Below are 72,089 nucleotides of genomic sequence, written 5' to 3'. Positions count from 1 at the left end.
ATAATATTTTCTGTCATTTAAAACATAAAATAAATCTGTACCTGACAGTTGTTTCCTCAATGTTATTCTTAAAGCTTCTGCACCAACATCAACAATTAATCTCATAAACTTAAAACCATTAGTTTTTATGTCTGAGCTCAAGACAGACATAATGTTGATCCCTGCAGAAAAAAAGTAGGTAAAATTTCCATGGTACAAATTCATTGTGATTATAAAAGAAAACCAGAGTCCGGTTACACGAAGGAAGAATAGTTTTATCTATTAGATGGCAAATTGTTTTGAATTTTTGCAAAATCTCTTAAAAGGGAATAATATGTGATTTGAACTGAGCAACATTGAAATAAAATATTGTATTGCTTCTTAAATTACAAAATTTCTTTCCCCTAAGGAAAATATAAACACCTTTTTCTACAAGTTTGAAAATTTACTGTCCGACGAATAGTGCTATCCAGGCTTCGTGCAACCGTCCCCAGATGAAAAAGGCACATAATAAATAGGTACAAGTGTGTACATGTGGGTAGCCTTGACCATAGTTACAGTACATGGAACAAACAGTAGTCAGTAGTCCAACTGCTTAGTGTTGTATTTTTTATTAAGTGAAGTCCCAAGGCCATTCCCAAGGTCAAGTCCCAAGGCCATTCCGTAATAATAACATATGAGAAATAACAAAAATATTTTGATGTCAAAATGCCACAAAATGAAATCATTCCTTCACTAGAAGGTATTTTTACGTCATCCAATATAGTCAGCATTCGGGCATATTTGGCTTATATTAAACATATACGTTCTTTCGCGCTGTTTAATTATATGTCTTGCGAAGAAAGCGATGAATCAAAACAAGAATTGAGTGTTCAATCAGATAATTCTGACAAAAACTTTATTCCGGGATACGTGACAGAAAACTCGGAAAGCAACGAAACTTCAGCGATAATGGTTCGGATTTTGACTCCAAAGCATGGATGGACGGAAAGACACAAATTCTAATATTATCTTTTTTAAGCCCTGGGAACTTAGCGTTCGTTTGATTCGGCAAACTACTAAATTGACGCTCCAAATCCTCTGGTTTTAATCGAGCCGAACAAAGTGTTGAAGCACGGGAAGGCTCAAATACGGGCTTTGCTTTAAAACCCAGATATTCCGTCTTCGCTTGGCCTCGGGCCTTTTATCATTATAAGGCATAGTGTTAAGACTCATACGAGAGCAAAGGCTTGACTCATTCGTACAATTGGCTGCAACGCAACTATTTACCTTTTTTCTGCTTTTACTAGTGCAAAGACAATGCTTTTATGCGCTTATAGACTTAAGTTGTGCCTCAGCCAGCATTGACTTGATTGCAATTGAATACACGACTCGTGTAACACGACTACCTTGGATGACGTCGAAACATTAGCTAGGTTCAGACTCCTCTTTATCACGGACATGGTTCACAAGAAGAATATAGGATTTTAGTTAATTTAACGCTTTTACAAAAATCAAACGATTTGACCAAACTCAAAACTTTTTCTTCAATGAGGCTTAAAACTATCGAGAGATTTGATTTTGCTAAAAAAATATTTTTGATGGAAGGGACACTTTAAGACTCAAAAGGTAAAATGTCTGTTATTTTCACAGTAAAAGAATATAAAAACGTACATTAAAGGACTAAACATTTTATCAGTCTAGCTAAACCACTGAAAATTTCATTCTTTAAAAATTCATAACCATTATCATTGTTTAGAAGGTATTATGATAAAAATAACGAGCAGGTGTAATTTATTTGGACTAATACTTCATTCACGACTTAGGACCTAAGGAAGACATAATGTAATTGGGGCACGGTTATAGGAACATATAGTATAAATTTATGGAGAACATACAGTAGATGGCATTGAATATTTTTGTGCCATGCATATCTTATTCCGCAAGTGATTACCTTAGTGGCAGTTATACACTACCATTTTTTTGGTGCACTGAGCTGGCAAACTACACCCAGTAATATAATTATATATACAGCAGTAAGTTGCACAGAAAGTGGTCCTACTGTATATTCTCTATACTGTGGTTGGGGTGACATAAACATTTGGATGCAATGGTCCCTAGACAACAATGGTTTTCAAAGGAACTTAACACATGTAGCCTATATTATGCATACATAATATGATCTCCAAATTAACAATCATCCTACAGTCCTGCCACAGTTTTTCTTGCTAAAAAAGTCAACAAAAGTGATGAAAGCAATAAAAATGGTCAACAAAACATTGTAATAAGAAAACCAATAAAAAATTGGTGGGCATAATTTTTATGAGAGTTGACCCAAAATTGTGTAAGATGTAAGAATCTGTATGCCTATGACCAAAACCATTTTTCATTAGTTAGATTATTATTTCAAAAAAATAGGCAAACTGCATGAAATAGCTAGCAACTGAAGAATAAAAACATATCATATACATAAATTAATATGAGCCCCACCCAACAATTATTGATCTTCCTGTACATGAATGAATCCAAGAAAATAGAGAAATCTTGTAACAAAATTATATTTAAAGTAAATGGTTTGAACCCGGGAGTATCGTTACATGTTTGTAAATGTAGATGGTTCAGGTTGGTATAGTCCTGAGAAGGACTGTTTTTGTTGTTGTTGACTGATGTTTTGACAACCTTAGCAGGAGTCAACTTCAGAGTCAAATGACGATGAAGAACACATATAAAATATTGACTTTAGTATGTTATTTCAGTAGCAAATCAACACATATCAACAAACAAGTTTCATCATATCAAAAGTTCAAAATAAGTTGATGTACATAACTAAGTGATGAAAACCCTCTACAACGATAATTTTAAAATTAAACGATGACAAAAATAACTTTCGAACGAGAACAAATCATGTTAAACACAGTGATTTAATGTTCCGCTTCACTTATATTCATTTCCTTCCCTAAACAATGTTAGAAATCTAACTTGAATATCTCGTTTATGTTTGTTGTATTTTATGGTTTGACAATAACCCTGTTTAAATGCTTATCACGATAAATAAAGCAATTTTCGTAGTTTTGAACGAGATGAACTGTAACTAAAATGATCATTGTTCTTTAATTGCACAAATATTTAAATGACAAACCATCTTTGTTCTACTTATAAATAGGTAAATAAAATGAAATTAATTCTAGTCGCCATCTAAGGATGTAAAATCTTATTCTTACCGTTATATTAGATGGAAGTTTTTCAATTCAAAATGTCTTTACGCAACTATGGAAACATTTTGCTTTTGCAAAAGAATACACGAAAATTACAGTGAAAATGACATCCCTCTTGCACCTTCTCTAACCAAGGTTATGATGGGTGTACATCCCTAGCTTTGCAACCCTCAGTAAATCCTTCCCTGTGATCATTTATGATTACTTGACAGTAGTTTCAGAATTCACGATTTATTTTAGACTTAGATGCAGACTGACCTGTTCTTGACTCACAGCAAACCACCAGAAAAGGGTGCTGTTTGTAGCAAGTAGCCATTTCGATGTATAATATTAATTTCGAATAGACATTAAATGTATGAGCTCCATTGAAAAGATTTAACTAACCTTTTATCCTTAAGTGCTCACATCAACATTCAAAGCTCTTCATTTAACCCTACGCCAGATGCATAGGGGCAAGGAAAATGAGATAAAATTCTCATTATCTTTCAAATATTTGGGTCATGTAAAATACGACGTATGAAACAGGCGCAAGTCTACAGTTTAGTTTTAAGCTTCTAACTTACGGCAATAGTTCACACACCAATTTAGCAAATTACTTTAGAACGACTTAAATTATAGCGTTCAAATCAAAATTCAAAAATATTGTTGTTAGCTTCCATAGTCGAAACACATGGCACATGCTGTAACCATGACGACAAACGTAAAATAATTTTTTTATTTTATACAAATACTTTGGTGAAATCATTGAGCTCTAAAAGACCTGGAGGGGCAAAGGGGCCTGGACCCCGTGGTCAAAAACATGGCGGTAATGGCGGATTTTGGTTGTCAAAACTTCCACTTTGAGAAAAATTTTTGTATTCGCTCCCTCCCGAAAACGGATCTCTGTTACTGCTCATAATAATGACATACCACGATAATAAGCATAAAATATGAAAATAATAATGCTTCAGGTTTTTGTGAAATAGACACACATTTAAATGAGGTAAAACGGTGTCATAATGAAATGTTTCCTTTTCTGGCATTACTTCAGCATCCGTATACCAAACAAGTTTGCAGCATGTTTTAAAGATAAAATTTCTAAAGTTTTGTGCTTGGCATTGATATTTTATATAATCGCAATTGTGGTTGTCAAATCCGGGTGGGCGAAAAAATTTCATTTCATGAGCCCGCGTCTTTCCGCTGACTTTGAAACAGCAAAATCGCCATGTTTTTGACCACGCAACCGCCTGATAATAATTATAATTTTGTGACGGGTTGGTTGGGATGATCAATCTTAATGACATAAGGCTACTTGAAAGTGAAAATAATGGAACAACAAGTTCTTCGTAGAAAAACTAATTTCTAGTACAAAGTCTAAAGCTACTGGCCCATTGGCAAGATAGAAGCGAAAAAAAGATAAAGCCCCAAAGGCCGACGCTATATTGACATATTTATACCACACATTGATCGTCCACGCATGTCATTGATGATGTCACGTGTCATTTCTTTATCTCCTCAGGCCCTCACTTACGAAGGTTTACAATGCTCTACGAAGTTGTGATACATGATATTTTTCTTTCCAAAGAAATTCTTAGTTCAAGAAATATATGCTCGAGATGATTAGATGAGCAAATGATCAGAGGCAAAATCATGAGAAAACTTTGAAAATTCGGATCTCAGACGGCTGAAAATGGTCATTTTATAGAAACTTTTTAAAGTCATTATATTACTTGCTCTACGGAAATAGCAAGATCTTATAAATTTTTTTCATTTTTCCAAGAATTAAAAGCCCAAAGGACCAAGGTGTTGAATACATGAAAGTTATCAAGGCTAGGAAGCAGAATGTGATTAATATATACGATAAATCCCCGATCTACTGTGCTTAGAAACAAAAGAGGGACAAAATTTCGTTGAATATAACCAATTTACATTGCCCATTGGTCCAATATGTTAAGCATACTTACGAATAAAGTTATTGCACAGTTACAATGCTTTATTATTCCCAATGGTTATTGAATTTGTTACTTTTGAATACTTGACCTTCTCGGCTAACCTTGACAATTCCAATAACATTGACAACAAAAACTTATTTGGTTACAACAGATAGGGCGCCTCTCCTTATTTGACTAGAAATTATTGGATACAAAATATCAAGTTGTTTTTCCCATAATATCTCTAACCTGTATGTACTTTCCTATTAATGACATTCGCATTATATTGGACGTGACGATATTTGAACCTTAATTAACTTACTTGAGTAAGTCTACATTTTACTATGGACTAATGATAAAAATGTTCTATTTATGTTCTAATTTACTCTGTCTATTCCATAACAGGGGGCGTAGTAAACTCGTTGATGAGGAAGGGGGGAGGGTTCAAATTTATGAATGCATGTCTTAATTTATAGAAAACAATGGATTTCAAAAAGAATTTGATTCTGCAGAGCATGCATGTATGAATACGTCCCCCCCCCCAAATATTGAGGTTGCTAAACAATTGCATATGGATGTAATATTTACGATCATTGTAACAGTTTCAATGGTTGTAAAAAGACAAATTGTATTTCGACATGCCATAACAAATTACAGTAATCAAAGTTCTGGAGGAACCGACATAAAATCAAGATGATAGTCCATATTCTGTCTGCTGTCCTCAAAGAGATTACTGACCTCAAGGTCTATTAATTCAAGTCCATTTAGTTCATCTTGATTTGTTTCCTGGAGTGAATTGGTATCATTAACTTGATTTGATTCCTCTGTCAGAAATTATAGAAACTAGTAAAAAGTTTTTTATTTGTTTGAAAATGTTGTCGAGAACGGTATGTAGTGAGAGACAGCCAATCTTTTGGCTCGGGAAAGTCATATTGGAATACATCGTAAACAAGCTTAAAGAAAAATGACAGAATGAAGCACAACAAGATTTGTTAAATGGATCACTTTGAGGCAGATCATGTGAACTGTGAGTAGGGCTGTCAATAGAAATTTAATGAGAGGGAGGCATTCTCATTTGTTGCGCAACGTTTTGAAAACAATTTAAGAAAGTGCCAATACTGATGAAATTATGTTTGCAATGATAGAACCTTTGAAATTACGAAGAAACAAGAATCTTGAGATTTTAAAACATTGCATCAAAACAGACGAAGTGAACTGTTTAGATGCATATTTTGCAATCTCAAGATGTCTTCTCTCCAATTACTACTCTATATTTCTTTAAATTGTCGGCTTGTCGTGGTTTTCAAAATTACAGTGTACCCACATATTGCAAAATGGCTTCTATTTCAAATACTCTTCAGTTTCCACACAACTTCAGGTTGATACCAGTAGGCAGCATTTTATACCATTAACTCCGTCACAATGAAATGAAATCTGTCGTTGTGAAGTAAAGTATCAGTACATATACCATAATTTTAGTTCTCATTATGCAATGTGACGTCACAAGTTAGATATATCGGACATAGCAAGCCTCAATATCTCGAGAATTAAAAGTGATTTGCATAAACTGGTTTAGAATATCCATTGTCATTTTAAAATATTTCTTCAATAAAGTATTACTCAGATAGCAAAATTTTCGTTTCATAGGAACTTTCAGAAATTAAACAACTCGCTTTCAATAAAATCAGTCAGGCACAATTGAATATATGAATAACACACCCTCCCCCACCAATCAACGTTTACCAGGTGGCCGTGACTGTGAGATGTATGTGCGGGTATCAAAAATAGTCAGTGACGAAAACTTTGCTAAATTGATCAGCGCGGAAAATTTGCAAAATTTCAAATGGAAATAGGCAGTTGGACTTCAATGGTTCATCTGATAGTTAAGTAAATTGTTTCAAATATAAACCTTTTAGAGGGAGGAATGTACAGGTACTTTGAAGTAGCTCACGCACAAAAATGACAAAGCAATTTAAACGCATCGCATTAAAATATGTCAGACTTTGTTCAAGAAAATGAAGTTTCAGGAATTTGGCGTACACAGACAATTAGTTCAAATCACAGATTATTTTGTTTTCGTTTTGAATAACTTTATAGCTCTCTTTAATTATGTATAAATTTCAGTTTCAAAAACCTGAATCATTATAAACAGAAAAATTGATGATGATTTATGTAAAATGTCTTATAAACGGAAAAACACAAATTAATCTACGATTCGGAAGATGAACGTTCGCGTAAGAATCGTCCAAATTTACTAAACTTTATTAGTTGAAACAACATATGCCATATTTTAACCTTATGCGTTCTAATTGCAATCTATTGGTGTCATTTTGGCGCAAGCTATTTTAAAATAGTTTGTCGGTTACAAATTTTTTACTCTAACAACGATTATTATTTACGAAAATTTAACTGTAATAACGTAAATGGTTTTAAGCCCGGACGTATCGTTAGATGTTTCTAGATGTAGATCGTTACATCTACATCTACGATAGTTAGTAGAGTCCTGAGAAAGTGAACTTGACTTTAAAGGTGACGATTGCTAAGGAAGTCAAAACGTCAGTCAATATCAATAACTGTAATAATGTAAATGGTTTGAACCCGGACGTATCGTTACATGTTTCTAGATGGAGATCGTCATGGTTAGTAGAATCCTGAAAGTAACTTGACTTTAAAGACGACTGCTAAGAGTGAAACGTCAGTCAACATCAATAACTGTAATAACGTAAATGGTTTGAACCAGGCGCATCGTTACATGTTTCTAGATGTAGATGGTCATGGTTAGTAGAGTCCTGAAAATCAACTTGATTTTAAAGGTGACGACTGCTAAGGAAGTCGAAACGTCAGTCAAAACAACAAAACAGCCTTTTTCATGACTCTACTAACCTGGATGATCTACATCTACAAACATGTGAAAATTTGACATTAGATAAATCATTGGAAGTCAAACTACTTATTTCCACCAAAGGTTTTTGCAAACCTTGTACGCTGTTCGATTTAGCAACGTTCTCTCAAATGTATTGTTTTTTCAATTTTCCCCAATCCTTTGGGGTAACCATTACCTCCGTAGGATTTCTAGCACTTCAACAGGGCAGCATATTGATATTTACTGTCTAGATTCAGAGACAAATCGTTCGTTCGTAGAGCCGTACTGCCACTGTAGGATTCCAATGGAATATGAATTTCAACAATCGGTCGCAACTAAAAACGTCATCTTATGTCAAATACATCGTAAATATTATCGAATTCTAAATATAAGATAAGATCCCAACAGATCGTGTTTGAGAAAGCCATCAGCATTTGACTTTTTCAGTACTTATTTAAAAAAGCAAGCGATGTTTCGTCTTGACTCAAGACTTCTCAGACTAATTACATAGACTTAAGCCTAAGCCACACTATCGTCTATATTCACGAAAACGAAAACAAAACGAAAATTCGTGCACGAAATACATGCCAGACACGACGTAAATTTGCAAGCATGTTTACAAAGATCGGCTAAAACGTAAACGGTATTATTGTTGGATGTGTCTTTGTAGTAGTCGTTGCAGTAACAAAACAAGGAAAAAAAGAAAAGGTGTCTTCCTCTGGCAAGAAGGTACTCTTTCTGAAGTTGAAAGCAAGCATTTAGCAAGACAATCAAACGCCGATACTAGATTCACCCAATTAATAAACAACGTGATCGACTTGGATAATTTAACAATTTGAATACAGTTACGAGAACTGAACAAAGAAAACAGACTCATAAAATACTTGCGAATGACGACAAATTGTTTTTTTCTCGCGTCGGATTTATTAAAACTCATGCCACCAAGCCATCTTTGTGTAGTTAAGTTTTAGATTATTAGCCAATTGCATGCGTTTTCGTTAACGAAAAAGGTCAAAAGTTCAACTCTTCTAATATGCACGAGAACGAAATTTTCGTTGAGTTTTCGTTCAAGAATTTTGTTGCGGCAGTTTTCGTTCTAATTTTCGTCGATATGGACGATAGTGTGGCCTAGGCTTTACTACGATGCTCAAAAGTTCCTGTTTATTACTTTTACTTTGCTGTGTGCTCTTTCATAGGAAGCAACTATCTATAACTCCCTTTTTTCTCTTCAGATCTTAAAAACTCTTAAATTGGTCTTTGGAATAGTTAGGGGAGAATGAACGTCCCTGTCAGCTCTCTTTATGGTAAATTTCCCGATTACTCATCCCCCCTTATATCTTGTACAATCTTCCTTACATTTCCTTACAATACTCAATATCAGCTTTACACTGTAAGTACACATCCACACAAACCTCACACCTTAACTATCTAAGTAATTACATCTCATTTGAAGATGTCTTGAGTCGAAACGAAACGACAAACGTCACTTGCTTTGTTTTAATAAATATCAAAGAAATCGAACGCTTATGGTTATCTTTGAAACGATCTGTTGGACTCTAACCTTTAGGTTGATAATTCAATAAAAATTCTTTAATATTTCAAACATGTTACCTTCTTTAGTACATAAAACACTGTCTAATTCTTGTTGATCAAGGTTATCAACGTCGTCGTCGGCGCTCATGATTCACTATATAAAGAAAAAAAAGTCAAACTAGATGAATTGGTCAATTTTGACTTCAAAATATCATGTATTTTCAGTAAACATCGACTACAAATCATCTAGAGTTGCAACTACGTAATAAGTAGCGTGCTTATAGCCATGCATTAAAGTCAATAACGAGCATAATTTCTGTTCAACGAGAATGATCATGATGAAGTAAGAGATTGCGAACTATAGAATATCACATGTGCAAATGCGTCATTATGTCGTAACAAAACCCCATCATTCTTTGCGGACGCAGACGTGGTGCATAATAAAAGTGAAAGCCGTTTTGAAGAGTAGCCTTTTGTCATTTCTCAAATAAATATGTTTACTGATGACTTAAAGCAATCAAATAAAATGCAGTCTACTGCTGTCGACACCTTAAGAATAAAATTGAATTTCAACAGATAAATTTTCACAAACTCTTTCGATATTTGAAATAGAATTTGCCAACAACCATCATGCATAGCGCGCGTTTGTTCGTTTCACATCAAAACAATTGTAGAATCACATATATCAACTATTGTTACTTAAAAAACGAATATCAAAAATTCATCAAACATTGCAGTGATTAGTACAACGAAACATGTAACAATAAATTGAAATTTGGGAAGTGTTATGTCCCAACATTTCTAGGAGTGAATGTTTATTAAATGATTTTTATCTTCTGTCGAAGACTCGAAGATATTTCGATCTTGTGGAAGCTTCTTTTAGTTAACCACTTAATCACAAGCAGTAACTAAAGGTGATTTACATAGACTAGAGTTTGGGATCGCATGTAATTTTGCATTGCTTACAATCATTCATACAATTTATCAAACTTTTAGCAACATATAGATAGCGAATGTTCACGGAAATAATCTTAACAATATGTGACAAACTGGAATTCAAATTCAGGAGTTCGTTTCCATGTACTTTACTTATGTCACTGAAATTCGAACAAATACTTAATACATGATATTTACCTTTTGATGAAAATGCTTTGCACACTTTTATCGAAATTTTCGTAAGGCGTCTTCTCCAATGAATACGATGACTAGAAAATGAAAGTATTGATCTCAGGAAGAATGTCATATGATCTCTGCGTGACTAGAAATACTATATGATTAAATATCATGTGTATAAACTCACGCTAGTTAACCTAGTTTCTTTCAATAATTGACGAAAATTGGTCAATTTGATAAAAGAATTTTTGGTTTCACAAGAATTACTCCACAATATACAGCGTAAGACTTCGGTAGAGAAATTTTTTATCTCACTGTAAATGCTACACGCAAGAAAATACTGGATATTAAAAGTGCTAATAGTCAATTGGTAAAGTGACGACAATAAAAGTGTAGATTTTAGGGGAGGTCTGGTAGTGCAGCCACCAAAGATATTAAAGAAAGTTGAAAAATTGCCCAGAAAAACTCAGTTCAATTGTACTACTGATTTGTTTCGCTAAAATTGAGGAGTTAAAATGTTTCCGACAGGGTGTGCAATTTATTTTGGAAGTTAAATCTAAAGTTTGCGTGCCCACCTGTACCCTCCTCAGTAAATCTGTCCATGTTTTATAGTGGTTATCTCATTAATGGCAGGAGACATGGTAAAGCTGTAATGGAGAAAGTCCTTTTAAAACACTTTTGTTTTCTTGGATTACAGTAAATCACTCTACAAATATGGAATAAAGAAAAACTTTTCGTTGGAAGAAAACTTACATTGTCGATAGGGAAACAATACTTATACAAATTCTTCCTAAGTTAAAATGGAAATGATAGTATATATCAATATATGAGTGATTATTTTACTTTTATTGCAAATTCGTAATAGTTAAATTTTAACGTTGCCAACAAATAGCGACACTATTTTTAAGCAACGTTTTTCAAAGATGAAAGTTCAACGTACACCATGTCATGAAGAAATTTATATTGCATACGAATGAACGTAAGTTGTGATCTAAACATGTTTTTGCTCAATAGCCACATACCCAGAACTACATACGTTGTCTGTGAATTTTAGATAGGTGTGCTAAATATACAATGAAAAATATTAGCTACATGAACACTTTGCAAAGAACGTGAAATTAGCACGATAATTAATATCTCACTGTTGGTCATATATAAGTAGCTAACGGTTTAAGCTTGTACATAGCTACATAGTATCTCTTGTAATTGTTGGCAGTATTGAGCACATGCTCTGTTCTACAGAGAAAAAATCCCAGTCTGCTTTCAAGACATCTTTCAACGGGCTATGTTGATTTTGTAAAACTCATTTCTTTAGAAAATGTCAAACGTTCGCCACTTGTCAGTTTGTACATTATAAATTTCTTACAAATTTGTCATTTTTACATACCATCTTCAGAATATTCACTGTCTTTGCCATAAGATTCAGCAGTCTTTAGTTCATTCGTTTCATTTTAAAATTCTTAAGGAAAGAAATTTTGTCTTAAAGAGTTTCCAGCAAAAGAAACATGTGCTAAAGCACAATATTTATACATGTGAAAGACAATAAAAATGTAATTTCTCAAGACAGTGATAATGTGACAAATATTGTATTCATTTGATTTACTAGTTAGAGCAATAATTAGCAATTGGGAATAATAATGTGTAGTTTTGACAAACCATAGAGGAAGATGTGGCACTGGAATTTTTTTTGCCCAGTCTTCCTTAAGTGAATTATTTTAAATGAAATTATTTTGAATTCCTTTGTGGGTGCTTGGTTTATTGTAATATAGTTGTTTTGTCAGGGAGTTAGGAACTGAAACATTTTTCCCTACAACAGAACAATCTTGATGCATAACAATTTAAATATGAATGAATTACGTAAGAAAGTGACTTGTTTCAAAACATCTGTTTGGAGCATACACTTTTTCATACAGTGGTTATTTTTTGCAATTGTGTGGTAATGTCCCAAAAATTCAAAATATAAATAATATTTAAGTGACCTTCACTGAACAGTCCACCTATATTAAGTAGACATTGTCACCTTTTCCAAGATTCAAATTTGATTTTTCATTGTTCAAAACTGTATTAAATGGTCGGGTGAATTAAAAACCCACCACATACAACAATTAGGCATTTAAAATAAACGACAACTTTTTTATTATAAACATCAACTTACATTAAGTCAACTTCAGTAGACTGGAAAGTCGAAACATGTTTATAATAAAAAATTTTGTTATTTATTTTAAATCCATAATTAATCTGGTGCTTTTGAGATCATACATACATACATATAACAATTTATAAAACCAACACATACAGTGTTTTGTGAAGAAGCAAAAAATGCCATGTTCCAACATATATTTCAGAATGCAAGATTAGTAAGAGATGCTGTGTGACTGGTAACTTTATAATAAGTCTCAAAGTATTTCAAAGTTTTGAAAAATATAATTGTATTCGGCACTAATTTGATTAAATCCAAACTGAGGTTGTTGCTTTTGTTTAAATATTTTGCTACCATTATATTCAAAGATGTGTTGTCTCATTTAACACATAAACGAATGCAGCATTGATAAATTAAAATTTAAAATAAAATGAATAAAAAAAACAAATGTGTTGCCTTTTTGGTCCTTCTCAACAAAACACCAATAACAATGACTACATTCTACAGCATAATTCATAAAATGTTCAAAATTACTGTTTCATTTATGACCAAATATAAAATAAAATGCACTCGCCAGATAATTTTGTTCAAAATCTATATTATAAATCATTAAAAACTTACTGTACGTTTTACAGACATTAATGACGATGTGTTTACGGAATCATGAAGCATGCGACGTTTGAAAATTGCATCGCTCGCGTGCAAATTCTGACGATTTTTTTCCTTCATTTCATAAATTTCATACACACATATAATTTTTCATAGCTCATACAACCAAACAACCCCATAAACGATGACAAAAACAAGACTAATGAAGAAAAGTTAAATCACGTTTTCTTACGACTACTTCCGCTTGCATGAGCACCAAGACTATTGCTTTGTATGGGGGAGGGAGAGGGATGTGATAATGTTGCAAATGTTTTGGGCTAATGATATTCTTTATCAGTTGATGGTTGCATGTGAAAAGAGCGAAGTTTTTCGATGTGTATTTTCTGCTAATAACTCATACAAAAAGATCCTATAACAAAAGAACAGGTATAGTCATTTTTTAGCCTCATGGTTTGCCACAGACGACAGGTACAAGGGCTTCTTTATTTGAAAGTTGGTGCTACAGTTGATGAAATTAATAGAAAAGATTTGTTTAGTTTTGTAACACGCTGTCCATTAATTTATCTCATTTCCTCATTATTCTTATAATGCATGAGTCAATACCATGAGTTACCACACCCCCCGGGATATCCCTAGGCATTTGCCCTGGAGACCTTTCTCGGGGGTCGGGAATTTGCTCGTAAAAGAGATGCTCGGGAGTCGGGTATTTACTTCGGCTGTAATACCCCCGAAGATTTGGCACCATTTGAGTACGCGAGTCGCGACTATTGATTTCAATTAAACGCGACATTAAGTACCAATTCCCATCTCTTTGTATCCAGACGGACCATCGTGTAGTTTTTTTCCTTACCCAGTTGCTGATGCAGAGACCTTGCGGAGGGAAGATTGCGAAACATGCACGTGAGTTTGCTATGGGCATTATGTCACCGATGTGTCAGAGCTGCTAAATTTATATGCAGTTGGCAAAGCTATAAGGAGCCCGCCGGCCGCCGCCGTCTGAAATACTGGCAGACTTTCACAAGAATTACAGTGGTGGATGTGTAGAGGATACTGACATAAGCATGCTTGCCAAGAAATGTTTGCTGTCAACCGATGATGTTAAATTGTGGCTTCAGCACTTGACGCAAATTTCTGTGAACAGGAAAAGAGGTGCTGGAAAAGCAAAAGCAACAAGAGAAAAGCGGAGCAAGGGAAAATAACTCAGGAACGAATTTCTTTTACTACATTTATTTTTTGTAGGATCTCTCATATATCTTGTTTAATAAAGTATTAAAAAGTGTTCCTAATTTTCGTAATTTAAATTAAATTGGTCCGGGAGCAAGGCATTTGCCGTTGGCAGCTTGCCGGGGGCCGAGTATTTGCCTTCTTGCCTCTCCCCGGCAGCGGGGAAATTGAACTATTAAAACGAAAAAAATCAAATACCCGGCCAAATTCCCGGGGGAGGGATGGTAACTCTTGGAATTGATTTATGCATAAATGTAGATCGTCCAGGTTGGTATAGTCCCGAGAAGGACTGTTTTTGTTGTTGTTGACTGACGTTTCGACAACCTTAGCGATAGTCATCTTGAGAGTCAAAATTCTATTTATGGCCGAAACAGAAGTCGGCCCTTCCATAGCATCCGGCAACCAAGTATGTAACACTAATTGAGCAGATTTTCCTACATCCCCTATAGTTAATAATATACAAATCCAAATACAAGCTGAAGATGGTGATAAAGCCGGAAATAAACTACAGCAATCTACTGCCCCAAATTCTTTCCAGATTAATATAATAGCCAGCATTAATCCTATGTCTCCTATTCTATTGATTAACATTGCTTTAATTGCCGCCTTATTAGCTTGTATGCGCGTAAACCAAAAGTTGATTAATAAATAAGAAGATAAACCATCATCCTCCCAACCAATAAATAATTGCACATAATTATTACTAGTAATTAAAATTAACATAAAAAAGGAAAACGACAGATAACACATAAACCTAGATAAGTGGGGATCTTCTCACATATAACTTGTAGAATACACATGAACTAACCCGCTAATTGCTGTAACTACAATTAACATTTATTACAATTAACAGCTGTTACCATATCAATTGTAGGCCAAAGCTAGTTATTAGTAAATTTGACTCTATCCATCTGCCTAACTCTATATATACTGTAGACCCATTAATCAGGACTTCATAACATAACACAAAAGAAAGGAGACTGCTGACGAGAACCCACAAAGAACTTAACAAGCCAGCCCCCTTTCTTCCTAAATAGCGACCCCCTAATCCGCTTCCGACTTCGCTTAGTAATGGTATTAATATAACTAGAAGATACATTGGAATAAATCTAAGATAATCAAGTGTACTAATTGAAAGAATAAGCTAGGACATATTATAATTGTTAACACTAAATATAAACTTGCCCCCATTAATATTGCTTGCCTAAACTTGTTTCCTCTTGTGTTATATTGCCACATGGAGAATTTAACATATTTATTATTACTAAAGGCGTAGACAAAGGTTGATTGAACATAATTTTTACTAATCTAATGTAATAAACTCCAGCTATCACAGAACAAACTAAAGCTAGTAAAGCACTGAGATAGTAACCTTGACCAACAACTGCTAAAATTACCTACCATTTAGTTAGAAACGCAATTAAAGGAGGAATTCCTGCAGTAGACAATAAACCTGTAGCTAATGCTAATGCTAACATTGGGTTTAATCTTGAAACACCACTAAATTTAATAAGCATGTTTCTTTTAGGGGATATAATTAGGACTCCAGACCAAAGTAATACTTGAGTTATTATGTAAGCACCTATATACATTAAACTTGCCTAAAGACTTTCTATAGACCCAATAGCTATTCCAAGTAACACAAACCCCATATGGCCTATTCCGCTATAAGCTAGTAGTCTTTTTATTCGAGTTTGATTCAAAGCTCCTATAGCTCCAACAATCAAAGAGATCAACCCCGCTATTAATAGCCCAATTTCATTTAAGCCTATTTGTACTATAATAGCTAGTACTCCTAATTTAGGTACAATAAATAATAGCGCAGCTACCCAAGTTGGAGCTCCTTCGTATACATCGGGGGCTCACATTTGAAATGGGGCTGCAGACACTTTAAATAACAATGAGATAGTAATAAGACACTTACCAGCTAAAACAGCATAAGATTCTAAACTCATACGAATAAATTAAAGTTCAAGTTCTCCTGTGAAGCCATAATTTAAAGTACAACCAAACAGAAACAACCCCGAAGATAGTGCCCCTAACACAAAGTATTTATGTCCAGCTTCTGCCGATAACAATGAGCTTTTATTATAAGCCACTAAGATAAACATACATAATGTTTACATCTCTAATGCTAAATATATAGAAATTAAATTTGTTGACCCTATAAGTAATAAATTACCAAAGATCTCTAATAAAATCAATAAAGAGCTTGATCGATGCGATGTTTGATGGTCCAGCATACATAGTATAGCTAGTCCACTTATCATCACCAACATTTTAATAGCCTGTGTCCAACATAGTAAATGGGGCACAGTTAATAACTCAGTAGCCCCCACAACCCCCGCAAGTAGTATAGCTAATCTTAAAGTCGGGGCTTTTAATCCATATGTCAACACTATTAGTATAATGAGCCCTAGTGTTAATTCCATAATATGCCAGGGGCTATGCACCCACATGGCATATGCCTTGTTAATCCCTAAACCTTTTGTCTTCCTTCTTTGCAGCAACCAGAAGTTGATTACGTCGATGGGGCCAATATAGTCAAGCATCGCTGAGACCATTCCTTGCGTACTAGGACTCAGAAAAGTTGGGATTGATCGTTGTAGATAGAAATCGAACTGTGTCACCACGCTCTGAACTCAAATCATGTACGGTTTTCATGGTCGAACAGACCAACCTAAGGTACCTTCTACAGCACCAGGGCACCGCAATTCAACATCGAGGTCGCAAACATTGTCCTCGATAAGAACTCTCCGACAATATTACGCTGTTATCCCTGCGGTAGCTTTTATCCGCTTTCGATATTATTTTGGACTATGATATCGGGTCATTATCGCCCACATAAGACTATGTCCTTGTGCCAGCTAGGGGTTTCCCCCTCACTGTCAGGCTAATGAGATTAGCTTTTATACCAATAAGCTCGCCTTCGTTTCTTATTCAAAGGTAGTCACCCCAACTAAACTGTCTTACCAACAAAATTACTGACTCAAAATTAGGATACTTGTATCGATCATTTTTAGTCAACGTTATTGGTATCCGGTAAAGCTCGATAGGGTCTTTTCGTCTTACAATGATTATGTAGTATCTTCACTACAACTATAATTTCATCGGCTTTCCTCTTGAGACAGTAAGACCCTCGTGGTTCCATTCATACCCGCCAACAATTAATTGGCTATTTATTGTGCTACATTATAACGGTCAGAGTTACCGCGGCCATTCAGTTGGGTTTCGCTTAGACGTTAGTCCTTAGTTTCACTATACAACCATTGGACAGAATTCACCCTCTATTCTTAAGTAACCTTTAACAGAGAGCGATGTTTTTGGTAAACAGTCGAGATCGTATTTTGCCGAGTTCCTTTAGAGAAATTATGCCTTGATCTAAGTCCCATAATAACAGTTGAAGGTACAAAGTACCATAATATTTTCCTGAACAAGTACAAGAATTATAATTCATCGGGCGTAATACCCTTAGAAGCTGTATATAGATTTATTTGGGAGTGAATCTTGTACTACTCATGCCTGCATTATCACTTCTGTTTGTGTCAGGAAGTATGCACATATCGTGCTTACAGAACGCTCTACTACCAAGCCAGTTGCTTCCTTATGGTCTGACTTCCAGAATTTTAGTTACAGATTTAGCTGCCTTGATTTTTAGAGTTTTTTAGCTCATTCAATGAACTTTTACGTTTTCCTGTACAGATGGCTGTTTCCAAGCCTACTTCCTGTTTGTCTTAGTCGAACCCTCTTTATACACTTAATCTGTATTAGTGACTTTAATTTCTGGTTAGGGCTTACCCCTTTTGACTAGAAGCCTTATCGCTATAGTCTTACTGCACCAGTAATTAAAGCCCCCCGGTTTTGGGGGCGAATCAACTTGGGGCGCCTTACTAAGATAAGTTTCGTAGAGAACCAGCTATATCCAAGTTCAACTAGTATTTCACCGCTAACCACAGCTCTGTTTTACATAAACATTAATCTTTTCTTATATTAAATTTAATTTGATTGACGCTTTTATATGGTTGGGCTAGTAACTATAAGGTAGTTTTTTCTTTTGCCCAACACAATAATTTAATTATCAGGTATAGAGGCACTAGTCATGTAATGTTAAATTGGTTAGATTTTGAGATAAAATAGAAGCATAACCCTCTTTATTAAAATAATCAACTTTAATGAAATTGTATCTTGAAACACAATGTTTGTTGTCTGCTCGGCCACTTTGTGAGTTTGGCCCTTAAGTTTGTTGTTGTGTCAAAGAAGGTTGGTTACATTATCAGATGGTTTACAACCATAAAAAATCGCTTAAAGATTATTTACCTGGAAATTAGACCTATTGCTTTGATTAACGATTTTAATTGGGGCTTGTTTGGGAGTAATGAATATTATTTATAATTTGTGTTTATTAATTAATTAGCAAATAAATAAGAATGATGATTATTAAGCTTTTAGGTGGTAAAGATATTATCCTTGAAGCAGATATTTTCCATTGAGAGGTGTAGAGAAGATAAATCTTTAATGTGTTTTAACTCGAAATCGTCAAAGATTTTCTCGCTAGTTAATTGTTTAAATGTAGCAATATCTTCATAACGAAATTTTATTCAGAATAATCTGTAATAGGATTAAGAAGTCTAAATTTTAGTAAGTCTTTTACCATTGCAGTAGAACAATCATCTAAACTAAGTAAACCACCTAGTTTTTTCCCTTAGGCAATAAATCTAATTGATATTAATGGCGATTACACAATGTTAAGTTTAAAAAGACTAATAACAGAATTGCCTCGAAGTTGTAATTTCTTAATACGATTGGGATTTCGATCTTTAATATTGTAATGCTCTAAAAGGTAATTATATTTACCTGATTAACATCTTGTGTCCAAGTACTTTGAAATATCTTACTAAGAGTATATTCTTGATAATTTTTGTTAAACCACTCTGCGTTAATACCCAAAAATATATGTAACAAAAGCCACTCCTTATTATTATTTTCGTACGTAAAAGAAAAATAACATGGGAAATTGATTGGCGCTTCTCCCATAACTTCAATTTCAACATTGGGTTCAGACGGAAATAAATTCCAACCAATTAATAAATTATATATTTTATTTATTGAAATTTCTGAATCACCATCTGAATTAGCCCAAATTACTATTTCTCTAATACGATGATTAATTAATAACCGAACTACTTTATCTCTGTCCATCTAAGAGACAGGAAACATACTATGACCATTCATGGCTGAAAATAAAGTAATACGAGATTCAAATAGAAGTAAAATAGTAGAAGCCAGTAAAACTAGCTCTACACACATTAACATGATAATTAAATTACTTCTATTAAGAATAATACCTAATATTCCGATTAATAAGACGATAATTGATAACACTAAATAATTCATGCGCCAATACTAATTCGAAGCTAGTTTTCCCACTCTAAACCTCCGTCTATCCATTCATAGATTAACCCTAAAGTTAAGATAAATAATAATAACATAACAACCCAATATCCAAATAGAGGTAAACCCATATATGCAACAGCCCAAGGAAAAAAAAAGATATCTCTAGATAAAATATTAAGAACAAGATACCAATTAAGAAAAATCTAACGGAGAAGGGATTTCCCGGATTATCAAAAGGGTCAAATCCACATTCATAAACTGACACTTTTTCCATGTCGGGTTGTTTATATCGTAATAGATAAGATGCCCCTAAAACTACAAATGATAATGTCCCACTAATGAAAAATAGTATTAGTATTCCTTTGAATTCCATGTTCCTCTCCATATTCCGAAGCGGAATATGCATTAGCACTTGACCAGACAGCACTGGGTGCTTCTGCTGATTTGTGGAAGAATCTTGCCTACTACGAGATGATTCCTCAGTGCAGATTATATATAAAAAAAGGTGAATTTGGCTGTTTAGCTAATAATCTAGCCTATGATAGCGACTTTTCCAAACTAGCAATATTACTAATTCATAATAAGTGGTATAAAGATGACTTCCAATTGCCCCAATGTTAGTTGATCCTATAACAGAATTGCTGATATAATTAGGGATATTGGTTAGTGAAGTATAAATAGAATATAACAGATAATCTGGGTAAAAATGTGAGTAATGTTGAGAGTCTACTTTATTAGGCTGTTGAATTAACATAATGACGAACAGGAATAAAAATAGCAATAGCCCCCACATACACAATTATAAATATAAAGCCTATATATTCTAATCCCGACCATATAAACATGACAGCAGGATTAACAAAAGGAATAACTAACCAGAATACTGAATAAACAGGATTCGACGTAGATATAACCATAAGACTAGCTCCAGCTATTCCTAATGCGAATACTATAAATAAACTATTCGTATTATTTAATATATTTCCCTGCAGCCATATCGATCTCTATAGGGGCTACTAATTGTCATCGTCCGCCTATTCTTAATCATTGGACTAACTAACAATATGTGCCATTAGTATCACTTACTCGCCTATACATATTGTGCTATTACTAATATTTAAAAGAATATAACTTACATGTGTTAATGTAGGTTTAAAAATTATTGATGTAAATAACGATTAATAGACAAAAATACATATGCTTGAATCAAAGCCACAGCAATTTTCTAGTAAGGTTATGAAAACCATCACTAATATTGGGGCTAAGATTAAAACTAACATAGCATTACTAATCATTGTGAATCCAAAACTTGCTCATATAGCAAATAAAAGGTGCCTAGCAGATAAATTAGCAGCTAATCGAACACCAAATTTTATTGTTTTATATATTGTTTATTAAAACAAAATCTTTATACTATTTTTAAAGTAAATGGTTTGAACCCGGGAGTATCGTTACATGTTTGTAAATGTAGATCTTCCAGGTTGGTATAGCTTAGCGGTAGTCATCTTCAGAGTCAAATGAGAAGTAAACGTCAGGTTAACACTAATTCACAATGACAATACACATTTCCTGTACACACCATACAATGACGTAAGAACCAGATAACAAATACGGCTAACCTGACGTTTACTCCTCATTTGACTCTGAAGATGAGTACGGCTAAGGTTGTCGAAACGTCAGTAAACAACAAAAAAAACAGTCCTTCTCAGGACTATACCAACCTGGACGATCTACATTTACAAACATGTAACGATACTCCCGGGTTCGAACCATTTACTTTAATATATTCTTTGCCTTTTAATTTCTTTTTGAAGCTCTTTCGTATGTCTCTTCGTTTTCTCAGCAGCATGTCAAATTTGTAGAGTTTTTTGTAGTGTTAATTCTGGTTCTCTAAGAAGTTCACGAAGATGTTTATCATTAAGTCCGCGTATTATAATGTCACAGATGAGATCATCTCGAAGTATTTTAAACTTGCATTCTGCACTACGCTTCTTCATACTAAAGTTTCATTTTGACGTAGGCATTTTCTTTCTGTTATAAATATGCATGCGTTAACTATTTAAGGTATAGTAGTAGTATATGAAATGTTACATACCAACTTCCAGAAACTACACAAGCTGTCCTACTTAGTTTCGGTTGGGTATAATTAGACTACGTGCTTGAAAACGTGGAGATTCAAATGATTTTTCATTTGTAAATGTCCTAAAAACTTTTTCTATCTTAAAAACAGACATGGAATAGTTTTTGCAAATGTATATGTATATATGTATATATATGTTAGAGCACACAGCTAAGTAAACAAATAAAATGACAAAATATAATCAACTTGTTCGACTGTTTGGTAGATGACATAGATGATAAGCAAAAACACAAAAAGGACAATATTGGTTTACTCTAAAGTACCTTAAATGATAACCTAGTTGGTTACAACTAATATAAAACACAAGAAAAAAATTAATGCGACAGTTGAAAATTAATTGTGGGGAGTAAGATCTGTTGAGTTTTATGGCTTGCCTAAAAAAATTATTAGTAACACTATAAAAAACATAAGTTATTGTACACTCAGACTTTAGAGAAGGCTTTAAAAAACTGCCACAAGCACACCAGAAGTCACCTTCCTTAACACTCCAAAAACACACGAAAAAGCATAGGATGCTAGATATAAAAACCAAACAGGGTCACCTCCCACAGAATGTATTAAAATTGAGATCATCATCATCAAAGTTCTGCAACGCGATCCACATCATACCAAAGTTTACAGATTTAAAGAATCAATAGAGCAGAAATGTTTTCACAATTTAACATCAGTTGAAGAACAATAATCCATATGCACTAATGCTAATGAACTGTTTATGATGACCAAATATACACCGGATAAAACTATCTCAACCAAATCTCACCAATAAACAGCAATCCATGGCCCCTAAAACCAATTTCCAAAAACGACAAAAGAATAATGATCGCAGAAACCTTCACCGCTACAGACTACAAAAACCGTGAGAATATCTTTACCAGCGCAAACCATTACACCAGCAGAACAAAACCCGCTCGAACTAGTAACCACAAGCACAGACTACTTGATTACAAAAAGAAAGGACTACAGTAGAAGCTTTACACAATGAACAAACAACATCAGGGCGTAACTAGACTTATAATGCAGTGTGTACAAATTTACATCTACAACGTTACAAAAGTTAAATCATTATGGATAGCAAATTATAATCATTTCTATTATTGCATACGTTGTTTATTAGTAAACATTATTGAAGATTAGGTTGTTGCTACAACACATAGCTACCTATTATCTGCAACTGTACAATTTTACATCTTTAAAAAGTTAGGGGGGAAGGATTGACCATTTTCATATTGCCCTTAGTTAATATGGAGCGTGCACTCAAATTTTGTTTTGTACCTTGTGTATGTAAAAAAATGTCTTTGTTGGAAACATTTGACAAAGATTCATTTTCGTAAAAAGGCTCAGTCCTATGTAGAAAAATGCCAAAAATTCAATGTTGATAAAATTAAGATCATTTTCTTCTTTATAAAATGTCTTTTGGTTTAACTGCCGCTAGAGAAAAATATGAAATAATTTATAGCAGAATTCTATGTCAGAGATCACTGGAGTCACATAATTCAAACACACACACAACACGCAATAATTTTTCAACAAAAAAATTTCTTTACGACTACATTCTATATTACAGTGCAAAATTAATAAAAGTCATGCAAATACTTGTTAATAAAATCAACTAAAATTATTTCACTATATGTTTTTGACACACATATGAACTGCCTGTTTTTGTCCTACAAAATGAACAGTAATATCACATATACATAGTTCCATGCAACAATAAATTATTGACTAATATGTACCCAGCCCACTCGTGTTAGTCCTGCTATGCAAATTCTTGAGCATCATCATCATTCATTTCTTTAGAATACGGTCACATTAATTTTCAATTTTTAAATTTGCACAGTAAAACTTAGTGAGCGAACTAGCTACACTACATTTATTGACGACACATAAAAAATCCTTAGAAAATTTCTAAAATAACCATTGAAATATTCTTAAAAAACTTAACTTCCTGAGAAAAACGTTCAAAGTGTCGTATACTTCTCATCGTTGTAGATTGACGTTACATTTACATATTGATGTTACTGTAGTCTAGACATACTATTTATATGAAGCAAAGCAGACATGAAACTGTCACTCCACGTTGAGGCATCGACAAAAATGCTGAAAGATAGCCCATTGGCCACAAAACCTTTGTAATCATGCGACATTCTTCTATTCTCTCTCACAAATGTTCATTCACTTTAATTGTTTACAGTTTTTTAACAACATTTGAAATTCCCTTGAAAACGGTTGCGTGGATGACCATTTTTCAATTTCAGGTTTTAAAAGTGTTGTCAACAAAGTCAATAACCAATATCACAGTAAAATCATAGAGCCTTTGTCTTCCAGTTCTGGTCGCAGATGAAACTTCAAGGTTGAGAAAAATAGAAAACTATGCCACCAAGTGCTTTAGTAGATAAATTAGTCATTCCTTTAGTTTGAATTTAGACAGTGAAAATTTGCAGTATGCCATAAATACATATCAAATGACGTTAAAAATCCATTTCCAGTATGCTCACTGATCTTTGAGTGAATGATGTTGTTTAATTGTTTAACACTTTTTAGTACAAATCCACTTAAATTAAGTTCATGGGCTTCGCTTGTCCAACAATACTAAGTTCTCTTTTATCGCAGCCCATAAATGATACGATTGTATCAAAAAGCACAGGTTTTCACAGAGCGAAAATTCTTGATTTAAAATTTCTCAGTAAAAGTCATAGATGCGTCCTCGAATATCCTTTCACATGCAGCACTGTAGCTTTTGCTCTTTCTTCATATTTTCAAAACTCTTTATAGCTTTTGTTAACTTTTCTTGTTCGTACAATAACACATAGTTTGGGGTGTTTGGAATGAATGGGCACTTGTTTATCACAAAATTGAATGCCCATTTTGAAGTCGATTTCTCTTTTATAGCACAGGTGTTCACATAGCAAAAATTCATGATTTAAAATTTTTCAGTAAAAGTTATAGATGTATCCTCGAAATCCTTTCACATGCAGCACTGTAGCTTTTGTTCTTTCTTTATATTTTCAAAACTCTTTATAGCTTTTGTTAACTTTTCTCGTTCGTACAATAACACATAGTTTGGGGTGTTTGGAATGAATGGGCACTTGTTTATCACAAAATTGAATGCCCATTTTGAAATCGATTTCTCTTTTACAGTACAGATGTTCACAGAGCAAAAATTCTTGATTTAAAATTTTTTAGTAAAAGTACAGTTTACTTCTTCACACGTTTCTTCACATTTCGTGGTGCACGTGGTTTGGTTTTCTATGTAATTGTTTTAATACTTCTTGTTTAAATTTACTTGAGCATTCATACCAGTGAATGTTTTGTAGTAAAAGACAGTGTAAAGTACAGAATAAACAATAGAGTGAATTTAAAATTATTTAGACTGTAATGTCATAGATAAGAGCCTCTTTAATTATAAACTTTAACAATACAAATTAATTTGCCTAACTGCATATACATGAGCATGGCTTTCAAAAATGTTCTACCTTCTTCAAAATAAATCGAGTCAAGATCTTTGCGAACCACAATACACTGCGCCGCCCATGCTTATTGTTAAAATTTATAATTAATTGACTCTCTCAATTGTGTAAGAATTGAATACGTTCGTGCTGACTTTTGCCAACCTTAACCGAAAACCTTATAACAGTAAGTGAACGAAATACCACTATTTTAATAATTTATACAACATATTCTTCGAGATATTCTTGTAAAAACATTTAGACCGATTCGGGCAAAGAGCTTTTTGAAGAATATATCCAAGTTTATGTTGTTGAACCTGCAATAGAATAAGTCCTTTAATGCTTTTTGTTTGTTTGTTAACAATTCTTGACTGAGACAAAAGAGAACAGTTATATCACTTTTTTATTGAGACAGAATGAAACATAACACACTGTTACAAACATATAATAGCACACTGTGTCAAAGATTTTAATCAATTGTTTCGCTGTTGGCCAATTTTTAAACAAAAAAATTCCCAACAACGTTAACAAACGTCTCTTTTGACTAACATCATCATGTCCTCCTCACCTTATTGTATATGGATGTCTTCAACTAATTCCTAAGGAAGAGGTTCTTTAGCAAATGCTAATGTATTTAAAAGTGACTGAAATTTTTCTTTACTGATTTGAAATGAATCTAATTCGTCACTTATTCTTTTTAAGGAAATTTCTTAATATTCATTGAGGTCCTTGAAAGTAAAACTGTTCAAACGTTAAAAATCTCTGTCATCGATTTTTCGTGTAATGTTAAAAACGTGTGTTTAAACATCTTTTATGTGCATCATTATCGTTAGTTTTCTTTCTCCCTATATTGCAAAACATTCTCTAACTTTGTTAACTTTTCCTGTTTGTACAATAACACATGTTTTGGAGAGCTCCATCTCAATGGTTAAATTATGAACGTAAATCATGAAGTCAATTTCTAATGGAGTTTACGATTTACTTTTTAACAATCAGTGACAAAGACAGCCAAATTTTTAATTTTGCTAGAAAAACATATGGCAAAGTTACTATTGTTTTATCATAAATTTACATTTCTCAAATGCATGAAGACGCAAATATTCATTTAACAAAAGTAACAGTTGGGCTGTCTTTGTCTCTGTTAACAACTTAACACATCGATGATTTGTATATCAAAACGCAAAAATTAAAATGTATCAAAAATGCTTTTCGTGCACGATAAAATTGATTAAAGTACTAACAACTTACTCTAAGTGTAAAATAGTAACAAAAAACGTGCCACGTGCAGTATTAAAACCATTCTTCAGAAAATACATTTGCATGAAAATTTTGATTACAAGACGTTTTAACAAAACATAACCTTAGGTGAAATAACTAATACTAGTTTGCCTTTTATATGTTTGTGTGACAAGATGAAAGTCAATAAAATTATTTTGTTGTACAAGTAAAATTATTGTCTGACACGAAAGTCCTTTCTGCTGTTGATTTACCTTCATAACTGCTTTTCAATTGCCATCTTTAATTGATGAAGTTAAGTTTTCCTGCATGATCTCCAAAATTGTTGACATTGATGAATAAGAACTACCGCTAAGGTTGTCGAAACGTCAGTCAACAACAACAAAAACATTCTTTCTCAGGACTCTACTAACCTGGACGATCTACATCTACAAACAAGTAACGATACTCCAGAGTTCAAACCATGCATTTACTTTTTTGTTGACATTATCGTCAAACTGTAATCTCTTTACAGAAAAATCAGAGTCAGACGAAAGTCAATTTATAAAACCATACGCAAACAGACATTAATCGAAATGTAAACAATGTTGGAGATCATGCATGAAAACTGAATGAAATTTTCTTTAAGATAATGTAGTTGACATGTCATGATCAAACATGGGAAGAAACTTTATCATCAAATATCAAATTTACTCTCGTGGCAAGATGATTTTTGCGCATTGTACCGGGACACTTAAAGAAAAAATTAAAAGAAGTTTGCGTTTACGACAGATACGTAACCTTGAATAAGTCCCAGTCTCTTGCGGGAGAAGTAACTTCATTTTCTTAAAATATTTCAAATCAATCAATTGTAAATCATTAGAAATTATAAATCTATAATCAAGAAAGAAAAACGTTCTAATGTTTACATCCTCAGTAAAACTACAAATAATTTGTAGGTTTTTGACGTCAAATATTTTCACGTACCAATCGTAGTCACTTATTAATAATTTATCTGCTGAAGGTGAAAACTCTGCGTAAGTAATACCGAATTTGCATTGAAGACCTTTATCTGCCATTTCTGTGGCGATTTCCTCCTTAATTACGTCATCCCAACCATTAACAAGTTTGTCTTCATGCCACACACAGTAAATTATCTGATCATTAAATTCATCTTTAGCAAACACGTGATACTTAGAGCTACATGCAAATACGTGCACATTTCGATAATTTTCAAAATTCACTGATGTTTATTTCGTTTGTTTTCAACATTGAATAGACAACAGAATCAGTTTTTTTAAACAACACCAAGAATGAAGACCAACAGTGAACAAAACACCATCCTTAAAACATGCAACAGACGGTAAATGATCGTCGTAAACAAATGATTCATAATTACTCTCTACATCAAATATGTGAACCACTTTTTCTTTCTTAGTAACACACAAATATTTTCCAGAATTAGAAAAACACAGTGAGGTCACAACATCATTACATCTAATACTGCGTTTCTTCTCACCTTTCTTAACGTCCCATACTGTTAAAGTATCTTTGTAACTAGTGACCATTGTGTACTTATCCTTAGAAAAACATTTGTTGGTAAACAACTTAGAAGTAGAATCATTACAATGGAACGGACTGGAAGAAATTTTGCCATTAATATCAAATATCTTATCAAGCTGGGAAGCAAAAATCAAATCTTCGAATGGATGAAAGACAACGCAAAATTCTTCCTCTTTATATTCCTTAAACTGACCAGCAATATTTTTTATCCATAACCATCGGTTTGTTCTCAATGAAAAAAGTTGCACGATGAATCCTTCATAACCACAGACGACATAATCATGACTTCGTGAAAAATCAACAGACTTCAACCCATGAAATAAACGTAATAATCGAAATTTTACAAAACCAGTGTTTCTGCAACATACATATGGTGAATCTTTGAAACGTGTTTGAAGCATTGTGGTGGCCTGAGGCGACAGATCTTTGACTTCATTGGCAACGTTTTGCAAAAAAAACACTTCATTGCCAAAGCGCATAGAGTACTTCACTACAGAGTAAACTTCATTAAATAACATTCGAATGTTCTCAGAAATATGAAAGTACACATCATGTGCGTTGAATAAGGAAAAATTTTCAAAAGTCCGACGACTATCAAGCAACACAGAAGCAACTAAAACTTCTAAGTCAACAAGATATTTACCAACATTTTTAACGATATAATCATTATCAGAAATATGAAGTAAATGAAGCAACCAATACTTGACTGAATATCTCACTGACGCATGTTTAATGACGTCATAGTTTACACCTTCAGCTTTGAGGTTATCCAAAGATTTTAAACAAAATTCTAAAACAAGTCGATGACCACAAGAAGTTTTTACTGAGTAAATATGTTTTCGATCATCCAACAACCAATCATTTAAAGATTTGTGAAAAAACGAAACACATCCTTCTCCATTGGTAACAAACAGACAAGAGATAATTTTTCTAACCTCAAGTGATATGCGATTCGAATTCAAACAAAGAACGTCATCGATCATTTCCCAAGGAAGAGGTTCTTTAGCAACAGCCAAAGTATTTAAAATTGACTGAAACTTTTCGTTACTGATATCAAACGAATCTAACTCCTTACTTAATCTTGTTAAGCAGATTTTGTAATATTCATTGAGATCTTTTGGAATGGAACCTTTCAACAAATCCTGATTTTTGACTTCGCTGCTAAGAAGTGATGCAAGCAACATAAGTCCGTCAGCTTTTTCTACCAATATGTTTTTAGCATCAGATAGGCTGGCAGTAGCGCCGATTCTTTTTTCAATCAATAATTTAATATCCTCTAAATTGCGATCATCGCTACAATTAATGAACAGTGGATTTAATTTTTCGAACTTATTTAAAGCAACTTCGTTAGGTCGGGTTGTAATTACAAATCGAAAACAACGTGGAAGATTATGTAAGTGATTAGCAATCAAATTAAGCAAGGTCATCTCTTTCTGGATAACCACATTCATCAAGAGCATCCAACACAACTAAATTCGCTTGGGAACTTCGAGAATATTAACAAATAACTCAGTAAAAAGAAGGGAAAATAATCCTTTAACATTCATGTTATTCAAAGGCTCAGAGAGTTTCCCCGAAAGTTTTTCCACAAGAAGTTGTTTGTAAGCAGGAAAATTACGACTAACTTGCATCGCTAAAGATTGAAGAAGTACATTGGCTTTATTGTAACGACTGTTGTTGTGTTGAAAGAAATGAACTGCAGTCAAATATTGTCGATAACGTTTACATAAAGTAGCTGCAATTACAGACTTTCCCATGCCAGCAACAGCAGAAATAACAAATGCACGATTTTGAGAACTGTCGTCTTCAAACCAAGCTAAAAACTCATCAAAAACCCATTCCCGTGTTCCCTTTACAAAATTTTCATAATGATGTTGAATTTCACTTTCAAAGTTACAACTTACAAGGTTTTTCGTCAAAATATCTTCTAATGGACGTGAGTTAATTTGACGTTTTATTTCTTTCTGATTACTTTTCATTTCCTCCTGATTACTTTTCATTTCCTCCTGATTACTTTTCATTTCTTCCTGATTACTTTTCATTTCTTCCTGATTACTTTTCAATTCTTCCTGTTTACTTTCAATCACACACAAACGATTCTGTACATCAAATTTGAATTCGTCCCATTCTTTCACAATTCTTTCGCATTCTTCATTATCAAGCAACTCATTTTTCAATCTATCTATTTCTTCCTGACTTATTCCTAAACGAACTAATGGTTCGCTTATTTCCAGCCAAAAATTTTCAAAGTCATCAAAGCTTACTGAAGTGTCAGGTAAGTGAGCAAAACGTTCATTACGAAATAACCTGATACGGGTAATATCTGCTTCAGTTGAATGATCATTGGGGTCAATTACTGACGTCCATATTGGATCACGAGGTGGTTTTAAACCACAAATATTACACAGGAGTATACAAAGTAAAGTAATGTCAAACTTATTTTCATTTGGTAATATTGGAGGAGGAGGATACAGTAGATCCCATTGATGTTGCTTGATAGTGTGATTATTTTTTAGAATCAAAAGCTGATTATATATTTTAGGATTATTTAAAACATTAAATAAATCAGTACCTGACAGTTGCTTCCTCAATGTTATTCTCAAAGCTTCTCCACCAACATCAACGATTAATCTCATCAACTTAAAACCATTAGTTTTCTTGTTTCTGCTTAAGACTGATCCCATGTTGCCACCTGCAGGAAAAAAAATAGGTAAGACTTCCATGGTACAAATTCATTGTGATTATAAAAAAAACCTGGGACCGGTTACATGAAGGCAGAATAGCTCTATCCATAAGATGGCAAATTGTTTTGAACTTTTACAAAATCTCTTAAAATGGAATAATATGTGAATTGAACTGAGCAATCATTGAAATATAATATTGCTTCAAAGATCACAAAATTTCTTTCCCCTAAGGAAAATATAAACACCTTTTTCTACAAGTTTGAAAATTTTACTATCCGACAAACAAAGCTATCCAGGCTTCGTGCAACCGTCCCCAGATGTGAAAGGTACGTAAAAAATAGATACGAGTGTGTACATGTAAGTAGCCTTGACCTGAGTTACAGTACATGGAACAAACAGTAGTCAGTAGTGCAACTGCTTATGTTGTATTTTTCATTAAATGAAATGAAGTCCCAAGCCCATTCCCAAGGTCAAGTCCCAAGGTCATTTCTTAATAATAACATGAGAAATAAAAAATATTTTTATGTCAAAATGCCACAAAATGAAATCATTCCCTCCTTTGGAACTTCTCTTTGGTACAAAACGTACTCTGTGCTCAATGTTTAATAAAAATGCCCAGTAATTATTATTATCTTTCCTTTTTATTGCTTTTCTACGCTCAGTGCATGTTATGTGTGCTGGTGTTCACGTGCTAATATCGTGCAAAGAAAGCTTGAAAAAACTATATAATTGCCATGTATTTATATATCTCATAAATTTCAATAATTGAACGAAAATTCTTCGCCATTTTGAATTAAGACGATTTTTTTAAATTAATATTATATCTTATTTGTCTAACAATGGTGTGGTGAAAAGATATATCAAATCGGTTTGTTTTGTTCTACGAATATTTGCTTATTGAAAGGACTATGTTGACGATGATTCTGTTCCAATTTAAATTTTTATATTTATTGTTAAGATGAGGAGGCATTGCACATTGTACATATATCATTGCGGATGTAGTTATTTTGCATTGGGTCATAATATATTTAAATTCTTTGTCATTTTTGGCAGTGTAACTATCAAGTTCCAAGCATTGACTATACTAGACCAAACAATATTATTCGTTATCGCTCGCATTTGCGACTATGAACGAGGACACAGCCAAAGATATCACGACAGATAGACAGACACTGTCTCACTCAGACACTTTTTTAGTATTGCCAACAAAAATTTATTTAGCAACATGAAATCTGTCTATGATTTTAAGCCTTTCTGAGAAAAAAATTCAGAAATTTGGTCAAATCAACAAACTTTTATGGCATCTTGAAGTTGCGCATTTTTGGCCGAACGCCGTCGTTTTCTATAATACAAAAGAAACTGGCACTAGAAGGTACTTTGACGTCATCCAATATAGTCAGCATTGGGGCATATTTAACTTATATTAAACATATACGTTCTTTCACGATGTTTAATTATAATATTTGAGAAAATTATGTCTTGCGAAGAAAGCGATGAATCAAAATCAGAATTGAGTGTTCAGTCAGATAATTCTGACAAAAACTTTATTCCGCGATACGTGACAGAAAACTCGGAAAGCAATGAATCTTGAGCGATCATGATTCGGATTTTGACTCCAAAGCATAGATGGTCGGAAAGACACAAATTCTGATCTCATCTTTTTAAGCCCTGGAAAATTGGCTTTCTTTTGATTCGGCAAACTACTACACTGACGCTCCAAATCTTCTGGTTTTAATCGAGGCGAACAAAGTGTTGAAGCATTGGAAGGCTCAAATACGCGCTTTGCTTTAAAACCCAGATATTCCGTCTTCGCTTGGCCTCGGGACTTTTATCACTATAAGGCATAGTGTGAAGACTCATACGAGAGCAAAGGCTTGACTCATTCGTACAATTGGCCGCAACGCAACTATTTACCTTTTTTCTGCTATTACTAGTGCAAAGGCAATGCTTTTAGACGCTTATAGACTCAAGTTGTGCTTCAGCCAGCATTGACTTGATAGCAATTAAATACACGACTCGTGTAACACGAGTACCTTGGATGACGTCAGAAAATTAGCTACTTTCAGACTCCTCATTATCACGGACATCGTTCACAAGAATATACGATTTTAGTAAATTTAACGCTATTACAAAAATCAAACGATTGGACCAAATTTAAAATTTTTCCCTAAGCGAGGCTTAAAATTATCGACAGATTTGAAAAATTCATAACCATTATCATTGTTTAGAAGGTATAATGATAAAAAAAAAGAGCAGGTGTAATTTATTTGGTCCAATACTTCATTCACGACTTAAGACCTGAGGAAGACATAATGTAATTGGGACACAGTCATAGGAACATATAGTACAATTCTATATAGAACATACAGTAGATTGCATTGAATATTTTTGTGCCATGCATATCTTATTCCGCAATTGATTACCATAGTGGCAGTCAGACACCACCATTTTTTGACCAATAGGTGCACTGAGCTGGCAAATTACACCCAGTAATATAATTATATATACAGCAGTAAGTTTCACAGAAAGTGGTCTTACTGTATATTCTCTATACTGTGGTTGGGGTGGCATAAACATTTGGATGTAATGATCCCTAGACATCAAAGGTTTTCAAAGGAACTTAACATATGTAGCCTATATTATGCATACATAATATGATCTCCAAATTAACAATCATCCTACAGTCCTGCTACAGTTTTTCTTGCTAAAAAAGGGGGTGTGTCAACAAATCAACAAAACTGATGAAAGCAATAAAAATGGTCAACAAAACATTGTAATAAGAAAACCAATGAAAAATTGGTAGACATAATTTTTATGAGAGTTGACCCAAAATTGTGTAAAAGATGTAAGAATTGGTACGCCTATGAACAAAACCATTTTTCATAGGTTAGATTATTATTCCAAAAAAAAATAGGCAAACTAAATGAAGTAGCTAGCAACTGAAGAATAAAAACATATCATATACATAAATTAATATGAGCCCCCCCCCAACAATTATTGATCTTCCTGTACATGAATGAATCCAAGTAAATAGATAAATCTTGTAACAAAAATATATTAAGCGACCACACATTGTCCACAATCATTGATCAGTTATAAAAGATGAAGAACACATATAAAATGTTGACTTTAGTATGTTATTTCAGTAGCAGATCAACACATATCAACAAACAAGTTTTATCATATCAAAAGTTTAAAATATGTTGATGTACATAACTAAGTGATGAAAACCCTCTACAACGATCATTTTAAGATTAAACGATGAAAAAAATAACTTTTGAAGAAGAACAAATCATGTTAAACACAGTGATTTAATGTTCTGCTTCATTTATATTCATTTCCTTCCCTAAACAATGTTTGAAATCTAAATTGAATATCTTGTTTATGTTTGTCGTATTTTATTGTTTGACAAAAACCATGTTAAAATAGTTATCACGAATAATAAAGCAATTTTCGCACAAGTTTTAGAGTTGAACTGTAACTACAATGATCATTGTTCTTACAAATATTTAAATGACAAACCATCTTTGTTCTACTTATAGATAGGTAAATAAAATAAAATTAATTCGAGTCGCCCTCTAAGGATGTAAAATCTTATTCTTACCGTTATATTAGATGGAAGGAATATTCCTTGATATCATGATTACATATCGCCAGAAAAATATTTGTGGATGACAACATAAGAATTGCACAAACTCTTCCTAATTCATATTCAATTTAAGGGATGGGCGACTACAGATTACTGAGTAATCGATACCGCTAGATACCAGGCTTCTAGCGAAACAATTCATACCATATATGTCGATACCATAGTAGCATCGTAGTAGTTTCTATTACTCTACAAACACTGTAATGTATTAGCTAAAATTCATAGATAAATTTGTCTTTGTACGTTTTATATAACGAAATTTATATACAAGAAACTCAATGTGGACGTAGCTTTGTCCCCCGTTTATCGTGTCCGCCGGGAAAGAGTTAACATTGATTTCTATTGTCTCGGAACTTGGAATCATCCCATAATGAATTTAATATGGCATTATAGCATGCTCAATGCGTATCCGCGTACCTGGTATTTCACAATTTAGCCAAACCGAAGAACTTTGATACAAATAGTAGAGTGGCTATCAATATCGTTTTACTCACCACATATGACCTAAACGTCTAATTTTTCATTTCAACAGGTTGCACAACGTAGTCACCAATATAATTCAGAAAATTATTTTCAATAGAAGATGCCAAGAAGTATTAGTGACGATCATGAATGCATGACAAATTGCTTTTCTGAAATTCCGAGACTGAAGATTAGCAGATAGAGTGGGTACATGAGTGGGTACAAAGCACCGGTCGGCTTAACAGTTCTTCAATTCAAAATGTCTTTAGGCAACTATGGAAACAATTTTGCTTTGCAAAAAAATGCACGAAAATTTGAGAAAGCTTGTAGATTGATTGCATAAAATTTCTTGAAAATTATGGGTAGACCTCACATGGTCTTCATATATGGCAGAATACTCTTTTCTGTGTTGATTTTTATAAGTGAAGAAATTATGGCTTTGTAGTATTACCGTAATTGAAATATTACAGTAAATTATAGTCTTGTTTTTATAAAAGATCACAACTTTTTCTGAGCATGTTTTTTCTTTTATGTACATAAGAAATTATCTGTATTGTTGCCAGTGAGGTGCAGGCAGGAAACGGATTCTCAATATAAATATTACAGCCCAACATATAATTTTCAACATAGCCATAAGCAATTTGGTTTTGTGAAATTTATTAAAATAGTGACGTTTCGTCTTGACTCAAGACATCTTCAGATAAATATAGAAGTTAACAACGATTTGTAGGTATATATATAGTTATTTACATAGTTAGAGGTATCAGACTACTGTGGATGTGTAAGTGTGATGTGATGTATGGTTAGGTTGAGGTGTTGCGACTAGAAAAGCTTAAGAGGGATGGAGCTGCCTTGGGTGTTAAGTGAAGGTTTTAGTTTGGAGATGAAGATCATGTCTCAGAAAATATTTGAGGTTGGCGCAGAAAATATCGGTTATAAGTAGTGAAAAAGTTATAGAATTCTTATAAGTAGGGTTATAAGGAAGGAAAAGAAACTAAATACACAAGCTTCAGTTTTATAAATGCACAATGTCAGACAGACATCTCGAGCTACTCAGCAGTCTCGACAGCAGCCTGCAAAGTCAGAACTTAGTAAGATGAAGTCATTTTTGCAGTTTATCTTAGTCATTCCTTCATCTATAGTATTTAACAGCAGTGATATATCATTGTGGTAGCCAGGATTTTCTATCAAGGAGGAGGAGATAAAAGCAAAGGGGAGCCACAACCGTTGTTGTAATTAATGTTAATAAAACAATATATTTTAGTGGTCCAAAGAATTTTGCCAGTGGGCCTGGCTCTCTGTCTAGCTATGTCACCATTGATTGATACAAATGATTTCCTTTGTATTGGATAATTGATAATTCCCATGTGACATTTTCTTGAAGAAAATTTTTTTATTGGCTGGTGGTCCTAGAAAATGGAATATTTTATGCAGCCATGCCCATATGCTTGAATAAAGCATTATAATTTATGCAATTTCCCAAACAGATGTGACTGTATGGCAAATGCAGGAGAAAGCACCTTTAATACTGCAATTTGCATAGAGCTGTACAACAAGTATGGGTCTATGACATAGGCTAGCCAAGATTGGTGAATATTTTTTTGAAACTCTACTTTTTATATTAACATTTTGTAGGGAAAATGACATACCTCTTGCACCTTCTCTAACCAAGGCTATGATGGGTGTACACTCCTAGCTTTGCAACACTCAGTAAATCCTTCCCTGTGACCATTTATGATTACTTGACAGTAGTTTCAGACTTCACTATTTATTTTAGACTTAGAGGCAGACCGACCTGTTCTTGACTCACTGCAAACTCTCAGAAAAAGTGCTGTTTGAAGCAAGTAGCCATTTCTATGTAAAATATAATGACTCAATAATTTCGAATAGACATCAAATGTATGAGCTCCATTGAAAAGATTTACCTAACCTTTTATCCTTAAGTGCTTACATCAACATTCAAAGCTCTTCATCTAACTCTAAGTCAATGTCTTGATACTCCATCCAAAACACAGGTCTACATTTACAAGTCATTCTTTAAAAACCTCCATCACAAAGGTCATTAGAGCCTTGTGTGTTGTTTATATTTAAATAAAAATAGGTTTTTCAGATTTTTTCCCGTTTTTCTTAAATACCAATTCAGCCTACTGACTACATTCCAGGCCTTCCCTTCAGTATCCATTCCAAAGCTCCACCTCCCTCTCCCCCCCCCCTCACTCCTCTAGCCCTCTGTACAACAGTCATCTAAGCTTTGACCCTAAACTCTTCACAAGATCCTACCATAACTACGAAATACAGTACCGACCTCGAGTAACATGACATGACTCATGACTCGCGAGTATCGAGTGGGAGTGGGCGAGTGACTCGCGAGTCAATTGCGAGTCACTCGAGAGTGCGAGAAGTTTGCGAGTGAATAAGTGACTCGCTGTTTGCGAGTGAATCGAAATAACTCGCAAAAATTTCTTTCTCCAGTATTTGATATTGACAAACATGATCTTAAGTGTAGTGACAAATAAAAATCATTCAACATTTTGAAGGCAACGGTTTTATATCTCTTTATGAAACATGGGAGCAAAACGACTATTCATTTGAAGCAATAGCTCGGGAACTAATGACGTTAAAATGTTTTGAATTTTTTTACAAAAGCATTTCAATAACTTCACATTTCTCATCGCACAAACGTTATTCGTAAAGCAGTAAAGACCATAGAGAAATTAGTGAGAAAATCAAAGTAACTCTCAAAGATTTTCTTCTAACAGTCTTAGATGGTTGACATTTATTATCTTAAGATAAAATACATTCAAAAACGAATATTGTTTGAGGTCAAATATTTAAGGAATGTACCTATGCGATGAGTGTGCGTATAATCTTTTAGATTTGGTTCTGAAAGAACTTCATTGACTTCACGTTTTCGATGTATTACACAGACGATATTGATAAAGGCCATAGACATTTAATAGCAATCAATGGAATAAAGCCACGTGTATAGTTAATGGCTAGACATTTTGCGATTCACTTACCAGTAGAAATGTTTAAAAATGAGATTAGTTTCTGAAACAATCTGTCTACGTATTTAACTATTTATAGGACATGATTTCATTTCATAGACCAATTGATAATTGTGAATCACACCATCTCATTCATTTTTGTCGGCATGTCATTTGCACACTGCTCACTCGCAAAATGTTTTTACTCGCAAGTGACTGGCAACATTTCGATTTACTCGCAAACAGCGAGTCATTTATTCACTCGCAAACTTCTTGCACTCGAGAGTGACTCGCAACTGCATCGAGAGTCACTCGCTCAATCGCAACTCGTCACTCTCGAGTGACTCGCAATTGACTCGCGAGTCACTCGCCCACTCGCGACTCGATACTCGCGAGTCGTGTCATGTTACTCGAGGTCGGTACTGAACGTTATTTGTGGATACAAAGTTAGCGGAAAACAACATAACGTAAGAGACCACTACCTCATCCCAACTCCAATCTAATGATCGGCCAAGGGCATTTTCTTTGATTGCGGGCTCAATACACCAACTTTGCCAAGACTCACGCAGCGGCATTGTAAACTACAATTCAAAAAGATACACACAGCGTCATATTTACAGTTCACTTTGATTGGGAGTATGTTTCACCTTGATTTCATTCTTTGCCATAATATCATAAAGTGCTTCAAAATATTCAGATGGATGATCTTTACCATTATTTATAGCACAGTTCATTTTTTGTTATCTTTCGCTTAACCTGAAAAAGAATTTTACGTGATTACGATGAAGTCACGTGATCTTACGCAAAGTCAATTTCACACCAAATCATGGTAAAGTCTGAGTAACCTGTGAACTATGTAGATCTGTACTCAACATGCTGATATTGTAAGTAAGAACATTGGAAGCGTCGGCTCTAGCAAACACATCGTTACTAAATATTGATGATAAATATAAAATAAAAGTCTATCACAGACAGTCAAACCTAGCTATATCTAGACACTAGGAAACACATCGTTACTTAAATTTAAATGATAAATATAAAATAAAAGTTTATCATAGACAGTCTACCCTAGCTATATCTAGACACTAGCAAACACATCGTTACTAAAATATAAATTTTAAATATAAAATAAAAGTTTATCATAGACTGTCTAACCTACCTATATCTAGACACTAGCAAGCACATCGTTACTAAATATTGATGATAAATATAAAATAAAAGTTTATCACAGACAGTCAAACCTAGCTATATCTAGACACTAGCAAACAAATCGTTACTTAAATTTAAATGATAAATATAAAATAAAAGTTAATAATAGACAGTCTACCCTTGCTATATCTAGACACTAGCAAACACATCGTTACTAAAATATAAATGATAAATATAAAATAAAAGTTTATCATAGTCTGTCTAACCTAGCTATATCTAGACACTAGCAAACACATCGTTACTAAAATATAAATGATAAATATAAAATAAAAGTTTATCATAGACAGTCTAACCTAGCTATATCTAGACACTAGGAAACACATCGTCACTAAAATATAAATGATAAATATAAAATAAGAGTTTATCATAGACAGTCTTACCTAGCTATATCTAGACACTAGCAAACACATCGTCACTAAAATATAAATGATAAATATAAAATAAAAGTTTATCATAGACTGTCAACTCTAGCTATATCTAGATACAATGCTTGCAAGCAATTGCGATACAAGGAACATAAGTCCGTCAGCTATTTTAGCCAAAGTATTTTTAAAATCAGGAAAGCTGTCGATAGAGCCAATCAATAAATTAATGTCCTTCAATCGATAAATTAATACCCTTCAATCAATAAATTAATATTCTTCAAATTGCGATCATCACAACAATTATTGTACAGTGGATTAATTTTTCAAACTTATTCAATGAAACTTCGTTAGGTTTTGTTGTAATTACAAAACTAAAACAAGACAGAACCACATTCATCAAGAGCATCCAGCCCAATTAACATTTGCTTGGGAAGCTCTCAGATGTTATAAAACAACTCAGTGAAAAGAAGGGAAAATAATCCTTCAACATTCATGTTATTCAAAGGCTCAGAGAGTTGACCTGAAAGTTTTTTTACAAGAAGTTGTTTGTAAGCTGAAAAATTACAAATAATTTGCATCGCTAAAGATTGAAAAAGTACGTTGGCTTTATTGTAACGACTGTTGTTGTGTTGAAAGAAGTGAATTGCAATCAAATATTGTGGATAACGTTTACATAAAGTAGCCGCAATTACAGACTTACCTATGCCAGCATCAGCAGAAATAATAAATGCACGATTTTTAGAATTGTTGTCTTTGAAACAAGCTAAAAACTCTTCAAAAACCCATTCTCGTGCTCCCTCTAAAAATTTTTTATAATGATGACTAATTTCACTTTTAAAGTTACAACTTACAAATTTTTTGTTAAAATATTCTCTTAGGGAACTGAATTAAGTCCATGTTCACAAGCTTTGATTTCTTTGATATCGTCTCCTACTAATTCTAATTTATCTGTTACTATCACACCGACATCCTTTACGGTATTCGTAATTTGTGATTTTAAAACTTCTAAATCACTCTTTAATTCATCCCATCTTCTCAATATTCTTTTATTTTCTTCATTATTACATGACTCGCTCTTTAATCTATTTATTTCTTCCTGACTTATTCCTAAACGAACTAATGGTTCGCTTATTTCTACCCAAAAACTTTCAAATTCATAAGAGTTTACTGAAGTGTCAGGTAAGTGAGCAAAACGATCATTACGAAATAACCTGATACGGGTAATATCTGCTTCAGTTGAATAATCAGAGGGGTCATTTACTGACGTCCATATTGGATCGCGAGATGGTTTCAAACCACAAATATTACGCAGGAGAATACAAAGTAGAGTAATGTCAAACTTATTTTCATTTGGTAATACTGGAGAAGGAGGATACAGTAGATCCCATAGATGTGGCTTTATTTGCTTATCTTTTAGCAACAAAAGTTTATTATAATTTTCTGTGTCATTTAAAACAATAAATAAATCAGTACCTGACAGTTGTTTCCTCAATGTTATTCTTAAAGCTTCTCCACCAACATCAACAACTAATCTCATCAACTTAAAATCATTAGTTTTCTTTTTAGATCTCAAGACAGACTTCATGTCAATGTTTGCTAAAAAAAAGTAGGTCAAATTCTTATGGTACAAAATTATCGCGTTTATAATGAAAAACCTGATGTACAAGATATATATAAACTATGGTTAAGACTCAAAACATAAAATGTAGAGATGAATAACAGTATTCTTTAAAAGTCTAATATTTTCAGAGTAAAAGAATATAAAATATACATAGCAGGACTAAATATCACACTGGTCTGGTTATGCCACTGTTAATTTTATTCTTTAGAATGTCAAATTCCTAACCAAGAGCCAGATTTTAATAAAAAATGGTCAGCTATAACTTATTTGGACTAACGCTCGATTTGCTACTTAGTTCCTAAGAAGGAAAAATATAATTGGGTGAGGTGCTCATATTTATTTGCATGTGATAATCCACACCCAACAATGATTTTCAAAGGATCTCAACACATGCAACATATATCATGTTGTGTACACCTAAAACTGAAACTATTTGTTATTTGTTCGATTACTGTTGCAGGGGAAACTACACAAAAACTACATGAAATAACTAGCATTTGAAGAATAAAAATCCAAGCATAGGCGTACAAAGATGGATAATTGGTGGGGTGTACAATGTATTTGAAAAAAACTTAATACAACTGAACACATGATATACATAAAATAATATGAGCCCCCCCCCCAAATTATTAATCTTCCTGTACATGAATAAATCCAAATAAATAGATAAATCTTGTAAAAAAATTATATTTACCTAGCACACATTGTCTATGATCATTGATATGTTACAAAAGATGAAGAACACATTTAAAATATTGACTTTAGTATGTTATTTCAGAAGCAAATCAACACATATCAACAAACAAGTTTTATCAAATCAAAAGTTCAAAATATGTTGATGTACGTAACTAAGTGATGAAAAACCTCTACAACGATCATTTTAAGATTAAACGATGACCAAAATAACTTTTGAACAAGAACAAATCATGTTAAACACAGTGATTTAATGTTCTGCTTCAATTATATTCATTTCCTATACAATGTTTAAAATCTCTAACTTGAATATCTTGTTTATGTTTGTTGTATTTTTTGGTTGTACAATAACTATGTTTAAATGCTTATCACGAATAATAAAGCATTTTCAAACTAGTTATGCATGAGTCAATTCCAAGCGTTACCACCTCCCCCGGAATATGGCCAGGCATTTGATTTTTTTCGTTTTAATAGTTCAATTTCCCCGCTGCCGGCGAAAGGCAAGAAGGCAAATACTCAGCCCCCGGGCAAGCTGCCAATCGCAAATGCCCCGCTCCGGGACCAATTAATTTTAAATTACGAAAATTAGGAACACTTTTTAATATTTTATTAAACAAGATATATGAGAGATCCTATAAAAAATAAATGTAGTAAAGAAATTCGTTCCTGAGTTCCTTTCCCTTGCTCCGCTTTTCTCTTGTTGCTTTTGCTTTTCCAGCACCTCTTTTCCTGTTCACAGAAATTTGCGTCAAGTGCTGAAGCCACAATTTAACATCCTCGGTAGACAGCAAACATTTCTTGGCAAGCATGCTTATGACAGTATCCTCTACACATCCACCATTGTGATTCTTGTGAAAGTCTGCCAGTATTTCAGACGGCGGCCGGCTCCTTATAGCTTTGCCAACTGCATATAAATTTAGCAGCTCTGACACATCGGTGACATAATGCCATAGCAAACTCACGTACATGTTTCGCAATCCTCCACTCCCCAAGGTCCCTTTACATCAGCAACTGGGTAAGGAAAAAAACTACACGATGGTCCGTCTGGATACCAGGAGATGGGAATCGGTACTTAATGTCGCGATTAATAGAAATCACTAGTCGCGACTCGCGTACTCAAATGGTATCAAATCCCCGGGGGTATTATTGCCGGAGTAAATACCCGGCTCCCGAGCATCTCTTTTACGAGCAAATTCCCGACCCCCGAGAAAGGTCTCCAGGGCAAATGCCCAGGGGTATCCCGGGGGGGATGGTAACGCTTGGAATTGACTCATGCATTATAAGGTCGAATCATACCGACAATGGCCAATGTGCTTAGTTAATTTCAGATGAAAAACTGTCTATGGTTTGACAATAACCATGTTTAAATACTTATTACGAATAATAAAGCAATTTTCAAACTAGTTATAGGGTCGAATAATACCGACAATGGTCAATGTGTGTAGTAAATTTCAGAAAAACTGTCTTTGTTCTTCTTAGATAGATACGTAAACTAAATTTGATTCGAGTCGCCATCTAAGCATAAACAATCTTTATCTTACCGTTTTATTAGATGGAAGGAATAATTCTTGATATCACGATCATAAATATCCAGAAAAATGTTTTCAACTTTTAACGTTTACCTGGATGATAACATAAAGAATTTTAAATATTACTCACTGCAGGCTGCAGCACAAATTTAACTCCACACAAGACTCAGTTTTGCCAGATGAAATTTTAAAATATTTATGCTCGCTTGCGTTAAAAGTTCACAAAAACGGCAAAAAGTTCACATTACATCTAATTTTTAAGATCGGAACTCAACGGAAAGCCTCGGACTACCTCGGACACTCCCGGAAATTGTCGAAAACGCTTGGAATTACTCGGAAATTACCGGAAAACATCGGTTTATCTTAAAAATCCTTGTTTTAAAAGAATTGTCAAGCTACGAAGATTGCTCTTTCATTGAACTATGATTTATATATACTTTCTTTATGAATATGATGAAAATACAAAAATTCATAAAATTTTGAAAAGTTCACAAAAAGTTCACAAACTTTTAATGTTCATGAAATGTAAATGAAAAGAGCAAAAAGTTCACAAATCTGTGAACTGAACTTTGTTCACGATCTGGCAACACTGACAAGACTGACACAAGACGACCCATCTTTTGTCCACGTATATGCAAAGTCCGTTTACATGATCCAATTTGTCGGATCCGATTTCGTCGGATTAAGAAAACGGATCGTGTGAACACTTATAAAGTGAGCATGATTCCGATAGTCGGATCTGTCAGTCTGAAAAAACGGATTGAAATAGAACTTGCTTTATTATCTTAAGCAAATTTTTCTCCCCCTTGACAACCCCTTAAGAGGATCTTCTAAACACGTTACGCATTTTCATAAAGATTATTCCTTTTATTTTTGTAAGTAAAGCTATGTCAACATTGCTATTTTAGGGGCGGTCTCGATTTCACAAGTTTCGTCCAGCTCGCACATATGCCATGTTGTTCGTCATTTTACCTAAAGAAAATTGAGATTATTTCCGGTAAATGAAGTGACACAGACTTTTATACAGGTCCTTATTCCTTAACTAGTAAAGAAAACGCCAAGTTTACATAAAGTAAAGTGTAAAGATAATTGATCTGTAGTGTAGACGCATAGCTTAAAAAACAGCTTGTTGAAGAGCTTTGTCAATTTTTTCTGAAGCGAGAAGTGCAATTGAGCAGTTTAAAGAGGGGCTAAAAGGAAGTTATTACTTTATTAAAATGAAATCCACTTCTCTTCCGCCCATACCTCTGCAATCGTAGTAAGCCGCTGACTGCGGTAAACGTTGACAGAATATTTACGCCAGATTTTTCATAAAATGGTTGTCAAAGACGTGATGGAGAGGAGCTTGTTATAATGCATTGGCGCGACTATCTACAAGAGTGCGAAGGTACTGTACAAAATGTTTCGTCCAAATTTTTTCGATCTAAAAAAGACCTTTATCAAACGAACTACTTGTACCTCTAATAAGCGCCTCGTCTATATTAGACGCTTTGCACAAATATAATAGTGGATTGATGCTGCTCAGAAGTCAGAAACGTGCATTTAGTTTAACTTTTTTGCTTTGGTAACGTTTAAGTGATAGAAATGATACAAACGCTCTACGTACGACCGTTAGGGTTTATTTAATGCTCCAGGCGTTTATTACACAATGAACAATATTATTTTGCTATCAAACGTAACTCTTGAAATATAGCATTGTATATAAATTCTTTTTCACGAACAATACATTTCAAAAGTATCACTTTTTAACATTAAAGTTGCTTGTTTTTATTTTTCTCCACCAAACAGCGTTGCTACTGTTTCAGAGGCCCGCGTATCTTTGACGATGCTTATCATTTTTGCAACGGGGCTGGAGGAAGAGCCTCCGTTAGGATTTTATTTGTTTGTGGGAAATTGTTCGGCCAAAAAGCAACACATGCGCCAACGTATCGTATTTTCCACTCCACAATGACAAAGATAACCTTAGCTATAAAGAGTTTCAAGAAATGATGAACGATGGGATTTTGAACTCGCCCACATTTGTGTTCCAAAGTTTTTACATGGGGAATGACACTTTAAACCTGTATTTAGTTTACATACACTGTTATTTTTGAGGTGTTGAACTAGCACTTTCTCTAGTGCTAAACTGACACCCACCGGTGGTGTTAAATAAAAGGTGTTATTATAACACCAATATTGGTGTTGATTTAACAACATATGACCTTAAACATATTGTAGTGTGTTAAATTTACACCTCAACACTTTAACACCTAATTAATAGTGCTGAAATAGCACCTTGTTCTGCCACAAAGGTGCTAAAGTAACACTGTTTTTTGGGTGTTAAGTGGTTGGTGTTAAATTAACACCATGAGCAAGAGTTACAATAATTTATAAAGGGCGTTATTTCTGCACCACTCTCCTTGTAAAATCATGGGTGTCAAAATAACACTTATTTTAACGGTTTTTTTAACTTATTTTTATACTTATATCAAACTGCAGCTGTTTTCGTTCTGACATGGATAACAGAACAGTTGACTTATGCGTTCATTAAACAGCTTAAAAACTTCGTAAAAATAGCGGCAATACATATGTTATATTAAACAGAGCTGGATTAAGCATGGATTTTTCAATTTTAAACATGGCTGCGTTTTTAAGGCAGCTAGTTATACCAGACTTTAAAAGGTTAATGCTTGTTTGAGTAACCTTCGTAGCATTCTCAACGAAGGAATCAACAACAGTTTGAGGTACACGTCCTCTTTCTTTGAAATTTAACAAACATAAAGTATTCGCTCTAGTCCTCTAGATAAATTGTCCTGGTCAGCCATAATGTAAAACCCTTTTTCCTGTTCAGGGTCTGTATTATCAATCTCATGATTTTGATTAGCATCGTCGTTTCCCCTATCAGTATTCAACTCTGCGCTGCTCTTCGTATTGCGCAAGATGTTATGTTTTCGAATAAGGTAATTTCTCAATGATACAAATTTCTTAAACGTCCTGGCATAGCCATCGATGCAACAAACAACATGAAAATTTGGTTCACCACGATGAACACGGCCAATATGTGTTATTAGTAATTGAAGAGAATCTGAAACGAATTCTAGGCAAATATTACATCGATATAGACGCTCCATGACATAATTCACTTCAAGAATACAATTCCCTTCTGAAGAGAGTGCCGGCTCAACTCTGTTACCATATATGGTGTGAAATGTGATATTAGCGACTATATGCAAAAACGCGGTAAGATGCTTATAGCCTACTGTCACTGTCACACTGTCTCATATTTCATTTCATGATTTTCATCGTGATTTCATCTGTTTGTGCAGCGTTGTCAACTAAACGTAACAGTCAATATTACCAGGCTTAAAGAGCCATTGGATTTAAGTTATTTGGTTTCGACGATCTCCCTTTTAAAAAGGTAAATACAAAGCTTTTTTGAATGTATTTTCTTATGAAATTTCTTGTGACACATACTTCTCCTCGTGCTTATATTTCATGTAGAAATTTTTGTATTTGTGTTTTACAAATTTTTATGCGTTTAAGGTCGGATGGATTCCACGTTGCTTGATAATCTTAAGAAGGCAGGGGTAAAGGACAGTGTAATTTCTATTCTTGAAGATGAAGAGGTATGTGTATAAAATTAGTTTTGTTATGAGTGCGTGAATTTTTGCGTGTCGACGTTGTGACTAGACGACTTTTTGTTGCTTTTGTTAACACTGCTTGGTAAATATGGATTCCATACCGAAAAAACAATACTTGAATTTAGTGGGGAAAATTATTGAGGGAAATAAAGTGTAAAGATAAAAAATGACTGGGTAATCTAAGACGTCAAGCATTATGGGTGAAAATTCAACTGCCGTGGCCCCAAACTACAATAGACTATGAAGTAAAAATACCAAATCATTATTATTGCAGCATGCTAAGTTGATGTTCGAATAAATTACTTCATTTTTTTTTACTCCGGTCCGCGAAATCCTGGCAAATGTTAAAGCCAAAAATATAGCAGAAAACGTAAACATGGATGAAAGGGACGAAAGTGTTACGCATGAAATTCAAGATTACATTATGGCACAACGGCCATAACCGCTTGACAAAAAATAAATACGTTATTTACCGTTTATATTTCGGTCCGAATAGAAAAATAGTTCCACTTAAATCTACAATAGCAAAATGCGTATATTGTAAATATTAATTAGTTGGTTGTATATTTTGCAGATATAAGGAGTGCAGTTATAGCATTGATATTCAGGTTGTGTTGAATGAAAAATCCACGGCCAATTGCTTAGTTTTCAAGATCTGCTGCGTAAGTAATAGATACCGAAACTATATAGAAACTGCATGGATAAGATTTTATGTATGCTTTAATATAATATATAATTATATTACTGTCATGACATGACAATATTGTGTCTCACTTTCAATGACCTAATAATTCTAATTGTGTTTATGTTTATGCTGTTGTTTAGGAAGATGACTCTTTTGATGATGAAATAGCAAACACCACCTACCCACGACTAATTGGAACCGGAGAATTAGGGAGTCTGGACCCCCTTGTAATTGCTACCGAAGGGCAAATATTTTTAAATCTGTCAAAAAAAAAATATAGAAATTTCATTGTCTATAGTACTACTTCTAGGTACATTTTATGTACTGAATATGGAATATACACCAAAGGCCTGCAACATTTATGCCCTTTTGGAAGCAGTTTTGATGGGCAAGCCCGCAAATGCAAAGAAAAGGGTTTCAGTTCAGAAATTTGTGAAAAGTTTGGGGCTTTAGAGATTATAATATAGTAGTATTTCTAAGATGTTTTATATATTTAATTATATATATACATTCAGCTTTACTTGTTTCATATATTGACTTGTTTATAGTATGTTTTATGTTTTGTATATATTTATATGTGTGAATACATGCATATAAATCATCTCATTTTTTTAAATATATTTATTGCTCAGCATTTTTGTGTCGCGTGTTTAACTGGCCTTACATAAAACAATAAGAAAAAGGGTTACAAAATAACACCGAATTTAAGTGTCATTTTGACACCGGACGTTGAGGGCTAAATTAGGACTTTAACAAGTGCTATAATAACACCAAGAATAGGCGCTATTTTAGCACCAAACTCGGTGTTAATTTAACACCAGTAAGAAAATAGCGCCCGAAATGGTGTTATTCTGTACCTTTTAATTTAACACCACTTTTTAGTGTTAAATTAACACCTTAAAATTTACAGTGTACATATTTCACTCACATTTGCATTATCATCATCTTCCTCAGATCCACGACAAAATATTTCATACACCCGACAAGCTTTTTATGCTGCTCATAACATGTCGGATCTAATGTCAACTGATTTAATCTCATATTTCTGTACCATTGACATCTTCAAAAAGCAAAGTTCTTGCCCAATAGAGACAACATTGTATTTCACAACGCCATAGAGAATGATCCTCAAGTAACTTTAAACTTTAACTTCCACATTTACGATGAATGATTCAACTTGCTTTACGTTTGAATCCATATCTTGTGTTGTTAGCTCTTCATTTCAGAGTCAATCGTGTCTAGAAATGTTTAAAGTTTGCAACTCCACAAAAATTCAAACATCGCTGGTCACTCTTTCTCAGATATCATAACAAACCACAACACAGTTAGAATAAAACACAAGTGTATGGAAACAAAGCTATCATGAAAACAACATGCAAAAATATGAATTTTAAATAAAGTAGAAATCCAAAACCTTTTAGTTTCCTCACTCTTTTGACGCAAACAGTAATGGAAACTTTATGGAAACGTTTTGTGTTTTGTATTATAACTAGTTTTGATACAAACAATAGTCTGCACAAAAATCGTCAAATTATTCGTTCGGGAAAACGTCTTCCATGGTATAATTGCTTACAGCCTTAGTTCTTAATTGCTAACAGCCATCAGAAGATGATAAGAATGAAATGAAAATGGGGAATATTTGCCGGCAAAACTCTCATGGCAAATTTAAGACACATTCAATTTTTTACAATTCAATCAGACTCAATTTTAAGTGTCTGTATCAATTGCTAACTACTAACGGCTTACCTATAATGAAATGAAACAAAACTTTAAACCAAGACGCTTCTCCTTGACACCCAAACATTTAAGGAAGAGAAAATCAAACAGAAACTAGTGTATCGTGGCATAATAAGGAACCTGTATAAGAGTTTGGATTAACTTTATTTACCGGAAGTAATCTCAATTGTTTTTGAGTAAAATGACCATGACGAAAAACATGGCAAATGTGCCATTTCTTCAATACGGTACGAAAGTCATGAAATCAAGACTAACAATACAATTACACAATAAAAAGAAATCAAACGAAGTTTAGGATGCTTACTAAAGAATATAAATGTTACTTTTCCATCAAGATTATAATATTTTTTGTAATGTCTCTTAATTTCAATTTAAGTAACATCAACATTTTTAAGTTCTATCTACGTTCTTTTGTTGTTTTCTCACAGAGGGGGATCTAGACTATGTCAAGTCCGTCGCGCGACTGACGTTTGAAATTCAAAAATTACCTATTCATTTTAATTAAAAATTCATTAATTATTCTTACTTTATTATTGCATTTACTTCGTGATAAAAATCCAGCTTTATTTATTATCGAAAACTAATGAGTAATCCAATGAATATCTCCTTGGTAACCAGATCAGTTGAATTTTAATTGACCTGGAATAACCGACTGATAAGCGGGGTGGCTTGACTGGTTCGACTGATAAAGGAGTCTATGATCGCCAAAAACGCTTATTTCATTGGTCAATAGCCAGATCAGTGGACGATCTGGAATAATCTCGACCGATAAGCAGGGTGGTCCGACCTATAAGGGAGTCCACTTGCTATCGTGTAATTGGTTCGTTTAAATTTTTGTCTTACTGTGATTGGTTTGACCGATTTCGACTGATAGCCAACTAAACTAACATAGTCAAGCTCACTGTCTGAATTGAATGTTTGATCGTTTCATAGTAATTTTCTAAAGCATGATAGAAACTAAACTACAATCAGATGGAATTTATGGAAATCTTTTACAAATTCATATATTGACATGAATGCTGCTTTCCAAACTGGGAATTTTTTCAAGAGGGTGAAAAATTTATGGATGAATTGTAAATGCTTGGCAAAGACGATCTCGCGAGCGACATTTCAGTCATTGATGTTCAAAAGCAAGGCAACATTGTTTTGAGTTTCATCAGCAGAAATTTACATCCAAAATCGTAAGTAAAGGACAAGTGAAGTGTATGCATGAATGTAATATATCAAAGTCAATTTATGCAGGGGCGGATCTAGGATTTTTCAAACATCAGTCATAAAACGTCGGAGGCTCTCCGCACCTGGGGGGGTCTGAGGCATTCTCCCCTGAGAAATTTTGAATTTCAGAGTCTTGAAAATGCCATTTTCAGCGTTTTAGAGCAATACAAAATGTATTTTGTGGGCATCGTTTTTGCGTAAAAACTACACATTTTTCTTACGTTTTTTTAAAAAAAAAAATAAAGTGAACAATACTTGAATGTTTTGCCAAATATTTAGGCTCATTATCATGCCAAATATATGGCTCATTAGCATGTCTAGGAACGTAAATTTATTTTACAATAATGCTATTCAAAAACAGATATATTCTTTAAAATTTCTACCAAGTTGTCAGGCATAGACCCCCCACAGACCCCCATTCAAACCTCTATGTAATAAGTTAAGTTAGAAATTTGGTACTACAAGTGACAGTTCATAGATATAGAAAAGCTCAGACTTCAAACCATGCAAGTTTATTGTAACTCTTTACCCATCTCCACATCAGTGCCAGCAAATTCACCCTTTGAGAAAAACTCAAAATTTTTTTCTGCCAAAGATTAAGCAAAAATTTATCAGAGTGAAAATTTGCAGTTAAAGTTAGCTTAATGCCATAAATGTTTATTAGGCATTTCACTAGACTATTATCTTCTGCAAGGTGTGCTATATAGCAATCACTAGTAGCATTGTATTATCAAATACAAACAGAATGTAACCAACATGTCTTTAATTATATAATTACATGAATGTTAAAAATGGTTTATGTGTCATGCTCACTGGCTATGATAAATATCTTTTCATATGATCAAAGCTTGTTTAAATGTAAATCTAAAATAATTTAGTTTAGAAATTATAATGATCATTAGAAAAATTACCTAGTGATCATGAAAAATACTTTGCTGTTTTGCCAAATTTCAAGGTTTATCTGCATACATAGGAAGACATTTTTACTTTATAGAAAATGCTTTTCATACATCAATAGACCTTTGGAATTTATGGCAAAAAATCTGGTATGAGCCGTAGATTAACTCACCTTTACATCTCTACATGAGGTGTTCAGTTAGAAAAGGGGACAATATGTGACATGGGACAACATTTCATGTATGTGAAATACTCAGGTTTAATACCATTCCAGTCAAATTGTCAAAATAAAAAGCTTAATGGATCAGAAGACTCAAAATCACAGGTTATAGTAAACAGCTTCTCATGTAATCAATGTTAGTTTTCTCAAATCTTAAACAATATGTAGTATAACTGTCCAATGATTGAATGATCAATGATCATAAACTGAAAAGCCCCAAACATTTGTTTATGATAAAGTAAATAATAGTATGGCTGCATGGTTTTAATGTCAAAGACTTTCATAAACATAAACTCGTTACTTGTTAATAACTTATCAGCTGATGGTGAAAAATCTGCGTGATTAAAACTGCGAAATCTATGTATTGGCCAACCATCAACTAGTTTATCTTTGTGCCACAAATAGTAAGTGTTTTTGTATTCAAATACCGTTTTCGCAAACACGTGGTACTTAGAACTACATGCAATTACGTGCACATTTCGATGATTTTCAAAATTCACAGATATTTCTTTTCGTTTGTTTTCAATATTGACAAACACAAAAGAATCAGTTTTTTGACAAGCAAATGATACATCATTCACCTCAAAAATTTTGTTTGTATCTTTAACTTCATCGAAACTATAAACAAGTTTTTTCAAATCATTATTCCAAAGCTCAGGAATAGCTTTTGCCGTAAGCAAAATGACTCCATTTTCTACGGCAACCATGCCATTAACAATACGTTCCTTGTTAACAAAGTCTCCTGTAGTGAGATTGTTGACTATGACGCATGATTTTTTTTCATCTCTCCGATACAGAAAGTTGCCATTTGAGCAAACTATCTGGTTATCAAGAACCAAAGATTTTGTTAAAATTGTGCGCGCTATTGAAACAAGATGAGAAGCATGTCCATAATCAAATAAAAGTATATTGTTATCATTCAATAAATAATAATGATATCCTGTGAAATTAATCAAAGAAACGCCTAACATGTTATCATCAAAGGGATCAAGCGAAGACAAACCAAATTTACGCTCAAGATCTAACCCAGGAAGTGCCTCTTGACTAGGATTGACAATGAAAACTTTCTTATTATCAGACAAAGCACAAGACCAAGAATGAAGACCAACAGTGGAAAGAATACGAAGCTTTCTATCATAATAGCGATAGCGCTTTGCATCATTTTCAAAAGGTGAACAATCGAATAGCTTATAATCCTTCGTTACGTCAAATGTTTGAAATACGTTTTTTTCATCAATGACACCCAAATATTTTTTTGAATTGGAAAAACACAGGGATGTCACATTGCTGCATATAACACTGTGCATCTTCTCACCTTTCTCAACGTCCCATACAGTCAAAATATCTTTGTAACTAGTGACCATTGTGTACTTATCCTTGGAAAAACAATAGTTGGTAAAAAACTTAGAAGTTGAATCATCACAATGAAACGGACTTGAGACAATTTTCCTGTTAACATTTAGAACCTTATCCAATTGGGAAACGAAGATCAGATCGGTGAAAGGATGAAAGACAACGCAAAATCCTTTCAATTCACTTAGACTTAACTGATCAAATACATCTTTTATCCATAAACACCTGTTTGTTGTCAGAGAGAAAAGTTGCACTATGAACAATTCATAACCACAGACAACATAGTCATAATTTCGCGATACATTTACTGAAATCAACTTTCGCGCTAAACGTAAAAATGGATTTAATACAATATCCGTATCGAGGCTCTCAACATAAGAAGACTCTCTGAAACGTGTTTTAAGCATTGTGGAAGCTTTTGGCGCAAGATCTTTGATTTCGTTAACAACGTACTGCAAAAAAATTATGGAATTCATGAAACGCCTCGTAATAACACAATAAATGTCATTAAACATCAATCGAGTGCCCTCAGAATGATGAAAGTATATGTCATGAGAGCTTATAAGACGAAAGTTTTCCAAAGTACGATGTCTATCAATCGATACAGAGGCAAGTAAAACATCTAAGTCAACGAGATATTTACCAACATATTCAACGATATGATCATTATCACAAATAGCAAGCATATGAAGAAACCAATATTTGACTGAATACATTACTGACGCCCGTGTAACGACGTTAATGAAGTCTACGTCGACAGCTTTGAGATTGTCTAAAGTTCTTGAACAAAACGCTAAAACAACTCGATTACCGTCAGTAGTACTAACAGAGTAACTATGTTTACACTCGCCAGTCAGCCAATCAGATAAAGATTTGTGGAAAAACGACAAATGTCCTTCTTCATTGGTGGTAAAAAGGCACAACATAATTTCTCTAACCACAGATGAAAGGCAATTGAAATCAAGTATGTCCTCAACTAATTCCCAAGGAGGGGGTTCTTTAGCAACTGCTAATGCATTTAAAAGTGACTGAAATTTTTCTTTACTGATTTGAAATGAATCTAATTCGTCACTTATTCTTTTTAAGGAATTTTCGTAATATTCATTGAGATCCTTTGGTATGGATCCATTGAACGAATCCTGATTTTTAATTTTACTGGAGAGAAGAGATGCAAGCAACATATGTCCGTCGGACTTTTCTACCAAATTATCCTTAAGATGTGAAACACTGTTAGTGGGGTCAATTCTTTCTTCAATTAGCAATTTTACATCATTCAAGTTGTCATCATCACTGAAGTTGATGAACAGCGGATTTAGTTTTTCAAACATGATACAACAATCTTTGTTAGGTCTTGTTGTGATTACAAAGTAGAAACAAGGCGGAAGTTTGAACAAATGATTATCTAACAAATCAGCCAGGAGAAGGCTTTCTGGATAACCACATTCATCTAGCGCATCCAGCATAATTAAAGTCCGCGATTTCTTCAAACAACTCAGTAAAAAGAAAGGAAAATAGTATTTCAACATTCATGTCACGCAGAGGTTCTGAGAGATTTCTAAGTTTCTCCTCTAAAAGTTTTTCGTAAGAAGGAAAATTACGAGCAATTTGCATAGCTAAAGATTGAAGAAGTACATTGCCATCATTGTAACGACTGTCATTGTGTTGAAAGAAATGAACTGCAGCGAAATAACTTGGATAACGTTTACATAAAGTAGCTGCAATTACAGACTTACCCATTCCAGCAACAGCAGAAATAACAAATGCCCGATTTTGAGAAGTATTGTCTTCAAACCAAGCTAAAAACTCATCAAAAACCCATTCCCGTGTTCCATGTAAAAACGTTTCATATTGATTACTAATTTCACTCTCAAAAGTACAGCTTACAAGGTTTTTGGTCAAAATATCTTCTACTGGACGTATATCGGCTCCAAACTCAAAACTGGGGCTTCTAACACCTCTGCATGCATCCCCCATAACCCTTTGAATTAAACAAATATGCATTCTTTTCTGGTTTAATTGATTTATTTTTTGCTGACTTATTCTCAAACGAACTATTGGTTGGCTAACTTCCTTCCACAAAGTCTCAAAGTTACCTAAGCTAAACGAAGTGTTAGGTATGTGAGCATAATATTCATTACGAAATAACCTGATACGCGTAATATCGGCTTCGGTTGAATGATCGGTGGCATTAGGTTCGTTTGTCCAGATAAGATCATGCGGTGGTTTTAAATTGCAAATATTGCGCAAAAGGACACAAAGTAAAGTAATGTCAAAATTGTTTTCATTAGGTAATTTTGATCGATCTTTTGGATACAAAAGAACCCATGCATTGTCCCTGATTATTTTATTCCTTATTCTTGAAAGCCTATTTTTATTTTTAGTGGTATTCAAGAAAAATTTTAATTTAGCACCTGACATTTGTTTTCTCAAGGTTATTCTCAAAGCTTCACCACCATGATCAATAATCAATTTCCCCAACATAAAAATGTCTTTCTCATTTTCTGACGCGAAGAGCCTCATGTCATCACCAGTAACTAAGAAAACAGCTTAATATTTAATGACAGATTTTCAATGACGTATAATCACATCAAGACATATGTTTAGAATCATAAATAGTGATTAAGAAATACTAATTATATAATCAAACATTCTTTTTCAATGTGTTTGGGAGGATTTGAAACTGTATAGGGGAACTCCATTCTCATGGAATGTTGGTATTTTGAAAGTTGTATTTGTATGCAAGGGTTACAATATATTTTGAGATTATGAAATCAGATGCTTCATTTTGAACAAAACCGCATCTTCAAGTGCTTCATTTGAGCTGTTTTGAGGTTTAGCAGCGTGTGCGCTGACGGAATTTATTTAACGTCATATCATCAAACTAATTTGTCCGATAGTTGAAGAGGGTCTTTGTGCCAAGATGTAAAATTTCCGATTTCCAACTTCCTATGTTCAAAATTTTCGATACTTCCGAGATGCAAATTTCTGACTTCCTCTATAAAAATGTATTGTAGAAATCCTTTTCCAGCCGACAATTTCAAAAAATAAAGGAAAAAACAAACTCTAAAAAACATCATCTGGTAAACTCAAGATTTGAGTTATAAAAGCAAAAGACAAGATTCAAAGCAATATTTGGACTTAATTTAAAAGTCATCATGAAGCTAAGTAATATCTACAAGTATGCGTGATCTTAAATAGTTGTTACAAAGAAATGACTATAAAGCTGCTCGTGACTAGTCGGATCCAATGTCAACTGACTTCATCTAAAATTTCTATACCATTGACAACTTCAAAAAGCAAAGTTTTTGCCCAATAGAAACAACATTGTATTTCACAACACCATAAAGAATGATCCTCAAGCAACTTTAAAATCTAAACTTTAACTTCAACATCAAGGGCCTTGCTCGTCACCTTGCTTTCCTTGAGGCGATTTATAAACGTTTCAAAAGGCCTTAGCTAAATTCTAGACTAAAGGTATCTGAAGAACTTGCTATTTTTTTTTAATTTCATTGATGTAATTCTAGACAGTAACACCTCCTTTCATCGCCTTTCTTTCTTTACATTGCTTACGTCATTTCCTTGCAACAACTATTTAAGATTACGCATACTTGTAAATAATCACTTAGCTTAATAATGACTTTGAACTAAAGTCGAAATATTGCTTTGAATCTTGTCGCTTGCTTTTAAGCTTACAAGATGATGTTTTTTGACGCGTGTTTTTCCCTTTAATGTATTGTATGTTTACGTTCATTCAAAATGAACAATGAGGTATGTTCAAAGAATGTAAAATGTACTACCATATTTCATATTTACTAATATAATTCACTCGCATGTGTTTATTATATTGACAATGACAAGAGAAAAGAAGCATTTATGTATTTAAACTTCAATGAAATCGATGTCATTCTTTGTTACTTGAAAACGATTAAATTCGGTGCAACTGTTAGTTTATTACAACTGTTAGTTTACTGATAAATTTTCGGATCCTAAAAAATGGATCTTGAGAACACAAAAATGTGAGCCTCCGACAGTCTGATTCGTCCATCTTAAAATTCGTATGAAAAAAAAGCTTGTTCTATTTTCATCATCAAGATCAAAGAAAACTGACTAGTCAAATTACATAGATTTGAAAAAGACAAGTAAAAAGAACAAAATACGAAAAATATATCGATAAATGTTCTGGATAACACAAATATAAATATCTAAACGAACATAAATATCAACAAAATTATCCGACCGTCTGAGCAAGTAGCCAAATTAAGATCGGAACCGAAACAATCGGATACGACAAATCGGATCGTGTGAACGGGCCTATATGCATAACAAACGCAAATCATGAATTTTCAGCGCTAAGAATATATTTTAGTGTTAATAGCAGAGAACGTTTATTCCTAGAGAACATAATGCACATAATGCGCATATACAGAAATAAAGAATCCCCGAGTATTCAACATAAACTTTTTCTACGAATATCTACATTTAAAAGTGCAATTCTACTTTATTTTACACGCTATATTTAACCTGCAACTTGAGATATAGGTCACTTTTTCAGACAGAAAAACAATGTATAGATAATGTCTTTGGCAGAGAGCTTATATGCGAGCTCTATTTAAATGTAAAATAAACTTTTAAACTTTTGCGAAGAATTTTATGATTGATGTTTTAAAACATTTTGGTTTTACTTTCCTACAATTTGGCACATGGAACATTTTCATGATAATTTTGCCAAACACTACCACATGAAAAGAAGTAAAATTTTTAAGAAGATCCGTCTTTAATCCCTTTATCCGTGTTTTATCCCCATATCCGTGTTTTATCCCAACCCGAATTGGACTATATACCAGGGGTCTCCAAACTTTACAGCCAGAGGGCCACATGAACTTTCATCCAGAATGTTAAGGGCCGACCAACCGTCTACCGCTGGTCAAAGAACAAATATTTAAATAAAGCGAGGTACTAAAGTAAATGGTTTGAAACGAGGTACATAACACAAGCTTCATTAGTTAAGAAAATATTTATTCAAAATTTAAAGGTTAAATTTCAACTTTTCAAGCTTGCGTCATAACGTGAACTTTCTGCACAAAGTTTATTTTTTTTAAATTAATACGAGAAAGCATTGTCCAAACGAGCTTTAAAGATTCAGAAAGATGTAAATAAACGTGTCATTAAACTGAGGTCAAATTTATAAATATAATACTACCAAAATGTACCAAAATGTAGTTCAGTAAAACCTTTCACTGCTTTCTATTGTATAAAAACACGAAGTATATGAAATAAAGAAGTAAAGTAGTTGATTTTTGTGATGAAGCAACTATGAAGGCTTTATTGTTAATCATTCTTTCCTTTGTTACAATTCTAAATGTCATCATGGCATTTACAAAGTAAGCACAAAAGGTAGTATGCATGAAAAAATAATATGAATGAGTCAAATATCTAAACATGAAGCTAGTATATTTATTGGTAAAAGCAAAGTCACATAACAATGCACCTACTTCTTATCAGACGTGTGTAAACAGCTAACAAAATTATGTGATAGTCATTGCCTCAATCCATGTCAATAAACCTATTGGCAGTGTTGGTATGAAAATAATTGTGAATATCCCACCTGATTCAGACATCGTTCCTTTTCTGAATTGTTTTGTTTACCAATTCAATACAATGTTCCTGTAGCTTGGTTAGCAGTTAGATCTGTTTAATGTATAATTTTGAATATAAATGTTTGATTTCGAATTACCTGTGTATTTTGTGATGGTGAAGGATGAATGTGTATGGGTGAAGGATTAAGGTGAATAAATGCTCGTCTTTGAAAATTAAGTGTCTTGCTACATATACATATAGCACATTATACTGAAAATTACTGAAATAAATTGAATTAATACACGACCACATACATTTCAGTTTAAAAATGGTGATCATAATTCATACCTTATTGTTACATCAATCTTTTATCCATGTAAGTCTTGATACATAAACACATTTAAATAGCGAACGAAAATGAAGAGTGAGTCAGTATCACCTTCAACAAACAGTATAATGAAACATTAATGACATCTATGTAGAACATTCTAGTTATATAACTAAATATACATCACTGACTAAAAACAATTGTTATAGAAATAAAAATACATAAATAAGAACCTCATGCAGAGTACATAATAGCATCGAGATTAGTTAAATTCCAAAGGACTAATGCTAAATCTTATAAAGTTTCACAAGTTTTAACTCAGGAATAGAGAATCATTATCTAAGACGGGATTTGAATGACAATGATTAAGACACGATTTTCGATACTGTGAATGGATTTTTTCCTTTAATTAATCAAAAATTCCTTACATGTATATTCTTGCATAAGTCAGTTCATATTATAAAAAGTCTTTGTTATTAAATAAAACTTTGTAGATCATGAATACATTTCAAACATCAGCTGCACGCAATTATTAATACTTATGATCAATAAAAACACTGTAGACACAACAATAAAGGTTCCAATGAAAGTAAACATTAAAACTGTTAAACAAACATGATCAAAGTATAATTTTAAAAGCTCACTGTGTTACATGAATCAACATTTCACAAAAATAGATTCGGTTGTGTTCTTTCTCAGTGTAAATAAATTCTTCCTATGTTTAACATTTGCTTATTTTACAAATGTTCTTACTTTAAAAATGAATGGTTTGCTCAATACAATTAACAACATTTTGTTAGACACACAGCGATTAATCAGAAGTGGCGTCGGCAAAAAAGGGAGGTTATGCATGATTGGACACATATTCCTCCCCCCCTACATACACTTTCACAGATTCCTATTTTTTCCATAGACAACTATGCTATTTCACCTCTCCCATACATTTGAACAGGTTTTGCTTTCTTTACCATGCAGCTAATTTTCAATGTTTAGAAAGTTGGTATGTTTTAGTCATGCATGTTTAGTCATACTTTATCGAGATGCTGCTTTAGCTAATTTGTTATGTCGGTAATGTAGTTCTAAAATATCGCTTAATTTTTATAAAATTACCTTCGTTTTAGAAATAAGACCTATGTGTGAACAAAATTATGCTTGCTTTAGTTTAAACAACGCGACCACATACATATCAGTTAAAAAATGGTGATTATAGTTCATGCCTTATTGTAACATTAATTTTTTATCCATGTAAGTTTTGTTACATAAACACATTAAAGTGTTTGTATTACGAATTTTAGCCCCCCTTTTTTATTAGCTAAATTGAAAGACCTTGTTTCAGTGATTTTAAATCTGCAATTATAATTGAAATTGGATTCGTGAAAGTGATTTTACGGACGTTCAAAGTCATGATTTTCAACATTTTTTTTGCGAACTTTTTGATCGGTATGCTAATGAGTTGTGACGTAGAAAGTTGAACACATATATCAACATGGCGTATTCTACTAGTAATCTTAATAAGAAACGCGGAGGAAAACGCTGTGTTGCTGGCGGACCTAACCAAATTAGTTGCGCCAATGATTCAAAAACCGAAGGAATGCCGATGCATCTGTTTCCTAAAAAAGAAACAGAGCCGCAAAGACATAGAAAATGGGTAAATTTTGTGCGTAAACATAGACCGGGTTTTGAGGCTTCCTCTACCTCGTGTCTGTGTTCTGCGCATTTTGAAGATTCTTGTTTTGACCTTAATTTGAGCGTGCAAGTCATGCTCAAAAGAAGGTTGAAGAAAGACGCTATCCCAACCATTGACGTGGCTGGGATTCCTGAACCATTACAGGACGAAATAACCGATCGAAAGCGAAGACAAGTAAGTTGACGCTTGTTTATGTAAATTTTTCTTTTGTCATATTTATATTCGATATAAGTTTTGTAGATTATTCGACACACTCTCCATAAGCCATCGCTGAAGGAAACATGCTCTCTCGATGAGGAATTACCATCTACTAGTGATGGAGCTGAGCATGTTGAAGTATGCACTGGGGAAGGAAACGATACGCCATTTGAACGGCTTGCTATTTTCCATTTTTACATTTATGCTATGATTTAATTCCATATATTTTTTCTTTTGTCTTTTTTCCCAGACTGACATTGAAGAAAAGATTTTCTTTCATTTAATTCCTTCAGCTTAACCTCTCAGTAGTTGCACCAATTTGTTTTTATTGTTTACTCTTGTTTCAAACCATTAAACTGCATGTCAACTTATATAGTGCATCCATATATCTCCAATTTGGTTTTCATCTAGGCATATTTCCTGACCATTCTAAACTCAGCAAAGAAGGTCAACAGTCTCTACAGTGCACAAGTTAAAAGACCTTTCCATCATCGGCCCTCTGATGATATGTAACCTTTTGTGTTACGACTTGGATATGCTTTCCGAATAAAGTGGTAAACAGAAGCAGGTAAAGGCCGAGTATTCTCCCATCCCATAGACCCACAAAACCATCGCATCAACCATCTGTATGCCACAGCTCTCAAATACCTGAAGAAAATAAAAAGGTTGGACAAATTATTGTTGATAAAACAATGTTGATGATAACATTGTTTCTCATACAATTTACAATCTTACATATTTAATGATTGTGATGCTTGGCGGCGATAAGCACGTCCATTCCTATCTCTCAACAGTGGCCAGACGTTTTCAAGGACAGCCTCATGAACTAAAGGCCCAAATTTGGCATGCTGTGTTATGCATGATATTTTCTCAATGCTGCCATCGAATGTCATTTTCTGCAAAGCTGCTCCTATTTCCTTACATCATCTGTACTCTAATGCGCCTTCTAACAGGGTTCCTTCCTTCTAAGCGGTTAATTCATCGTCATATGCAAAGTCGTTTAAATGCTCGACATAACCCACGGAATCCGAGCTCGAATCAGATACGCATTCAGACATTGAATTCGAATTATCTGAGCACTGATTTGAGGCCATACTTTGCGGAAAACTTGTTTTTTAATATTTTATTGAAAATACTGTCATTATTTGTTTTTAAGACAAGAAAAACGACAACAAAATCACCTCCTATAATATAATATTATATTGACGGAAACAGACGTGTTCAACTATCTACGTCACAAGTATCAATATGGTGTCGTAAAAAATTCGCAAATAGTACCCGACTTTGGAGCCAAAATTAAGGAACTTATATTTATCTGTTTAAGTCCAGCGACATGTCATAGTTCTTCAAATAATCCAAGTTTTCAATTAAGCTCATAAAAAAGAGGGCTAAAATTCGTAATATAAACACATTAAAATAACGAGTGAAGATGAAAAATGAGTCAGGATCTACTTCAACAAACAGTATTATCAAATATTAATGACATCTATGTCACAGTATAGGCACAGAATAAGAATATACAGAAGAGTCACTTGTGTCAGAACCTTTGATGTTTTTGTCCTCGCGCATGTTGTGGTATAGGGAATATACAGTAGGTCAACTTCGTGTGCAACTGGCTGCTGTATATTTAATTAGATTACTGGCTGCCGTTAGGCATTTCATCATTCCTTTTCGTGAAAAAAAGCAATTGACTGGCTGCCACTATGGTAATCACATGCGTAATAAAATATGTGTTGCACGAAAAATTTCAATAAAGTTGGCTCTACTTTATGTTCTTTTATAGTGTGTCTATGTAGAAAATCTCAGTTATATAACTATAAGTATACATGATTGACTTAAAACAATTTTCATATAAATAAAAATACATAAATAAATGCCACATACAGAGTGCATGATAACACTGAGATTAGTCAAATTCCAAAGAACTCGTGCTAATCGTAATAAAGTTTCAAAAGTTTCAACTCAGGAGTTGAGGATGAACTATCTAAGACAGGATTTGAATGTCTAGACGGCTGAAAATGGCCATTTCATAGATAACTTTTTTAAAGTCATTATATCACTTGCTCTACGGAAACAGCTACATATTAGAAATATTTTTTCAAAACATTATTTCAAAGAATTAAAAGCCCAAACGACCAAAGTGTTGATTATATAAGAAAGTATTACATATGTAGTGAAAGACAGCCAATCAATTGACTCGTGAAAGTCATAGTGGAATACATCGTAAACAAGCTAAAAGAAAAATGACAGAATCAAGCACAACCAGATTTGTCAAATGAATCACTTTAGGGCAGGCCATGTGAACTGGGAGTAGGGCTGTCCCTAGAAAGTTAATGGGAGGGGGGGTTTCACATATTTAGTTGCGCCCAACTGATTTCTTTTGAAAACAATTTACTGAAAGTGCCAATGGAACGAAAATTTTGCAAGTTAAATTATGTTTGCAATGACTAGAAGCTTTGAAATTACAGTTTATTTTCTAAAACAGTAAATGCATATTCTCGTGATTTTAACGTTGTTGTTATTTCCAATTTATTTAACTTGTGACGTCATAAAGCATGAGTTCCCAAAATGTTTCAAATACTCTTCAGTTCCCTGACAACTTCAGGTTGATATTAGTAGGCATTAATTTTATGCCATTAACCCCTTCACAATGAACGGAACTCTGTCATTGTGAAGTAAAGTATCAGCAAATATACTTAATAATTTTAGCTCTCATTATGCAATGTGACGTCAAAAGTTAGATATATCGGACATAGCAAGAACCTCAATATCTCAAGAATTAAAATTGTTATGCATAAACTGGTTTAGAATGTCCATTGTCATGTTAAAATATCTCTTCAATAAAAGTATTACTCAGATGGTAAAATTTTCGTTTCATAGGCACTGTATAAAATTAAACCACTCGCTTTCAAAAAAATCAGTCAGTCACAACTGAATATATGAATAACACACCCTCCCCCACAAATCAACGTTTACCAGGTGGCCGTGACAGTGAGATGTATGTGCGGGGGTATCAAAAAAATACTCAGTGACGAAAAACTTTGCTAAACTGATCAGCGCGCAATATTTGCAAAAATTTTACTTCCAATGGTTAATCTGATAGTTAATTAAAATGGTTTCAAATAATAACCTTTTTAGAAGGAGGAATGTGTTACAGAGAAGTGATTGCGAAGTAGCTCACGCACAAAAATGACAAAGCTAAATGTAATTGAAACACATAGGATTAAAATATGTCACACTTTGTTCAAGCAAATGAAGTTTCAGGGAAGTTAGCAAAAGCGTACACGAACAATTAGATTCCAAATCACAGATTATTTTGTTTTCGTTTTTCAATACCTTTTTATAGCTCTCTTCAATTATTTATAAATTTCAGTATGAAAAAACCCGAATCATTATAAACAGAAAAATTGATCATGATTTACGTAAAATGTCATAAAAACGGGAAAACACTATTTAATCTACCATTCAGAAGACGAACGTTCGCGTAAAAATCGTCCAAATGTACTGAAACTTTATTAGTTTGAACAACATAAGCCATATTTCAACTTTATGCGTTCCAATTGCAATCTATTGGTGTCATTTTTAGCTCAAGCTATTTTAAAATAGTTTCTCAGTTACAAATTTTTACTCTAACAACGATTATGCTTTATGATTATGTTTTTAGATGGCTAGTAGAGTCTTGAGAAAGTCAAGTTGACTTTAAAGGTGACTACTGCTAAGGAAGTCAAAACGTCAGTCAACATCAATAACTGTAATAACGTAAATGGTTTGAACCAAGACGTATTGTTACATGTTTTTAGATTTAGATCGTCATGGTTAGTAGATTCCTTAGAAAGTCAACTTGACTTTAAAGGTGACTACTGCTAAGGAAGTCAAAACGTCAGTCAACATCAATAACTGTAATAACGTAAATGGTTTGAACCAAGACGTATTGTTACATGTTTTAGATTTAGATCGTCATGGTTAGTAGATTCCTTAGAAAGTCAACTTGACTTTAAAGGTGACTACTGCTAAGGAAGTCAAAACGTCAGTCAACATCAATAACTGTAATAACGTAAATGGTTTGAACCAAGACGTATTGTTACATGTTTTTAGATTTAGATCGTCATGGTTAGTAGATTCCTTAGAAAGTCAACTTGACTTTAAAGGTGACTACTGCTAAGGAAGTCAAAACGTCAGTCAACATCAATAACTGTAATAACGTAAATGGTTTGAACCAAGACGTATTGTTACATGTTTTAGATTTAGATCGTCATGGTTAGTAGATTCCTTAGAAAGTCAACTTGACTTTAAAGGTGACTACTGCTAAGGAAGTCAAAACGTCAGTCAACATCAATAACTGTAATAACGTAAATGGTTTGAACCAAGACGTATTGTTACATGTTTTTAGATGTAGATCGTCATGTTTAGTAGAGTCCTGCGAAAGTCAACTTGACTTTAAAGGTGACTACTGCTAAGGAAGTCAAAACGTCAGTCAACATCAATAACTGTAATAACGTAAATGGTTTGAACCAAGACGTATTGTTACATGTTTCTAGATGTAGATCGTCATGGTTAGTAGAGTCCTGAGAAAGTCAACTTGACTTTAAAGGTGACTACTGCTAAGGAAGTCAAAACGTCAGTCAACATCAATAACTGTAATAACGTAAATGGTTTGAACCAAGACGTATTGTTACATGTTTTTAGATGTAGATCGTCATGTTTAGTAGAGTCCTGAGAAAGTCAACTTGACTTTAAAGGTGACCACTGCTAAGGAAGTCAAAACGTCAGTCAGCATCAATAACTGTAATAACGTAAATGGTTTCGACCAAGACGTATTGTTACATGTTTTTAGATGTAGATCGTCATGGTTAGTAGAGTCCTGAGCAAGTCAAGTTGACTTTAAAGGTGACTACTGCTAAGGAAGTCAAAACGTCAGTCAACATCAATAACTGTACTAACGTAAATGGTTTGAACCAAGACGTATTGTTACATGTTTTTAGATTTAGATCGTCATGGTTAGTAGATTCCTTAGAAAGTCAACTTGACTTTAAAGGTGACTACTGCTAAGGAAGTCAAAACGTCAGTCAACATCAATAACTGTAATAACGTAAATGGTTTGAACCAAGACGTATTGTTACATGTTTTTAGATGTAGATCGTCATGTTTAGTAGAGTCCTGAGAAAGTCAACTTGACTTTAAAGGTGACTACTGCTAAGGAAGTCAAAACGTCAGTCAACATCAATAACTGTAATAACGTAAATGGTTTGAACCAAGACGTATTGTTACATGTTTTTAGATGTAGATCGTCATTGTTAGTAGAGTCCTGAGAAAGTCAACTTGACTTTAAAGGTGACTACTGCTAAGGAAGTCAAAACGTCAGTCAGCATCAATAACTGTAATAACGTAAATGGTTTGGACCAAGACGTATTGTTACATGTTTTTAGATGTAGATTGTCATGGTTAGTAGAGTCCTGAGCAAGTCAAGTTGACTTTAAAGGTGACTACTGCTAAGGAAGTCAAAACGTCAGTCAACATCAATAACTGTACTAACGTAAATGGTTTGAACCAAGACGTATTGTTACATGTTTTTAGATTTAGATCGTCATGGTTAGTAGATTCCTTAGAAAGTCAACTTGACTTTAAAGGTGACTACTGCTAAGGAAGTCAAAACGTCAGTCAACATCAATAACTGTAATAACGTAAATGGTTTGAACCAAGACGTATTGTTACATGTTTTTAGATTTAGATCGTCATGTTTAGTAGAGTCCTGAGAAAGTCAACTTGACTTTAAAGGTGACTACTGCTAAGGAAGTCAAAATGTCAGCATCAATAACTGTAATAACGTAAATGGTTTGAACCAAGACGTATTGCTACATGTTTTTAGATGTAGATCGTCATGGTTAGTAGAGTCCTGAGAAAGTCAAGTTGACTTTAAAGGTGACTACTGCTAAGGAAGTCAAAACGTCAGTCAACATCAATAACTGTAATAACGTAAATGGTTTGAACCAAGACGTATTGTTACGTGTTTTTAGATGTAGATCGTCATGGTTAGTAGAGTCCTGAGAAAGTCAACTTGACTTTAAAGGTGGCTATTGCTAAGGAAGTCAAAACGTCAGTCAACATCAATAACTGTAATAACTTAAATGGTTTGAACCCAGACGTATCGTTACATGTTTCTAGATATAGATAGTCATGTTTAGTAGAGTCCTGAGAAAGTCAACTTCACTGTAAAGATGACTACTGCTAAGGAAAACAAAACGTCAGTCAACAACAACAAAAACAGTCCTTCTCATTACTCTACAAACCTGGACGATCTACATCTACAAAGATGTGAAAATTTGACATTAGACAAATCACTGGAAGTCAAACTACTTATTTCCACCAAAGGTTTTTGCCAACCTTGTACGCTGATCGATTTAGCAACGTTCTCTCAACTGTGTTGTTTTTTCAATTTTAACAAAACCTTTGGGGTAACCATTACCTCAGTAGGATTTCTAGCACTTCAACACGGCAGCATATTGATATTATATCGAGGTCGCAAACATTGTCCTCAATAAGAACTCTCCGACAATATTACGATATTTATTTTGGACTATGATATCTGGTCATTATTGCCCACATAGGACTATGTCCTTGTGCCAGCTAGGGGTGTCCCCCTCGCTGTCAGGCTAATGAAATTAGCTTTTATACCAATAAGCTCGCCTTCGTTTCTTATTCAAAGCTAGTCGCCCCACCTTAACTGTCTTACCAACAAAATTACTATCTCAAAATTAGGATACTTGTATCGATCATTTTTAGTCAACGTTTTTGGTATCCAGTAAAACTCGATAGGGTCTTTTCGCCTTACAATGATTATGTAGTATCTTCACTACAACTATAATTTCATTGGCTTTCCTCTTGAGACAGTAAGACCCTCGTGGTTCCATTCATACCCGCCAACAATTAACTGGCTATTTATTGTGCTTCATTATCACGGTCAGAGCTACCGCTGCCATTCAGTTGGGTTTCGCTTTAGACGTTAGTCCTTAGTTTCACTATAAAACCATTATGCAGAATTCACCCTTTCTACTTCAGTAACCTTTAGCAGAGAGCTATGTTATTAATAAACAGTCGAGATCTTATTTTGCCGAGTTCCTTTAGAGAAATTATGCCTTGATCTAAGTCCCATAATAACAGTTGAAGGTACAAAGTACCATAACATTTTCCTGAACAAGTACAAGAATTATAATTCATCGGGCGTAATATCCTTAGAAGCTGTTTATAGATTTATTTGGGAGTGAATCTAGTACTACTCATGACAGCATTATCATTTCTGTTTGTCTCACGAAGTATGCACATATCGTGCTTACAGAACGCTCTACTACCAAGCCAGTTGCTTCCTTATGGTCTGACTTCCAGAATTTTAGTTACAGATTTAGCCGCCTTGATTTTTAGAGTTTTCTAGCTCATTCAGTAAGCTCTTACGTTTTCCTGTACAGATGGCTGTTTCCAAGCCTACTTCCTGTTTGTCTTAGTTGATCCCTCTTTATACACTTAATCTGTGTTAGTGACTTTAATTTCTGGTTAGGGCTTACCCCTTTTGACTAGAAGCCTTATCGCAATAGTCTTACTGCACCAGTAATTCAAGCCTCGGGTTTTGGGGGCGAATCAACATGGGGCGCCTTACTAAGATAAGTTTCGTAGAGAACCAGCTATACCAAGTTCGACTAGTCTTTCACCGCTAACCACAGCTCATCCAAGATTTTTGCCACAATCACTGGTTCGGTCAGCAAATAGCTACCTGACCATGGTTAGATCACTTGGTTTCGGGAAATTTGACTTACGAGTTATTTTCTCTTGCTTTCACTATGCATTCTGAGTTTTTTCCTCACGGTATTTTCTCTATAGGTGTCTATCGGGGTTTAGTCTAGATGTCCAATCATCTTAATTATCTGTTTGAGACAATTCCTCTATCGCTCGCCGTTACGCACGGAGTCTCAGTTGATGTGTTCCTCATAGTCTAATAAGATGTTTCAAATAACTATTCAATTTACCCTTTTCAGTTAGGATAAACAAGTTCAAAGTCTCTCCCTTGTTATTTCGTGTTTACGTCCTTACCGATAGATCCTAGACTTTACTCGGTTCCACTGTCTATGACTCATTAAGATAAACCCAATATACTTTCTTATGTCATGGGGTTTTCTTCCAACCTAAAATAGAAATTTTATTCCTATGTATATCTAAATGACAGCTTGAGCAAACTGGCACTAAGTTTGACCTTCGATTTAATCTTCTACTACCTAATTTCTTAGGTTTAATGTGGTGGATAGCCTCCGCTGGAGCTCCGCATATTTTTTACATGAATCAATAAAAACTAGAGTATTGTATTTAGAAGGGCGGAATACTGCTAAAGAGCTTGCTTCACTTTCAGATGGTGGTTTCCAGTTAATAGGTTTACGATATTTTAAAGCACTATTATAAAAATTTTTGTCATTAATTATGTCTTGAACTAACTTCTGTTCCATGGCAAATTTCATCACCTAAAATTAAACTGTTATATATAACTAGCTTTAATAGAGTTGAATGATCTCTCATTTCGACCTCAAAATTACCTTGGCCTTTATGAAGATCATCTCCCCCTAAAATACAAGTAATTAAATAATGATAAGGTCTTAACTTAAATGAATCTGCAGCTACATACCCTCCTGTTTCAGCTAATATTACGTTGACTCCAATTGCTTTAAATAAAGTGGATTCATCTGCACCATTTACAGAGAATACTAACATTCCTTTATCTTCTAGACTTATATTATGAGCCACACATTCTCCTTGAGTGTTTAACTGTTCTACTAATGGATGTCGTAAATTAATTGCTTTAATTAAACCCTTGGATTGTTGGGATTTTGTTGGTGTCAAAAAAGGTTTGGTATAATTAAATTTAATAGCCGCGATAGCTCCGCTTTATCTATTCAATATCTATTCAATATCTATGAATATCTTTAAAGGTTTGGTATAATTAAATTTAATAGCCGCGATAGCTTCGCTTTATCTATTCAATATCGATGCAATATCTATTCTAGAAATCATATTTTCTAAAGGCAAAATTAACTCAAAATAAATAAAATATAATCTTTTAAGTTCTTGTTTATAAGTCTGTTTTACATAAATATTAATCTGCTCTTCTAATAAATTTACTTCGATTGACACTTTCTGAATGGTGGGGCTAGTAACTATAAGGTAGCTTTTTCTTTTACCCAACACAATAATTGAATTATCAGATATGGAGGCACTAATCATGTAATGTTCTAACTTAGTTAGATTTTTAGATAAAATAGAGAAAGCATAACCCTCTCTATTAAAATAATCAACTTTATTTGAAATTGTATCTTGAAACACAATGTTTGAAGTCTGCTCGGCCCACTTTGTGAGTTGGGCCCTTAATGTTTGTTGTTGTGAAAGAAGCTTGGTGTTATAGTTATTGATGAATTAGTTACTGGTAATTCGGGGCCAAAAACAACGTGCAGGATTTCAGGTCTATTCTAGTTGTATCTTAGAGTATTGTTCGGAATAACCATATCAATCTATTTTTCTCAGGACGACTTATTGGGTGTTACTTTATTTTCAGCCATGAATGGTCATAGTATAATGTTTTCTTTATAATTATCAGATGGTTGTAATACACCTTTAAAATCGCCTAGAAGATTATCTACCTGGAAAATTAGACCTATTGCTTTGATTAACGATTCTAATTAAGGCTTAATTGAGGGGGTAATTGAATATTATTTATTAATTTGTTTATTAATTGATTAGCAAATAAATAAGAATGATAAATTTGACTAAGCTTTTTAGGTGGTAAGACAATATCACTTGAAGCAGATATTGCCCATTGACGGTGTAGAGAAGATAAATCTTTAATGTGTTTTAACTCGAAATTGTCAAAGTTTTTCTCGCTAATTAATTGTTTAAATGTAGCAATATCTTCATAACGAAAATTTAATTCAGAATAATCTGTAATAGGATTAAGAAGTCTGAATTTTAGTAGTTTTTACCCATTGCAGTAGAACAATAATCAACTAAAGTAAGTAGACCACCTAGTTTTTTCCTCTTAGGCAATAAATCTAATTGAAATTCTGCTTGATTACACAATATTAAGTTTAAAGGACTAAAAACAGAATTGTAACACTCGGGAAGTTGTAAGTTCTTAATAAGATCGGGATTTCGATCTTTAATAAATTGTAATGCTCCTAAAAGGCTAATTATATTTACCTGATTAGCATGTTCTGTCCAAGTACTTCTTGTATCTTACTTGTAAGATACTCAAGTATCTTACTAGGAGTATATTCTTGATAATTTTTGTCAAACCACTCTGCGTTAATACCCAAAAATATATGTAACAAAAGCCACTCCTTATTATCATTTTCGTACCTAAAAGAAAAATAACATGGGAAATTGATTGGCGCTTCTCCCATAACTTCCATTTTAACATTGGGTTCAGAGGGAAATAAATTCCAACCAATTAATCAATTATATATTTTATTTATTAAAATTTCTGAATTACCATCTGAATTTGCCCAAATTACTATTTCTCTAATACGATAATAATATAATAGCCGAACTACTTTATCTCTGTCCATCCAAAAGAGAGGAAACATTATACTATGATCATTCATGGCTGAAAATAAAGTAACACCCAATAAGTCGTCCTGAGAAAAATAGATTGATAATGCATATGGTTATTCCGAACAATCCTCTAAGATACAACTAGAATAAACCTGAGATACTGCACGTTGTTTTGGCCCCGATTTACCAGTAACTAATTCATCAATAACTATAACACCAACCCTTATTCAATAAAGTACTTAAATGAGTAATAAGGGAATAAGTTGGAAACCCATTTGAAGTAAAAATCTTCTAAAGATTTTCATATCAAGTAAAGAGGGAACTTGTTCAATAAAAGGCATCACCTCTAAAGGCTTACTCCGCATGAAGGACTCAATTAATAACTCGGCTTGAGAGTATGCTTGTTGCCTACTAGGGGTGTCAGGCTTATGCCAAAGTTCATAGAACTTACCAATTGAATAAGCTGGAT

The 72,089-nt window shown here is 33.6% G+C and overlaps 4 protein-coding genes and 3 long non-coding RNA genes across 7 annotated transcripts in view; 1 reads left to right on the top strand and 6 right to left on the bottom strand.

Annotated features, from left to right (window-relative positions):
* The window catches only part of LOC124450613, a 3,674-nt gene extending 3,471 nt beyond the window's left edge, over window positions 1–203 (bottom strand). Inside the window, exon 1 of the mRNA XM_047001246.1 lies at window positions 42–203. Within this exon, the coding sequence (XP_046857202.1) occupies window positions 42–150 (109 nt within the window). The 5' untranslated portion in view covers window positions 151–203. The remainder of the gene's footprint in view (window positions 1–41) is intronic.
* A 5,482-nt stretch (window positions 204–5,685) lies between these two features.
* On the bottom strand, window positions 5,686–12,275 carry LOC124450623. Its single transcript, XR_006950141.1, has 4 exons — window positions 11,980–12,275; window positions 9,558–9,633; window positions 8,143–8,281; window positions 5,686–5,907 (listed from the first exon to the last, which is right to left on the bottom strand). It is a non-coding gene; the product is annotated as an uncharacterized LOC124450623 (long non-coding RNA).
* Window positions 12,276–29,792: 17,517 nt separating this feature from the next.
* Window positions 29,793–31,046, bottom strand: LOC124452063. The gene is made up of 2 exons (XM_047002657.1): window positions 30,390–31,046; window positions 29,793–30,326 (listed from the first exon to the last, which is right to left on the bottom strand). Exons 1-2 carry the CDS (start codon window positions 31,044–31,046, stop codon window positions 29,793–29,795), a joined length of 1,191 nt encoding a protein of 396 aa, XP_046858613.1.
* A 4,712-nt stretch (window positions 31,047–35,758) lies between these two features.
* LOC124450620 lies at window positions 35,759–37,413 on the bottom strand. Its single transcript, XR_006950138.1, has 2 exons — window positions 36,768–37,413; window positions 35,759–36,527 (listed from the first exon to the last, which is right to left on the bottom strand). It is a non-coding gene; the product is annotated as an uncharacterized LOC124450620 (long non-coding RNA).
* Window positions 37,414–38,534: 1,121 nt separating this feature from the next.
* On the bottom strand, window positions 38,535–39,551 carry LOC124450617. Its single transcript, XR_006950136.1, has 2 exons — window positions 38,951–39,551; window positions 38,535–38,861 (listed from the first exon to the last, which is right to left on the bottom strand). It is a non-coding gene; the product is annotated as an uncharacterized LOC124450617 (long non-coding RNA).
* Window positions 39,552–40,502: 951 nt separating this feature from the next.
* On the bottom strand, window positions 40,503–44,121 carry LOC124450610. Its single transcript, XM_047001242.1, has 3 exons — window positions 44,111–44,121; window positions 43,535–43,687; window positions 40,503–41,275 (listed from the first exon to the last, which is right to left on the bottom strand). The coding sequence occupies exon 3, from the start codon at window positions 41,262–41,264 to the stop codon at window positions 40,554–40,556; it is 711 nt and encodes a 236-aa protein (XP_046857198.1). The 5' UTR covers window positions 41,265–41,275; window positions 43,535–43,687; window positions 44,111–44,121; the 3' UTR covers window positions 40,503–40,553.
* Window positions 44,122–46,753: 2,632 nt separating this feature from the next.
* Window positions 46,754–48,461, top strand: LOC124450612. The gene is made up of 4 exons (XM_047001245.1): window positions 46,754–46,919; window positions 47,045–47,127; window positions 47,717–47,804; window positions 47,968–48,461. Exons 2-4 carry the CDS (start codon window positions 47,120–47,122, stop codon window positions 48,292–48,294), a joined length of 423 nt encoding a protein of 140 aa, XP_046857201.1. The 5' UTR covers window positions 46,754–46,919; window positions 47,045–47,119; the 3' UTR covers window positions 48,295–48,461.
* The last annotated feature ends 23,628 nt before the right edge of the window (window positions 48,462–72,089 follow it).

This window comes from Xenia sp. Carnegie-2017, unplaced genomic scaffold, assembly GCF_021976095.1.
Source record: "Xenia sp. Carnegie-2017 unplaced genomic scaffold, XeniaSp_v1 HiC_scaffold_24, whole genome shotgun sequence".
Taxonomy (NCBI): domain Eukaryota; kingdom Metazoa; phylum Cnidaria; class Anthozoa; order Malacalcyonacea; family Xeniidae; genus Xenia; species Xenia sp. Carnegie-2017.
This window is presented reverse-complemented; position numbering and strand designations above follow the sequence as displayed.

What these genes read in the sequence shown, in the direction of transcription:
- LOC124450610 (XM_047001242.1), bottom strand. Translation starts at nt 41,264, where the DNA reads ATGAAGTCTGTCTTGAGATCTAAAAAGAAAACTAATGATTTTAAGTTG.
- LOC124450612 (XM_047001245.1), top strand. An exon ending in TAGTTTTCAAGATCTGCTGC is followed by an intron (nt 47,805 to 47,967) that starts GTAAGTAATAGA and finishes GCTGTTGTTTAG; the next exon opens with GAAGATGACTCTTTTGATGA.
- LOC124452063 (XM_047002657.1), bottom strand. Translation starts at nt 31,046, where the DNA reads ATGGAAGTCTTACCTATTTTTTTTCCTGCAGGTGGCAACATGGGATCA. An exon ending in TGATTGAAAGTAAACAGGAA is followed by an intron (nt 30,327 to 30,389) that starts GAATTGAAAAGT and finishes AGTAATCAGGAG; the next exon opens with GAAATGAAAAGTAATCAGGA.